This window comes from Lampris incognitus, chromosome 2, assembly GCF_029633865.1.
Source record: "Lampris incognitus isolate fLamInc1 chromosome 2, fLamInc1.hap2, whole genome shotgun sequence".
Taxonomy (NCBI): Eukaryota; Metazoa; Chordata; class Actinopteri; order Lampriformes; family Lampridae; genus Lampris; species Lampris incognitus.
Genome location: NC_079212.1, coordinates 34,644,971 through 34,717,059, shown reverse-complemented (window position 1 = coordinate 34,717,059; position 72,089 = coordinate 34,644,971). Strand labels below are relative to the sequence as shown.

Genomic DNA, 72,089 nt, shown 5'->3' with positions numbered 1-72,089 from the left:
TTTAAGCTGTTGATTATGTCTATGAATATTTTCACAGGAACAATATACAAAATAGCTATAAAGAAAAGCTTTTTGTGTTTTAGGCTGAATTTCATGCTTGAGAATCTACTACTACTACTACTACTACTACTACTACTACTAGTACTTTCGCCTGCTCCCATTAGGGGTCGCCACAGCGGATCATCCGTTTCCATTTCTTCCTGTCTTCTGCATCTTCTTCTGTCACACCAGCCACCTCCATGTCTTCCCTCAACACATCCATAAACCTCCTCTTTGGCCTTCCGCTTTTCCTCTTCCCTGGCAGCTCCATATTCAGCATCCTTCTCCCAATATACCCAGTGTCTCTCCTCCACACATGTCCAAGCCATCTTGGAGCCAGTCTTGCCTCTCTTGCTTTTTCATGCTTGAGAATGTGCCGCTAAATTGGAACCATTATGGACACCAACTTAAAAAAAGAAGCTTATTTACAGTTATTTGCTGCTTTGCAACATGATCAGTGTAGACCCGGGGGGGGGGGGGTCAAACCTTGTGCCATAGAGGGCCAAGTGAGTGCAGGTTTTCATTCTAACTGATCACTACACCAGGTAATTTCACAACTCTGGCATGGGAGCTCATTAATGAAATCAGCTGGTGTAGTGATTGGTCGGAATGAAAACCTGCACCCTCTTAGCCCTCTATGGCACATAATTTGAGACCCCTGGTGTGTAGATGTAGAGATTTCATGTTCATTTTCATGGTCATGGCAGGGCTCTGAGTTACAGAGAGAAAATGGCGTAAAACCAGAGTCCACTGACCTTGGTGACTATCAGTGTCTCCTAGCATCATTCTCCTCTAGCTTAAAAATGGCTTACACCACTTACTATCAGAAAAAGATCTGTGGAGCCACTGATGCTCGTAACTCATTTCTCAATCCGCCTCCTCCTCTGACCTCCACTCTGCTCACTCTAGACTCTATACTTTACTGATAAGGTTTCTGCCATCAGTAACCAGTTCTCTGAAGCTGACCAGCTCTGTCTGCCACTGCCAGCTAACAGTACCTCACTCACCTCATTCTCCTCCCTGACTGGGGAGGAAGTCTCCAAGCTTCTGCTGGACTCTTGTCCTACTACCTGTCCGCTGGAGCCGATACCATTCAACCTCCTCCAGACCATTTCCCCCACACATAACCTCACAGTCACACACATCAACTCCTCGCTTACAATGGGTGTGTTTCCCGCTGCATTTAAGCAAGCTCTGGTCACTCCGCTGCTCAAAAAACCTACACTCAACCCAGCCCAGGTTGAAAACTACAAGCCGGTTTCACTTCTAACCTTTCTATCAAAACTTGGGCGCGTGGTCTTTTTTTTTTTTACTCCCCCCCCCCCTTCTTTTTTTTTTCTCCCCAATTGTATCCAGCCGATGTCAGGTGTACTTGGCTTTGGATAAAAGCGTCTGCTAAATGAAATTGTAACATTGTAACAGCCACAAGTGCAAAGGATGAAAGATGATTAAAGTATCACATTGTAATCACACACAGACACAAAAAATAATGTCTGCCTCATCCATTGAAAATAAAGTGTAATTACTTAAGTTAGATTAGGTTTGGTTTGTGACTTGAACAGAACTGGTGCAAACACAGCCACACCTCAATGCTTATTGATTCACACTGAATGCTGATTGGTCACTTAGGTACACTTGCTGTGCCTGATAGCTAATGGGATGTTCCGGAACCGCCTGTGCAGTGAACCAGATTTGCTGGCTATCACTTTGTCCCTACTGCCCGCCCACTTCACCATGGTATCCAAGAAGCGCATTGACCAAAACTATCTCTCTGGATTGCTTAAATGGTGAGGTGTGTGTGTGTGTGTGTGTGTGTGTGTGTGTGTGTGTGTGTGTGTGTGTGTGTGTGTGTGTGTGTGTGTGTGTGTGTGTGTGTTGATGCGAGATATATACTACATTTATGTGATAAATGTGTGTGTTTGTGTGTATGTGTTTTTATGAGTCCCAGTCGTGTTTATCATGATGCTTTCAGTAGTGAGATGGGAGTCATTAATTTTTTCAGTTCATTTATGGATTCTCTTACTCACCTTTACTTTACTGTACACCACTCTTAATATTTAGTGATACAACCCATCACTGCAGCTGTATTATCATTACCCCTTTCCTCTTTTTTTCCAGGTTTGGAGCCACGTTCACCTTCAACCCAAGTCTTCCTTACGAGGAGCATCTAGACCCCAGGGCCCTGCTGGAGAGACGACTGGCCAGCCTGTCTGCCAGGAACCATCAGGAGATGACGCACGTTAGTATGACTGTAGCAGCCAATTGGTCTACTGTCTATCACTGCTGCAATGAATGACATCTAGTCTTCACCCTGGAAGATGGGTTATGTCATCACTATGGTAACAAAATGGTATCCAACATAGCAATGAGTTTTGCATTCATAGTCAAACTCTGTGACAGTCTGTGATGATGTCCACAACACATGAAAATTCTAAACGAGCATGACATTGAAGATAAGTGTCAATCAACCATTTTTATTGTCATAGTTGTGTCGTATTTGTCAAACATCTAAGCATATATACTTCAGTTGTGCATTCCAGATGAAATAGAATTTAATTGAATAGAATAAAAATAAGGTTTATCATCCTATCATGGCTGGGATGCAGTTGTGGTTCTATCCTTTGACCCCTGAGCATGTTACATTTCCTGCAGCTGTTCCTGTTGGTCCTGCGGTCTCTGCAGTTCTTCTGCCGATTGGTTGTTTCTCTGCAGCCAATTTCTCTCAAACTCCCTCCTGCCAAGGTCTGTCATTCATTGAAGGTGGAAGTAATTATATAGGAGTCATGCTATGCTACAGTAGCATTTTCCTCAGCTTCCCTGCTAATTATTATGAATTCACAGTTAAGTGCTGTATTGCAACTCTGAGCAATGACTGAGTTATCACAAGGAGGAGTTAATGTTATTTGAGATTCTTTTTTTTTTAAAGAGTTGTGTGTTTTTGTGTGTGTGGTTGCACACGCCCATTCTGACCCTCTCCCCCATCTGTCCCAAAGGGCAAAGGAGCTAAAGGTGCTGGCAGTCCCCAAGGAGAGAAGAAGCCCAACACCCAGAAAACCTCCCAAAAGATCTCTCCTGAACCCAAAGCCTCCCCTGGTACCAAGCGACCTGCTGCGGCGGGGAGGAGCACAGGAGAGAGAGGTGGAAAGAAAGCCAAGAAGAAAGATGTTAAAGAGGATGAGGAAGAGGAGGGAGAGAGGAGGATAATAGTTGGAGGGCAAAAACCGAAAAATGCCAAACGCCGAAGCATAGCCTCAAAGGTCAACTACAAGGAGCAGAGTGACAGCGAGGGGGAAGAGGAGGAGCCTAGCGATGGGGATGAGTTTCAGGTGACCAGTGAGGAGGAGAGCGGAGAGTTCGAGGGCAGGGCTAAACCCAAGAAGGGGAAGAAGGCTAAAGACAAGAGCAAGGCCAAAACAAAAAACTGCAGCAAAACGGCTGTGAAACAAGAAAATGAGAGGGTGAAAAAAGAAGACAAGGACTGGGAGGAAGAGGGAGAAGAAGCAGAGGAAGGAAAGACGAGCCAAAGGACAAATCGAAGAAGTGGGAAACAAAGAGAGGGAGGGGGTGCGGACGAGTGGTTGGAAGTATATCTGTACAAAACTGCCACCTGGGTCTGCGTGGATGTGGAACACGGTGTCGGGCAGCCGCAACTCTGCTCCCGGAGTGCAACACAACCTTTGACGTACGTGGTGTCGGTGGACGAGGAGGGCCATCTGAAGGACCTGGGCAAGAAATACGACCCCACGTGGATGACGTCGTCCAGAAAGAGGAGGGTGGATGAAGATTGGTGGGAGGAGACGTTGGAGCCGTTCCTGGGACAAGAAGACGAGAGGGACAAACGAGAGGACAAGGAGGTGAGACAGGCAGGTTGAGAGACAGACAGATAGGACAGATATACTACACACGTAAACATACAAACACACACACACACACACACACACACACACACACACACACACACACACACACACACACACACACACACACACACACATCTGAATGTGTAAGGCGGGAGAATATGAGACAAAGGCAAAAGTGACATGCACTCAGAGGGGATATATGGAAACGCAGGTTGCAAAAACATGAGACAGACAGATGGATGGAAGATAAAAGAGACATATCAACAGCATTTGGTTTACATGTACACGCAGTCCACTCCTGTACTCTTATTGATACCATCTCTTTCTCTTTCTTTCCCCTGTCCATTTCTACCTCCCCTAGCTCAATGCTAAGCTGCTGGACAAACCTCTGCCTACCTCTATAGCGGAGTATAAGAACCATCCTCTGTATGTCTTAAAGCGACACCTACTGAAATACGAGGCTATCTACCCCCCCACAGCGGCTGTACTGGGATACTGCAGGAGAGAGGCTGTGTACTCGAGGTCAGTGGCAATTTGTTCACTCATGTCCAAGATGGACTGCTGGGGAAACCCAGCCGCCCAAGACAAATCGAACATACCTCTAGGCCTACATTTCAGAGAGTGGTTTGAAAGGACGTGCCCTTCTGAAAATCAGATGTTCCAATCGCAGTTTTGGAGACCAAACCAAAGGGGCTGCTTAGCTGGGAAACAACCCAGCAGAACTGTAAATATCAATGGTGACAGAGACAAAGTCATAAATCTTACAGTGTGATGACCTCTGGAGACTGGTCTCATTCACAAGGCTATGGAAAATCATTTTCATTTCATCTACCTGTATTCTGTCAACACTTTTATTTAAAGAAACTTGCAATTTGTACAGCTATTAAATAAGCTTGATTCCAAGGTCGACAACATAAACAACCAAAATCGGGAATTCAAAGATCAAGGCTATAGGGGCATGATATATTGGTCAACTTATTGTATCAGGCAATAATTCTTTTAAAATATACTATTGGTATTGGACCAAATAACAAAATTATGCCCTGTATGTCACATCAATATCATCAGTTGCCAACAGCGATAACAGGCATTGCGGGAAAGACAGGTTGCATGACAGCCTGCAAAGAAACATATCCCCTTTTGGTATTTGCAAAAAATTGTTTTCACTTGAGGTATAACAGTTTGTTAGCATTTTACAGGAACGTTTCAAGGGCTGAACTGTTCTAAAATAAATGCAAGAGTAAAGATGTTTGAAAATATTATGCCAAAATAAATGTTCCATCTTTTCTCCATTTAAGTTGAAGTAGTTTTTGCTCATCTCCTTCAGTGAATGCAGACACTTGTAAACAGTTTAGTGTTTAGGAGCAAATCAGGACAGGTACTAATAAAGCATTGTTTTTAGACATCTGCATCAATGTTGGGCATCACAGTTGCAGTATAATAATGGGCATGGTCAGCTAGTGAAAATTAAGACACAAATTGATAATGCAATGAAATGAAAAATAGTGGTGTTGATATTGGCCAAAATGGCCCTGGAAATTATCAGTTATTGGTAAAAAAATTAAAAATCGTGTATCTGAATTCTGGGCCTTACTGGCTTTATAGTGTTTCCCAAACCATAAAGCAGTCCCTCCAGGATTTCGCAGGCTTTGTTTGGGATTGTTGCGGACTAAAATGCCTGATTTCATGGAAGCTTTTCTAAAAAAAAAGTTGCAATACGTGTTGCAATGTTTTTAGCCGCTGTTTTTGCAATGAACTTGCCAGAGCAAGTGAAAATTGCAAAAATAGTTGTGATTTTTTGTTGTAATAAAATTCATAAAAAATCAAAGGCAGCTTGTTCCAGTGAGAATAAAACCGCACTGTTCTGAGTGTTATAAGTACCTTACCAAAAAAAGGCTCAGGGTTACAAAAATTCATGCAAACAGGCAAGCACGCGTTACCACTAACCATGCATATTGAATCTAACTCACCTTGAGTCTTTCCGCGCTTGCAGTAGATCTGGATGTAACAGCCTGTGTTATGGTGATTTGTCTTGTCTGTTGTCCACACGTTTCAGCCATTCTCCGGGTGTGTTTTGCGGTAGAAAAGTGCTTGTCAATCGATAGCTTTCGTTTATGTTCCACCACAACGTTGCACGTGGTGCAAAACAGTTTACCCCTGCTTTCGTGCAGAACATCAGGGAATTGCCTTGCACGGTATTGGGCGGTAGTTTTAGTCGGTAAATGTGAGATGGTCGTGGCACACATGTCTGCATCTTCACAACCAGAAACAAGGAAGTGAGTTTGGTGACGTATGGCTCAATGGTTTGTGCCGGGGACTGCTGATTGGTGAAACTTGCGGGAAACTACAATAATTGGTCAAATTTGCGGAAAAGTTGCGCTGATTAGACAAGATTTTAAGGTCGTGCAGAATTCATGGAGATTGGCTGAATTTGTGTTAATTGTTGCGATCGCGTCATTGCAAAATCCTGGAGGCACAGCAGCTCTGAAAGGAATGAAATGATAGAGAAGAAATTGCTAATCTACAGCACAAGGAGAGGATAAGCTACGCTAAAACTTAAGAAATCCACCAGTTCAAATCCCTGTGTTACCTCTGGCTTGGTCGGGCATCCCTACAGACACAATTGGCCATGTCTGCAGGTGGAAAGTTGGATGTGGGTATGTGTCCTGGTCACTGCACTAGTGCCTCCTGTGGTCGGTCAGGGCGCCTGTTCAGGGGAGGGGGAACGGGGGGAATAGCGTGATCCTCCCATGCGCTACGTCCCTCTGGTGAAACTCCTCACTGTCAGGTGAAAAAAAGCGGAGGGCAACTCCACATGTATCGCAGGAGGCATGTTGTTGGTAGTCTGCAGCCCTCCCCAGATGGGCAGAGGGGGTGGAGCAGTGACCGGGACGGCTCAGAGAGCGAGGTGATTGCCCAGATACACTACTACTACTACTTTCGGCTGCTCCCGTTAGGGGTCGCCACAGCGGATCATCCGTTTCCATTTCTTCCTGTCTTCTGCGTCTTCCTCTGTCACACCAGCCACCTGCATGTCTTCCCTCACCACATCCATAAACCTCCTCTTTGGCCTTCCTCTTCTCCTCTTCCCTGGCAGCTCCATATTCAGCATCCTTCTCCCAATATACTCGGCATCTCTCCTCCACACATGTCCAAGCCATCTCAATCTTGCCTCTCTTGCTTTGTCCCCAAACCGTCCAACCTGAGCGGTCCCTCTAATATAATCGCTCCTAATCCTGTCCTTCTTCGTTACTCCCAGTGAAAATCTTAGCATCTTCAACTCTGCCACCTCCAGCTCCGCCTCCTGTCTTTTCATCAGTGCCACTGTCTCCAAACCATATAACATAGCTGGTCTCACAACCATCTTGTAAACTTTCCCTTTAACTCTTGCTGATACCCTTCTGTCGCAAATCACTCCTGACACACTTCTCCACCCACTCCAACCTGCCTGCACTCTCTTTTTCACCTCTCTACTGCACTCCCCGTTACTTTGGACAGTTGACCCCAAGTATTTAAACTCAAATGCCTTTGTCACCTCCACTCCTTGCATCCTGACCATTCCACTGTCCTCTCTCTCATTCACGCATAGGTATTCCGTCTTGCTCCTACTGACTTTCATTCCTCTTCTCTCCAGTGCATACCTCCACCTCTCCAGGCTCTCCTCAACCTGCACCCTACTCTCGCTACAGATCACAATGTCATCCGCGAACATCATCGTCGATGGAGACTCCTGCCTGATCTTGTCCGTCAACCTGTCCATCACCATTGCAAACAAGAAAGGGCTAAGAGCTGATCCTTGATGTAATCCCACCTCCACCTTGAACCCATCTGTCATTCCAACCGCACACCTCACCATTGTCACACTTCCCTCATACGTATCCTGCACCACTCCTACATACTTCTCTGCAACTCCTGACTTCCTCATACAATACCACACCTCCTCTCTCGGCACTCTGTCATAAGCTTTCTCTAAATCTACAAAGACACAATGCAACTCTTTCTGGCCTTCTCTATACTTCTCAATCAACATTCTCAAAGCAAACATCGCATCTGTGGTGCTCTTTCGTGGCATGAAACCATACTGCTGCTCGCTGATCGTCACCTCTCCTCTTAACCTAGCTTCTATTACTCTTTCCCAAATCTTCATGCTGTGGCTGATCAACTTTATACCTCTGTAGTTGTTACAGTTCTGCACATCGCCCTTGTTCTTGAAAATCGGTACCAGTATGCTTCTTCTCCACTCCTCAGGCATCCTCTCACTTTCCAGGATTGTGTTAAACAATCTAGTTAAAAACTCCACTGCCATCTCTCCTAAACATCTCCATGCCTCCACAGGTATGTCATCAGGACCAACTGCCTTTCCATTCTTCATCCTCTTCATAGCTGCCCTCACTTCCTCCTTGCTAATCCGCTGAACTTCCTGATTCACTATCCCTACATCATCCAACCTTCTCTCTCTCTCATTTTCTTCATTCATCAGCCCCTCAAAGTATTCCTTCCACCTTCTTAGCACACTCTCCTCACTTGTCAGCACATTTCCATCTCTATCCTTGATCACCCTAACTTGCTGCACATCCTTTGCAGCTTGGTCCCTCTGTCTAGCCAATCGGTACAAGTCCTTTTCTCCTTCCTTAGTGTCTAATCTGTCATACAACTCACCATATGCCTTTTCCTTTGCCTTTGCCACCTCTCTCTTTGCTTTACGCTGCATCTCCTTGTACTCCTGTCTACTTTCTTCATCTCTCTGACTATCCCACTTCTTCTTTGCCAACCTTTTCCTCTGTATAATTTGCTGTACTTCCTCATTCCACCACCAAGTCTCCTTGTCTTCCTTCCTCTGTCCTGATGACACACCAAGTACCTTCCTAGCTGTCTCCCTAACTATTTCTGCAGTGGTTTTCCAGCCATCTGGCAACGCTTCACTACCACCCAGTGCCTGTCTTAACTCCTGCCTGAACTCCACACAACAGTCTTCCTTCTTCAACTTCCACCATTTGATCTTCGGCTGTGTCTTCACTCGCTTCCTCTTCTTGGTCTCCAAAGTCATCCTACAGACCACCATCCGATGCTGCCTAGCTACGCTCTCCCCTGTCACCACCTTGCAGTCTCCAATCCCTTTTAGATGGCGCCTTCTACATAAGATATAGTCCACCTGTGTGCACTTTCCTCCACTCTTGTACGTCACCCTGTGTTCCTCCCTCTTCTTGAAATATGTATTCACCACAGCCATTTCCATCCTTTTCGCAAAATCGACCACCATCTGTCCTTCCACATTTCTCTTCTTGACTCCATACCTTCCCATCACCTCCTCATCACCTCTGTTCCCTTCACCAACATGTCCATTGAAGTCCGCTCCAATCACCACTCTCTCCTCCTTGGGTACCCTCTCCACCATGTCGTCCAACTCATTCCAGAATTCTTCTTTTTCATCCATCTCACACCCAACTTGCGGGGCATATGCGCTGATAACATTCAGCAATAAACCTTCAATTTCCAGCTTCATACTCATCACTCTGTCTGACACTCTCTTCACCTCCAGCACGCTCTTGACATACTCTTCCTTCAGAATTACCCCTACCCCATTTCTCCTCCCATTCACACCATGGTAGAAGAGTTTGAACCCACCTCCGATACTCCTGGCCTTACTCCCCTTCCACCTGGTCTCTTGCACACACAGTATGCCTACCTTTCTTCTTTCCATCATGTCAGCCAGCTCTCTCCCTTTACCAGTCATAGTGCCAACATTCAAAGTTCCAACTCTCACCTCCACATGCCTACCCTTCCTCCTCTCTAGCTGCCTCTGGACATGCTTTCCCCCTCTCCTTCTCCTTCGCCCAACAGTAGCATAGTTTCCACCGACACCCTGCTGGTTAACAGTACCGGTGGCGGTCGTTGGTAACCCGGGTCTCGACCGATCCGGTATGTAAGTCTTATTTATGATCCGCATATTTGATTTGGCAAAGATTTTACGCCGGATGGCCTTCCTGACGCAACCCTCCCCATTTGTCCGGGCTTGGGACCGGCACTAAGGATGCACTGGCTTGTGCATCCTCAGTGGCTGGGTTGTGATTGCCCAGATACAACTGGGGAGAAATAGGGGGAAAATCCGAAAAAAAAAAAAGAATTCCTGGCATTTTAGAACCAACACTGATCAGAAATGTACTATTATACACTAAACTGTGCCTACATTCAGATAACAGCTAGTTGAAAAGCTCACAGCCAATATTTTCTAACTTTGCCATAGAGTTTGATCCTTAAACCTGGTCGTTTAGTTGTTCAGAGACCAAACTGTATTTACAATCATGAAGCGGAAAGGAGAGCTCAGCCTAATGGCTCAAAGGCTTTAAATGACCAGCTCCTGAGATGTTGTTCTGCGGTTGATGCTGCACGTTGACCTCCCTTGCAGATGGGCGTGTGAAAGGAGAGCGACTTACTAGGATGATGACAGCATCTTATCATAACATGATGATATATTAGATGAAAAGATATGAAGTTTTTCCAACGTGTTCACAGGGACTGTGTGCACACACTCCACTCCAGAGACACGTGGCTAAAAGAAGCACGGACTGTCAGACTGGGAGAGGAGCCATTCAAAGTGAGATGCACTTTTTTCTCTCTGTTAGTTTTTTTTATTTTTATTATTATTTTGCTTTTCTTCAGGGTTTTTTAAACATTGTTCTTTTTATTCTGTTTATGCTTTCTTTTCTCTTCTGTTTCTTATTTCATTTATTTCATTCACACCATCTTTCTTTCCATCGAAGTCTTGCTCTCTCCATCATTCTTTCACTATTACAACTACATCTTGTTCTCTCTCACTTTCTCTCTCGCTCTCTCTCTCTTTCTCACTCTCTCTCTTTCTCTCTCTCTCTCTCTCCCTGGTCAGATGGTGAAGGGTTTCTCCAATCGCTCTCGAAAGGCAAGGATGATGTCAGAGCAGAAAGATGAAAATGACCTGCCTCTTTTTGGGGAGTGGCAAACAGAGGAGTACCAACCTCCTTTAGCTGTGGACGGGAAGGTAGGGATGTGTGTGTGTGTGGGGGGGGTGGAATGAAACGTAGAGCTGTGACAATTATGACAAGGTAAATGGGGAAACATAATTCATATCTCCCATTGCGGATGAAAACGTCATCTTCGTATCTCTCCCTAGTCTTTACTGAATTAAGTTCCCTTTCTAGTGACTATAATTGCTTCCTGTATTGCATGGCTCAGGAGATAGAGCAGGTCGTCTAGTAATCAGAAGGTCGCTGGTTCGATCCCTGGCACAATCCAGAGAGTGTGTCAAAGTGTCCTTGAGCAAGAAACTGAACCCCTAACTGCTCTTGATAAGCAGGTTAGCATCTTGCATGGCAGCCTCCGCCATCAGTGTGTGAATGTGTGTGTGAATGTGAGGCATATGGTGTAGAGTGCTTTGAGTGGTCGGTAGACTAGAAAAACGCTATATAAATGCAGTCCATTTAACATTTAAATATTAATAAAAAATACCCCTCTATCTCTTCTCAAAAAGCTCATTCCATTTCTTCCGTTGTACTTTTTAAACTACTTTGTGGTCACAGGGATAATAAAAGGGTTTCAAAGGCATGAATATTACATCATATTCGTTTTTGATTTGTAATTTTTGTGCTTTTAGAATTGAAGCCTATTTCACTTTTTGCTGTAAGTCACAGTGGACAACAAGTAACATCAGCTCAAAGCCTTTGATGTAAATGTAGATATGCTCTACCTACATTTCAGGCACAAGTTTTATGGCATTTCTTGAGTGAAATAAGTCTCTGTAGCCTTGACGGAAAACAGGCGTTCACTCCACCATTTTGGGGCCAGGTGAGAGAAAAGTCTGGTTCTCAGATGGTGGACCTGTTGAGGGCATAGACAGTTTTTCAGAGGTCAAACGAACAGAGGAAGCAGGAGCATACATGTTGATATGGGTTTGCAGGTATGTGACTAAAGTTTCTTGAACTGCCTGGAAAGCCAACATCAAGGTTATGAACTTCATGCCAGCAAGAACTAGGATCCAGTATCGGATACAAAGTGAGGGGATGTGTGCAAATCTTAGCAGGCTGAAACTAAGCACACAGCATCGTTCTGTATTCTTTGCAGTGAGTGAATTACACAGGCTGGCGAGAAGTGTATTCCAGTAGCCTAACAAGAAGATGACTCAGACCTAGACCCAGAGTACTCTGATTAGTTCAACAAATTACAGTAAACAAGGGTCAGATAAACATACAGAGAAGCGGTCTACAAAACAGATGTGGACATACCAAGTATCAACTCTTGTTAAATTCCCTCTCACAATAAAGAGATAGGCATGTTAGCTTACATGGAGAGTTTGAAATAGGCATCCACCATGGATATGAATGGGAGTGCAAGTGATTGTATATGTGGGCTGGTGCCTCAAGCAGAGTTTCTCCCTTCCCTTTTGATGCCTGTTGGGATAGGCTCCAACTCTCCCACAGACTTGATGGGATGTAGTAGGCATAGAAAATAAACAAATGAATTAATTTTTTGGCATTTAGCTGATGCGGTTGCGTGACATACAGGGAAGAGTTTAGTGTTTTGCTTAAAGGTATGATAAATAGGATTTGTCTGTTGCGATTTGTAAACACAACATTTGTAAACACACCCTTGAAGTACCTCTGTTGATAAGCCGTGTGGTTTGGACACTTCTCCCCTCCAAGACACTCTAAAAGATCTCCCTGAGAGGTAGGACATGAACCAGTGGAGGGCAGATCCTGAGATACTAAGCTCAGTGAGTGTGGCGAGGAGGATTTGGTGGTTAAGTTTCAAAAGCAGCTGACAGATCTAGTAGCAATAAAGCCGAGAACTGACCTGCAGCTCTAGCCAAATGCAGTGATTCCATTACCGACAGGAGTGCAGCTCTGTAGAGTGACCCCACTTAAAGCCAGACTGATTTGGATCATACAGCTTGTTCTCAGAAATGAAGTCAGACTTGGTTAAAGACCGTGTGCTGAAGTATTTTTGATAGAAAGGGTAGGATTGAAACTGGTCTGGAGTTTGCAACCTGGGCTGAGTTGAGTGTAGGTTTTTTGAGCAGCGGGGTGACCAGAGCTTGCTTAAATGCAATGGGGAACAACCCGTTGTAAGCGAGGAGGAGTTGATGTGTGTGACTCTAGGGTTAAGTTTGGGGGAAATGGTCTGTAGGAGGTTGGATGGTATCGGGTCCAGCGGACAGGTAGTGGGATGAGAGTCCAGCAGAAGCTTGGAGACTTCCTCCCCGGTCAGTTGGTCAGCCTCAGAGAACTGGTTACTGATGGCAGAAACCTTATCAGTAAAGTACAAGGCGAACATGTCAGGAGAGTGGAGGTCGGAGGAGGAGGCAGATTGGGTTAAAAGCAAAAAACATTTTTCGAGCATCAGTGGCGCCACAGATCTTGTTCTGATAATAAGTGGTCTTAGCTGTATTTAAGCTGGAGGAGAGTGATGCTCGGAGACACCGATGGTCACTGAGGTCAGTGGACTCTTGTTTTTATGCCATTTTCTTTCTGCTGCCCTGAGCCCCGCCCTTTGCTCTGATGACCTCAGTGAGCCATGGACGGGGGGGGGGGGGCATTACAAGCACATTTGGATGCAAGAGGGCAGAAATTGTTAAGAGAGGAGACAGATCCTTCCTGGCAGATCCTTTCAAGTGCCATCAGATTGGATGGGAAGCATCTGAACTGCCATCTTCAGGTCTCTCCACAGATGTTCTATGATGTTTAAGTCTGGTCTTTGGCTGGGCTACTCAAGGACAGTCAGAGACTTGTCCTGAAGCACTCCAGTCCAGTTTTTGATTTTTAATACATTTCTGACTGATGCAAACTAACTTAGTCAATAAAACTTTCTGATTCTGACTAGTGACCTGTTGTGTGTTTTTGTTTGTTCTGCCCAGGTTCCTCGTAACGACTATGGTAATGTATATCTGTTTAAGCCGTGTATGTTACCAGTGGGCTGCGTTCACCTGAGGCTGCCCAACCTGCACCGCGTGGCGAGGAAACTAGATGTAGATGCTGCCCCTGCTGTCACAGGCTTCGATTTCCATGGGGGATACTCACATGCTGTGTAAGATGACACTACACACTAACACAACCCCTGTGGGGAAAGTTATTGAGCCTGTTATTTTCTATTGTTAAAATCTGCTGTGGCTTTTATGGACTGCCCAAATTCTTATTAATAAAGATTCACCCTTTTACCTAATATTTGTTGATTTGCAAAAGTAACAGTAGGTGAAAGTAGTTCGCATCCTTTTACCTAATATTGGTTGATTTGCAAAAGTAACAATAGGTGAAAGTAGTTCGCACCCTTTTACCTAATATTGATTGATTTGCAAAAGTAACAATAGGTGAAAGTAGTTCGGTATAAATGGATGCCTAATCATTCCCATCTCCCATATTAAAAGGGATGAAATGTAACCTCTCTCTTGGGAAACCTCTCTCTCTCGGGAAAGACTTCTGACTTTGCTTTTCTTTTGCTCATTGATCATGGACAAAAGAGATGTTCTGTGATAATAATTTAAAACTTCCTAACATGGGTTATATACGATCTCAGCTTCTAGTAATACTAGACGTCATTATTTGACTTAACGGTTCACTTACTATACTGTTTCTTTGACTTGTAGTTTGTTTTTGTAAGACAACGATTGTGTGAGCTAAGAAGCAGCGAAGATGTGAAGATTTACATTTGAATTTTTAAAGCTTAGCTTTTACTCCCTTTATTTAAGTAGTATTTGCTCAGCAAGGAATGAATATGTTTATAGAAAATGATTTTCTCAAGTGTTGTACACTGTCATGAAGTTTGATAGTTCACAGTGGTTAAAGCTGTGTGGAGAAAGCCACTCAGAGGTGTGCGAAGGGTCCAAATAAACTGGCTAACTGGAATATAATCGGTGATGACCATGTTACCAGGCAGTACATTCATTCATTCATTCATTATCCAAACTGCTTATCCTGCTCTGAGGGTCACGGGGATGCTGGAGCCTATCCCAGCAGTCATTGAGTGGCAGACAGGGAGACACCCTGGGTGTCTCTCACAGGGCCATATATATATATATATATATATACAAAGGAATTGAATCGTGTGTGCATATATATATATATACACATATACACACACACACACATTAGCAGCTGATGAGTGTGACGCATGAAACAGGCCTGTACTGCAATGTATTAACAATTTTTTTTCCTGTATCTGTGTTGATATATATATGTGTGTGTGTGTGTGTGTGTGTGTGTGTGTGTGTGTGTGTGTGTGAGCAGTTTTATCAACACCATTGATGATGTTGATAAAAGTGCTCTATGGTGGTATATATATGTATATACGTATATATAAGTAGTGTATATATATATATATCAATATAGATGTAGGAAAAAAACTTAATACATAGCAGTACAACCTTGTTTTGTGCGTCACGCACTCATCAGCTGCTAATGTGATTCAACAAAGAAAACCTTTTCTTTGTTATATATATATATATATATATATATATATATATATATATACATATATATATATATAAAGATAGATGTAGGAAAAAAACTTTAATACATTGCAGTACAAGCTTCATGTGTCACGCACACACACACACACAAACACACTTGCTTGCTTGCTGGTTGTCCATCGTGCCCGATGATGACCATCTTCTTCTATTTGTGTGTCCTTTGGTGGCTGAATAGTCCGATCCTGGATGCACAGTTGCGGTTGCAGACTGGGCATGTAAAAGTGGTGCTGGAGGGGGTAGTGGTAGCTTTGCAAGCATGCCTCTTTGCACGCTTTGCTACACGGGGTTGTGTGCGCTGGGTTTCCATGTACTTCACTCCCTCTGAGATGTGAGAGCGCCAGGTTGTGCGGCAGAAAGCAAGTTCCTCCATAGAAGAGGGGTTGATCTGACATCTTTTTAGTGTGGTCTTCATTTGGTCTTTGAACCGCTTCTTCTGCCCACCAGCAGTGCGTTGACCAAGGCGTAGTTGGCCGTAGAGGACTTTTCATGGGAGTCGTTCGCTGGGCATGCGAATAACATGCCCAAGCCACCTGAGTTGATGGTGTTTTAGGGTGGACTCCACGCTGCAGCTGCCTGCCCGCTCCAACACCTCTGTGTGTGGCACTCTGTCCTCCCAAGTAATGCCAAGGATCCTCTGGAGACATTTTACATGGAAGGCCTCCAGGCTTCTGAGATGGTGGCTGTAGATGGTCCATGCCTCATATCCATAGAGTAGTGTGGAGATGCACACTGCTCTGTAAACAAGCACTTTATTGTGGAGATTGAGGTTGCTGTTTTGGAAAACCCTTCTCCTTAGACGGCCAAAAGATGTTGAGGCTTGTTTGAGGCGGTGCTGAATCTCATCGTCTATTTTGCAGGTGTCGGATAGCATACTTCCCAGATATTTGAAGGCAGGAACAGTGGCCAGTTGTTGCCCTTCTGCTGTGAAGGTTGTTGGGTGGTTTGGGAGGCCGGCAGTCAACTGACAGATTACCTCTGTCTTTTGGGTGTTGATGATCAGTCCCATTCTCCTGTATGCAGTTACAACTGCCGACAGAGTGTTTTGTAGAGCTTCTGGTGTGTGAGCTACCAGGGCACAATCGTCGGCATACTGTAGCTCAATAATGGTCTCAGAGGTCAACTTGGTGGTTGCCTGAAACCTCCTGATGTTAAATAGGTTACCATCAAGCCTGAAGTCAATGGTGACTCCAGCCTGCTTCTCCAGCCTCCTTCGCAACAGTGTTGTAACAGAGACTAAGAAGATATTGAACAGGACTGGGGCTAGCACACAGCCTTGTCTGACTCCAGTCTGCACACCAAAGGGCTCAGAACTGCGGTTCCCCACTACCATTCGGGCCATCATTCCTGAGTGAAACTGTCCAAGAATGGTAAGAAACTTGGGTGGACATCCAAATTTCTTCAGGACTTGCCACAGCAGGGCCCGGTTAACTGTATCAAATGCCTTTGAGAGGTCTATGAATGCTATGTATAGATCCTTGTGCTGTTCTCTGCATTTCTCCTGGAGCTGGCGTGTCACAAAGATCATGTCAATGGTCCCTCTATCCTTTCAGAAGCCGCATTGTGACTCTGGTATGACCTGTTCGGCTATTGCGAGTGTTAGTCTGCGGAGCATGATCTTGGCTAGAACCTTTCCTGCAATGGCCAGCAGTGAAATACCCCTACTGTTGGAGCAGATGGATTTGTCTCCTTTCTTTTTATAAATGGCCACAATGTTGGCATCTTTCCACTGTTGGGGGACACACTCGCGACTCCACACCTCAAGGATATGGAGATACAGTGTCCTCGTACAGAGGTAGCCTCCTTCCTTGAGGATTTCAGCTGGAATATTATCAGGTCCAGGGGTTTTGTTGTTTTTTAGGGTCTTGACTGCATGTAGGATTTCTTTAAAAGATGGTGGGAGGTCTAGGTCTTGCAAGGTAGGCTGTTGAGGGAGTTCTGCCAGTACAGTTGAGTCCACTGGGGTGGGCTGGTTGAGCAGGGTGTTAAAATGCTCGGCCCACCGCTCCACTAACAGGGCCTGATCCTTGATGAGAGTTGTTCCATCAGCAGACCTAACGGGTGTCAGGGAGCAGTTTCTGGGGCCATAGATGGCCTTAACTGCATCATAGAAACCATGCATGTCGTTCCTGTCTGCATGAGCCTGGATTTCATTGGCTTTCAAAATCCACCAGTCATTTTGCAGTTTCCGCAGAGTTGCTTGGGCCTCAGAGCGGAGGTCTTGCCATTTTTTCTTGAGAGGTTGGGATAGTGGGTTGCTGAGGGCAGCTCTGTGTGCCTTATGCATGTTGTCCAGGAGGGTGGAGATCGTTCCGGCATTGTCATCAAACCAGTCCTGATGTTTCTTGGTTTTGAAGCCAATGGATTGGGCTGCATTGTCAAAGAGGGTGGTGCTCAGAGAGGTCCACTTTTCATCCATCCCAGACTCTGAGTTGATCAGTTGTTCAATGTCAACTAAGCTGTCGGCTAGAGAACGACGGAAGGTGTTTCGGGTGGGATTGTCTGTTGGATAGTCTGGCGCAGTGGAGTGGTTTCTTTTTTGGCCCAGATTGGCGTCTCAAGGGTCGGACACGTACTCTGACTTTTGTCAGGATCATACGGTGGTCTGTCCAGCAGTCTGCTCCTCGCATAGCTCTTGTAAGGAGCACGTCTTTAAGATCAACCCACCTCACGATAGCATAATCAAGCAGGTGCCAGTGTTTGGATCTGGGATGCATCCAGGATGCCTTGTATTTATTCTTTTGTTGGAAAATGGTGTTTGTGATGGTGAGGTCATGTTCCGAGCACAGACTAAGAAGTCTTATGCCATTGGGGTTGACTTTTCCAATGCCGTGGGCGCCAATCACTCCATTCCAATTTTGCATATTCTTCCCAACTCGGGCATTAAAATCACCAAGCAAAATGACTTTGTCGCTCCTTGGGATGTTGATGAGTACATCATCGAGTGCCTGGTAGAAGCGATCTTTCTCTTCATCGTGAGATGGTAAAGTTGGAGCATAGGCACTTATCAAGGTGATGTATCGACATTTTGCAAGGGGTATACAGAGAGTCATAAGCCGCTCATTAATGCCCACTGGTGTTTCTTCGAGTTTGGGTAAGAGACTGTTCTTAATTGCAAAACCAACTCCATGGATGTGTTGACCTCCTAGGGGGTATCCTCTCCAAAAGAAGGTATAGCCCTCTCCTACTTCATTGAGCGAGCCCTCTTCAAGGAGCCTGTCTCACTGAGTGCCGCCACATCCACACAATAGCGCCTCAGCTCGCTAGCAATAAGTGCTGTTCTGTCCGTACCATGGCTGACGTCCAGGAGTGTTCTTATGTTCCATGCTGCAAATCTTAGTGGTATAATGTTTGTTTTTCGACCGCATAGTGGAATGGCCCGGCAGGTGCGGTTCCCTGCCTAGGCGCAGTGTTGAGTGGGCAATTTTTGGGCCACCTTTTCTAGGCCGTTCCCTGAAAGGGATGAGCAGTGCGGTCCCTAAATAGGGCTGCTCAGACGCACAGGGGTCTGCCGGAAACAGCTGCCACTCAATCCCAGCTGCTAACGACCGTTGCCCTGTGCCGCTGGCGTGCAGAGTTCCAACTAAGAGCTCCTAGCTCATTCAGGCCTGCTCCCGTCATTGGATACTCCATCGCCGCCAGACTTTGTGAGGTCGGGGACTCAGATAGCAGAAGATACCTGCGCAGAGATGGTTTTTAAAGTGGCATGGGGGGTGCGCTTCTCCCAACGCCACATGACTTGATTGTAGAGGAGATGGTTCCGATGGCAAGGGGGATCCCTAGACGACCAGCACTTCCACACAACTGCAGGGGGCTGCCGGAAATCCAGTTTTTCAGGAACCGCCTCGAAGCGTGCCGCCACAGCTTGCTTTTCTGTTGGGGTAAGCTCCCTTAGCCTTATGTCTTCCAGACTCACCCACAAGGCAGCGGGGCAGTGGTTGATAGGTGCCAGGGCGTGTCCACCAGGGTGGGCCTGCACACCATATCTCTGGGGCCCACTGCCGCTCCGAGATCCCCTGCCAAGTTAGCCTGGGGCCGCAAGACCCCAGTTACCATGTGTGGCCACGGGGAGGCCTGGCAGGAGTCTTGGTGAAGGAGAGGCTATGTACTGGCAAGGGAAGGCTTACACGCTAGGATGCTTCCCTATTCGCCACAAAGGCTAGCCAGCGGCAGCAAGCTAAGGGCAGGAGGGACACAAGCGGGTTGGAAGAACACATGCACCTTCCCTCCAACTACACGCTGCTGCACTAGATGCATCACAACACCCTGTGTGTACCTACACACACACACACACACACATATATATGTGTATATATATATATATGTATGTATATATGTATGTATGTATATATGTATATATGTATGCATATATGTATGTATATATGTATATATGTATGTATGTATGCGTTGTCAACTGGCACTGTTTGGTTAGATGCAGGGTGCAATAATATATGTGTGAAAACATATACCAGACTAAAAGAGGATATGAAAATGTTTCTTGTTTGTTTTCACTTGCTTCGAGCATCAGCAGCGTAATGTTTTAGGACAATCAGGATTTTTCAGATTAGTCAGCGCAAGAAAACTATGCTAAATTGCCTATCACTCATTTTTTGTGATCATGCAAATGCTATGGCAGTCTTTATTAGATATTTCTAACTGTATATTAAATTCTACAAATCTCTGGTAAAAAGACTTTTCAAATTACATTTAATGGAGATGTGCTTTTTGTATCTCGTGGCTATCACATGGATAGATGTGTCTGTCTTTGTGTATTTTAGGACTGATGGTTACATTGTGTGTGAGGAGCATGAGGAGGTCCTCAGAGCAGCCTGGGTAGAGGAACAGGAGATACAGAAACAGAGGGAGAAAGAGGTGTGTGTGTGTGTGTGTGTGTGTGTGTGTGTGTGTGTGTGTGTGTGTGTGTGTGTGTGTGTGTGTGTGTGTGTGTGTGTGTGTGCGTTTTAGTGGATTTTGTGAATTCATGTGAAATTAACTTTGTCATGTTGTTACTTTATGGAATTTTATTTATTTAATATTATTATCTTTTTAATTGTCATAAACATTATTATATACTATTTACATTTATGCTTTTTGTGCAATGTGAGCTTGTGAGTTAGAGTGGGCACTAGGGCTTGATGACTGTAAGTAATTGAAAAATTATAATTCAGAAATATTGTGATCAGAATTATTAATTGATATCTGTCTCAGTGACCTTAAAATGAAATTTCCTTATTGTGGTTATCCCACTACTCCTACAATTATGAGCTGTGGGATCTAAGATAGTTCTTGTGAACATTTTTGTCATTTGAAGTCATTTACAGTAAGACTGTTTGTGAACATCCTTTCAATCAACCTCACTTCATGCACCAAAATACCGTGGCACTTTTTTTTCTCCTTCTCCTTTTCCCAGAAGCGAGAGAAGAGGGCAACTTCCAATTGGACTCTTCTGGTGAAGGGCCTTCTGATCAGAGAGAGGCTTCAACAGCGCTACGGCAAGAAGAACCAGGGACCCGTTGGAGCAGGAGCCTCGCATCAAACTCACACCCAAGATGTTGACGGAGGAGGCGGGCTTTCCTCTGATGATGAGGACGGTGAGAGTGAAGGTCCTAGAGCTAAGACAGCAGCTGAGACTCTGGCCATGTCCTGGCCCCAAAACAGACAGGAGGAGGGAGATGAAGCTAGTGCCAGTGGACTGAAGAAGAAGACAAGTAAACGAGAGAAGAGAGGGCAGGAGAAAAACTTGTTTCCATTTGAGAGAGTGTGATGTTGGACATAAAAAAGACCCAAAGGTTGGCAGAGAGCATTATTCTCCTTTTCAGTATAATGTAAAACATCTACTAGCCACAAATTAGAGGCACCGTTCCAAAACCCTACAGTACTTGGGTTCTATTCAGATGCAGGCTCAAACTCCGGAGAAAAGAGGTTCAATACATGATGGAAAACAGTTGGGGGGGGGGGGGACAAAGCCCTTGATACGGCTTTTTTTTCCCCACCTGATACTTCCCCCTGGAAGATTTTCAGATACCTTGAAATTGGATTAAGCCTTGCTTATGTGCCTCATTGTTTAGGGAGTTGCCCACATCAACATGCCTGTTCTGGGGTTTTTTTTTCCAGGTTTGAGGATTTGGCCTGTCATGGCAACATCATGTTACCGTGCTCAGTCAGTAATAGGTGATAGGTGGAAATGGATTTGCGTTCCTTGAAAACCAGCTGCTTGTTGATATGCTCAGAGAAGTTAAACAAATACAGGAAATAGCCAGGAGATAATGCTTGGATTATGCTTGGATGGAGGGCTTGGATTCCCATTGAAAAAATGTCTTTATTTTTTTTATGTCCGTAACACAGAATCGAAATGTCTGTTTTGTACTTCTATGACACTGTTATGTAAACCTGTTATAATGTTAACTTTTATGTAATGTTAACTTTTATGTACTAGCTATCTGCATCGTCAAAAACGTTTGAAAATGTGTTGCTGGATAATTCTGTAATACTAGCAGAGATCGGTAGCGTAGTCCTCACAAGTACCCCGATTGGCCTTTATGTTATCCATACTCTGTATAACTACATATGAATTGCAGTCAAACATGCAATTTGTGCTCCCCCATTGATTTAGATCAACTGCTTGTGGAGGCATACAGGATGGCTACCGATATGAGCTGTGATATCAAGTTATAAAGGGTTTCCTGTGCTACTGTACACATACTCTCAATTACGAATCAGTTCCTGTCCATAGTAAATGTGGGTCAGTGTGAACTCTCTGTGGACACAAAGCCTAGAAAACACTCAAACCTCTTCTCCGGGAGGTGTTCACTGTCACCTGTTAGACTGAACACCAGGGAATCAGTAAACTGGTTCCTTGGCCTAACACACACAAACACCACATCAACAGATGCGAGATTTCACTCACGTCCATGCCCGACATGTGAACATTTCCGCTCATGTCACACCTGTATAGTATTTTCTTTCTGTCTGTCTTTCTCTTTCTAGTTAGGCTGCTTCCCAGGAGGTTCTGTTGTCTATTTTGAATGGTTCTTATTCAACCTTTCCTTCACTCACACTGCCTCACACTCTGTAGCATTCCCTTTCACACCCTTATCTCTTTCTTTTTATGCAATCTCTCACATCTCTTACCGTGTTGGAATGTGACAGAAAATAACCGTATTCATAATGGTAAATAATGTTTTGTACTGGGAGTATTTTTCTAAGAATTTTTTTAAATGCAAGTGAAAATGACAAAAATTACATTTGTGCTATTTTTCCTCTTGTGTAAGCGCATCTTTATATATTAATTTCAGTTGATCAGGGATTACTTTGAAAACACGTGTGTAACATGCATCTGAGTGCATGCGTCTTAAAATTGTCAAGGATAACAGCATGTAAAAAAAACAATTTCCACTGTGACCTCTGACTAATAAGCATAATTGAAATATGGACTGTTTATGATAACAGCCGTCACACAGATACCACATGAAGACCTTTAAATTCTTGTCCTGGAAAGATTAATTTTTTTGTTGCTGTTTTAATATCTTTTGATTACAGTCCACAAATGGATTTGAGCAAATCTTAGATTAAGGGACAAACAGAGAGATTACTCACAAGGTCACTGTTTCAAGCAGGATTTAAGGAAACACACACACAGCCTAGAGAGCGTCAAGTTGAATGTTTCACAGGGACATCATTGATTTATCTCTTTGAATGCATTTACACTTTCAACAGTCTGGGAGCAGCTGCTTTAGGTAGGGTCAGGGACCCTGCTCATTCAGGGGGGAGGCTGTATTTGCCATGAGAAATCTTCTCCAACACAATAATCAAAAAAATTTAATGCTGATGCTTGAACCCCCCCCCCCCCCCCCCGATAAATCTTATCACGGGATCGGGGTTTCCTTAGGAGCACTCAAATGTCATTCAGGGGTGCTTGACCACCCCCCCCACACACACACACTCACACACATCCATAATTCATACCCCACCTGGACAAGTTGTCCACACTAATGGGTAGCTAAAAAGCAAACATTGCATTGGTTTGTGTACCTTTTACATAATGAGATTCTGTTTAATAATCTGAAATGTTTATTTAAAACCTGCAGAAACAATACTTTTATGGATTTAAAACACCTTTTACACAAATAACATTTAACATAAAATATGTGTGATACAAAATAATTTAGACGTTATTGCAGTGAATTTAATCCGTTCCATCTTTGTATCTGTAGCAGTTGATTGTATTATTTTTCATGATATCCACCGATTGACAGCAACCTCTGCATCAATACATAACGGTAGCTTGTAACCTCCTCAGCGTCTCTGGACCATTTAGCACTGTATTAACTCAGTGGGTCGGCACCTCTCTACACCCCTCTCATACTTAACATGTAGCTCCGCTGTAACTGTAAAATATTCTTCCAACTCGATAGCAGTTGTTTCCCTAACTGTAAATTTGTGGCGCGTATTTCTAATGAGTTGGGATTTTCTGATCACTTTATTCTGCTTTGCTAGAAACCCGAGGCGACGTGCGGAAATTACGTCATTTATAAATACCCCAGTAACGCTCTACCTTCCGCCTACCAAGTAAGCATAGTGTAATTGGTTCTGCATCTACAAACCGCTTTGGCTTTCAGTGCACGCCAAGCCAACGCCGTTCGGAAGGTAAACCTCAACAACTCCTCGTACTGTGATTTGATGTGCTAATGTTTGTGTCTGAATGTTTTATTATGGAGCTCCAGAAGGCCTTGTTTACATCTCAATCCCCGGACTAGACTGCGTGAGGCGGAGGCACAGCGGGGGATTGCTAATTTAGCTAGCTGGCGTTTTGTGAAGTCGTGGCGTGAACAATGGACACGGTTGTTCTTCCAACAAAAATAATTGTTAGCCCGCTGCCAACATGCCCAATCGATGAACTCTCCGTATTTTGTAGGTTTGTCTCGGTACTAGTTCGGTGTTGAACATATCACCACACTAGCCAGGACGCTAACGTTAACTAGCCACTCTGTGAGGTTGACGTTGCTTCCTTAGTTTCTCAGCACAAGTCAAAACGAACAATAATCGCTACCAAAGAAACGGCCATAACATCTTTCTTATATATATGTATACATATAAATGTATATGTACACATATATATATATATATGTATTTATACAGCTCGTCCCGCACCGGTTCCCATCCCCCACTCGGATCTAACAGGATCACCAACCTATTGCCTAGTCGCTACGACATATTAGCCTACCAATATGTATGTCACCCAGTTTGCTTGACTATTTTTAGCATGGAGCGGTGCGGAATGGGAGTGTTCCTGTGGCACCGGGCTGACTGGCTGGCTACTGCGTGTTTCAACCCAGGTGGATATTTGCAAAGTCATATTTAAACCCCACGGACAGCAACTGCTTTGGTCAGCCATAACTAACTCAAGAGTTATCATGATCAAGGGGAGGGATCCATTTCACACTTTGACACTTCGGTTTTAGTACACTTTCCCTTGTTACCCCTAACATTTGAAATCCTGATATTTATGAACTAAGCAGCCGGTGTTTTAATGTACTCGCACGTTACCTTTACTATTCCCACTCGCAGATAATCTGTCTTGTTGGTGCTGAGCGGTCTAACCTTGGTCCCCTACTGTGCTTAACGTTACTGTACGACTTGCCAACAAGATGACTGCAGTTAACTTTGTTTTTCTTTCTTCCACTTTACTGAACAGTGCTAATCCGTTAAACCGTAACAGTAAGCCTCTTGGTGTGCCTTGTGTCCCACACGTGTATATGGCGGAGCTACAATGAAGTGAGACCGAGTTGGAGATGCAAACGTTTATTTTAAACCCGTCTAAATACAATCCAGAGCTAGAGGAAGACGTATGGTGGTGGAATAGTTAAGACCACGGAGAGAACATGTGTATGGAAGGGGAAAAGAGGGATAAGGGGGGGGGGTGAGTAAGGGAGAAATTTTGTCATTTATACTGCTCTGAAATGCAGTGGAGAAACCGGTGAGAAGGGTTTGTAAAGTTGTGATCTGATCAACTGTGCAAGCTTCAAGGGAGCGACAGACCTTGGACTTGTTCCAGCAACAGCCCATGCCCTTCATATCTAGGCTGGCTAGCCTTCTAGACAGTCCAGGGAAAACAACTTGTGTGTCTGATAGCCATGGCTACTAGGAAACCAGCCAGTTTCACTAGTATGGCCGCCAACCAGGTGCATAGAATATATGTAGATCTGCAAATGATTGCTGTAATGTCCGTAGACGCCTTGTCTTACTGACATAAGAATAATTCAAGAACGAGCCGACTTCGTAGGTTCTTAACTGTGTAGCTTTTACTAGCGTTCATCCGAGTTACAACCTTCATAACATGCGCTTCTCACTTCCTGTATACGTCACACGCACTGCACGTACATCCGTGAGTAGGTCAAGTTAAACACGTGACCTTTCATTCATTACATCTCCCCCTCTAAGATTATTTTCTAAACATTTCTCTGAACATTTACTGCTAACAATTTTAACCTGTATATCACCCCCCTTTTCACAAAAAATAAAAAATCCCCCGCAATACACAAGTCCATACGCCTCACAAATCCAGCCGGATTGCAGGCTTGCTCACCCTGCCAGAGCGAGTAACATATGGTGTGGAAGTTGGCATTTCTGCTGCTCGGGACTCATCCGTGTTTCCACTCTCCCCTGGAGTGACATGGTCAGGATCCCTGCTGACAAAGGTGAGTGTTTTAGGTGTGGCCAACAGGTGGCGCCTGTTCCTTCTGTAATGTTCACCTTGAGCTGTCTCCACTATGTAGGATCTGGGAGCGGAGCTCTGACTGTGAACAACTGCTGGCATTGTCCATGTTTTCTGTCCATCAGGTTTGGTGAGTACTGCGTCACCCGAGTTCAGTGGGCGCAGTGTCCGCACGCCGTTCCTGCGGTTGTAGTAGAAAGCCTGCCTCGATTTGGCTGCGGCGTCAGCGGTTTTGATCAGTTCCTCTTTAGGCCAGGCCGGTTTCAGGTTATGCTGCAATGTGGGTAAGGTGGTTCTGAGTCTCCTACCCATGAGCAATTCCGCTGGACTGGCTCCAGTGGAAGAAGAGGGTGTAGCTCTGTATGTCAACAGGGCGAGGAGAGGGTCTTCCTGCCTTAATATGCTTTTGGCTATCTGAACAGCCCTCTCTGCCTGTCCATTACTCTGGGGGTAGTGTGGGCTTGAAGTCACATGGATGAAATCATAATCCTCACTGAACCTCCTCATCTCTTCTGAAACTAGCTGTGGCCCATTATCACTAACTACAATTTCAGGGATACCAAAACGTGCAAATGTAGCCTTCAGCCTAGCTACAACCTGACTGCTAGTAGTTGTTGGTAGATTTAGGATCTCCAAAAACCTGGAATAATAGTCAGACACTATCAAGTAGTTTTGCTTTTTGTACTCACACAGGTCTATGCCAACTTTCTGCCATGGTCTGGATGGGAGCTCACTTGACATTAAAGGCTCTTTTCTCTGTGTGTTCTTGTGTTCTCTGCAGAATTGACATTGCTGTATCTTTGTTGTAATGTGCTCTGTCATTTTGGGCCACCACACTGACTGGCTAGCTCTCTCTCTGCACTTAACTATCCCCTGGTGCCCATCGTGTATTCTGTCTAAGATCACCTCCCTCATCTCTGTGGGAATGACGATACGACTGCCTCTGATGACTAAACCATCTACCTCAGATAACTCCCCTCTCACCTGATAAAAGTCTCTGACTGTCTCCGGCACTTTATCGACATACTCAGGCCAGCCGTGTCTGATGAAGCCCAACACTGTCTGGAGCTGCAGATCCCCATCCGTGCTCTGTTTTATCTCCTGCATCCTTTGAGGTGTGGCAGGCACCTGGCACACGATGGCATCAATGTGCGCTGCAACATCATCATGAGAAGCACCATCTCCGTAGCACTGCTCTGGGCCTCTGGAGAGTGCATCAGCCACAGCTAAAGTTTTGCCTGGTGCGTATTCAGCCACTGCATTGAAACGCATCAGCCTCATTAACAGTCTCTGGCACCTAATGGGCACATTATCCAAGTCTTTGCTGTTCATGAGAGGCACTAGTGGTTTATGATCGGTGACAAGTCTGAAATTGTCAAGCCCAAACAAGTACTTCTCGAACCTTTCACATGCCCAGACGCTGGCTAAGCACTCTTTCTCGATCTGTGCGTACCTTGTCTCTGCGTCACTCAGCCGTCGGGAACAGTAGGCCACGGGCTTCCAGTGTTCCCCGTGCTGCTGGAGCAGAACGCCCCCCAGCCCGTAGCTGCTGGCATCTGCTGACACCACCGTAGCCTTAGTGACGTCATAAAAGGTGAGTACCGGGGCGGTGGCGAGTGCTGCTTTAAGGTCTTGGAATGCTGTGTTCTGTGCAGGTCCCCACAGCCACTCTGTCGTTGCTTTAAGCAGTCCATAAAGCGGCTGACCTACAGTGGACAGCTCTGGGACGTATTTTGCCAAATAGTTCACCATCCCGAGGAACCTCTTGAGCTCCGTCACGTTCTGGGGCTGAGGAAAGTTCTCTATTCCGGCCACTTTGTCCGGGTCAGGTCTGATGCCTGCCTCGTTGATGATATGACCAAGGAAGCGGACTTGTTTCTGTTTGAACTTGCATTTCGCTTGGTTCAGTTTGAGACCTGCTGTTTCAATGACCCCCAGCGCCTCTGCTAGGCGCCGGTCATGGATTTCCTCAGTCTCTCCATGTATAAGGATGTCATCCATGTACACCTCTGTGCCCTCTAGCCCGGTCAGAGTTTCCGCCATCTTTCTCTGGAAAATCTCTGGAGCACTCGTTATACCAAATGGAAGGCGGCAGAAAGCATACCTCCCAAATGGGGTGATGAAAGTGGTGAGCCCCCTGCTGTCTTCATGCAAGGGGATCTGGTAAAACCCACTTGCTGCATCCAACGTTGTGAAGAACTTTGACCCTGCGAGCCTTGGCATTATTTCCTCCATAGTGGGCAGCACGTATTTCTCACGTTTCACCGCTCGATTCAGCCTCCTGAGGTCAGCGCAGCAGCGAACCTCTTTCTTGTTCGGTTTCAGCACCGGCACCATAGCGGCGCACCATTCTGTGGGCTGAGTCACTTTTTCAATAATGCCCTCATTTTCCATGCGCTGCAGTTCTTTCTTAACCAGTGGTACAAGTGGCAGTGGTATCCGTCTGGCTGTATGCACCGCGTATGGCTGGGCACCCTCCACCAGAGCTATTTTCACTGGGTCTGTTTTCAGCAGTCCCCTTGAACCGAAAACTCCACTGACCTCATTCATCCGCTTCACTAGACCCATCTCCACTGCCTCTGGACGACTCAGCAGACAGCTGCCTCTCCCCTTGATCACATACACTGGAAAGGAGTATTGTTTCTCCTTGTATTTGGTTGTGGCTTGAAACTGTCCTATGCAGCTGATGTTTCCACCTGGGCTTATGAAGCATGTGTCAGGAGGTCCCAGTTTTATGTTTGGCTTCAGCTTTTTAAATGTCCCTTGGTTGATAACAGTAGCGTCAGCCCCCGTGTCAATTTTAAAGGTTATTGGTACATCACTTATTGTTAAACTAACAGTCCAATCTTCCTGACTGCTCTCTTTGCCAACTTCTCCCAGAAAGTACAGCTGTTTAACCTCTTCAGTGACTTCTCTCACCGCTTTAGAGTGACATACACGCTCCCAATGTCCCTTTTTATGACACTTGTTGCACTTACTGTTCGTTGCAGGGCACTTCCGCTCATCGGTGTGCTGCGTCTTGCCGCACCTCCCGCATTCATCTACTTTGTTGGTTGCAGGTCTGCCGCCACCATGACGCTGTCCGCCCTTTTTGTTTTGGCGTTCGTCCCGCCATCGGACAACATTGACGTTAGCCAGCAGGGCCTCTGGTTGGTTAGCTTGGAGGCTGAGCTGCTTTGTTATTGCCTCCGCCTGGCGCACTTGTTCAATGACTTTCACCAGAGTAAGGTCCGCTGTGAGCTGGAACTGACAGGAGAGCACCTTATCTTTTATGCCCACTACCAGACGATCTCTGATATGTTCATCCCTCTTGTCCCCAAACTCACAGTGTTCAGACAGCTCATACAATGTCCGGATGTACATCTCCGCTGTCTCTCCTGGCTGCTGACTACGTTGATAGAAGCACGCCCTCTCATGTATGATGTTACGGCGGGGAATAAAGTAGCCGTCGAACTTTTTCAGTACGATATCATAGTCCACTTTATCACCCTCCGCCGCGAAGTCAAACGAGCTGAATATCTTTTCAGCCTCGCTTCCCATTGCATAAATCAGCGAACTCACTTGAATCTCCCCGTCGTCTTTATCCAGCTTTGTCGCGAGCCTGAATCGCGAGAACCGTTGTTTCCACTGCGGCCATTCAACGGGGCAGTCAAACTTGAATTCACTCGGCGGATTAAACTTCGGCATGACCACTCGTGTTCCGATACACAGACTATTCTGACACCATGTAATGTCCGTAGACGCCTTGTCTTACTGACATAAGAATAATTCAAGAACGAGCCGACTTCGTAGGTTCTTAACTGTGTAGCTTTTACTAGCGTTCATCCGAGTTACAACCTTCATAACATGCGCTTCTCACTTCCTGTATACGTCACACGCACTGCACGTACATCCGTGAGTAGGTCAAGTTAAACACGTGACCTTTCATTCATTACAATTGCAGTGGCTGATATAGCATGAAACTTATCAGCCACTTTATGATTTTGTAGCATTTGGCTGTGCAACTTGGTTATGGCCCCACTACTGGGCTAGGCCTAGGAACATTTAGGGTAAAGAAATCAATCTGGGCATCCGGGTTGTGTAGTGGTCTATTCCGTTGCCTACCAACACGGGGATTGCTGGTTCAAATCCCTGTGTTAACTCCAGCTTGGTCGGGCGTCCCTACAGACACAATTGGCCGTGTCTGTGGATGGGAAATCAATGTGGGTATGTGTCCTGGTCTCTGCACTAGTGCCTCCTATGGTTTGTTGGGGCGAATAGCGTGATCCTCCCACGTGCTATGTCCCCCTGGTGAAACTCCCCAGGTGAAAAGAAGCGGCTGGTGACTCCACATGTATCGGAGGAGGCATATGGTAGTCTGCAGCCCTCCCTGGATCAGCAGTTGGGATGGAGCAGCGACCTGGTTGGCTTCGAAGAGTGGGGAAATTGGCCGGATACAACTGGGGAGATAAAGGGGGGGGTCAACCCAAGGAGATTGATTTAGTACCTTGATATATCTTTGTGAAATTATTGCTTACCTGTTGGCAGAACAGAAAAGCAAATGTTTTTAAAATTCAACAGTCAATTTTACACCTTTACCAGCTAAACGTGGCTGAATCCAAATGTCAACCCTCCATACCTCCTTCACAGACTTTGATCTTATGTACTGTGATTGTGACTGAAGTACTCAGCATCATTTAATGAAGGCTTTAGGGCTGTTGGGATATAAATTGCACCAAAGAGATTGGAGCCAGGCCTCATTCATTGTCATGGATACAGCCAATGCAAAACTCAAAAATAAATAAACTAATGTCCATAAATCAGTATATGTTTAGGATACATTAATTTTGTATTACTTGCATTGGAAGACCATCTTTGGTTGTCTTACTGCCCACCAGTCTTTTGTTTTCTTTCATCTTTATTTATCGCCATTCCTTTCTTGGTGTGTTTTCTGTTGTAGAGCTGAGAATTGGGTGAAGTTATATCAGGCAGCCTTGGTTCCCAGAAGAAACAATCCCATACATTTTTTTCCCCATAGACAATGTCACATGTCACATTTCTATCAATTGGATGGCTGTGAAACTCTACTGGTTGAATCATCAGTATAAATACGTAGCAACTGCATTGAAAAAATTCTGGTTCCTTGGAAAAAAGTCAAAGGTACAAGATTGTATACATTAGATAAGTCAACTACGAGTCCCACTGGGCATTGTGTTTAAGAAACATCCAATCACAGAGCTTTAAATTCTGTTGCCTGTGCTGACAAAGCTTCATAATTATCTCAGCTCTTTGGATAAAAAGTGCAAACCCCGACCACTTATGGCTGCACATAGTGCAGTGTTACAGAGCAGCACTCCAGCGAGGTAAGCAAGCAAGACTGTGCACCATGTTATATTTTACATGTTCTCCACCGTCCAAGTTGAATATAATGGATTTCAACTGCCATCCTGCTACCCTTTAAAAAATAAGTTGGACTTTCACAAAATTTGGACATGTGTTAGATAATTGTCCAATTACATAATTTTGGCTGCAAGGAACCCCAGTAAAACTGGGGCTCCAATCGGAGCTAGTGATGTCCGCAAACTGATGTAAACCCATCTACAAGTATCTCGCATCTGTTTAATCACTTTAATCTACTGATGGTTTCTCTCCTTTGTAGAAAAATTTCTAGTTTGGTTGGTAATGGTCTTCTAGCCTAAGTGAAATTGATGTGGTGTATTTTAGAATCAGTCAGTTTTTTTGACTGAGAACTTAGTCCTTTACTTTGCACACATCATACTTGGCTAAAACTGTGGGTAGGATTATTGGATGCACTGGAGGGCAGAGTTGGAATGTCTCTGTTTACACTTTGCAGAGTACAGTAAAAGGGAACAGGATTTTGTGTTGGTGACCTTGTTGCAGAGACATTGACCACTCAGAGTTTATGTGGTGTTTATGGTGTTAACACTGGATTGAACTGTATGACGATAAATTGACTTCACACACAGTGGAAATAGACTTCACATTTAAAACTATTACTGTGGCACATGTAAATAAGAACACTAGGAGAGCATAGACCTCCGCCAAATTTAATTCCTCTGCCCAAGGCCCACCTGCTCACAAAGTTATGTGAAAATCCATCCATCAATTATTTTAGTAATAGGAGCCTAAACATTACATGTTTGACAGAGGTAATAGCTAGAAAATCTGTTTCCTGGAGAAGATGGGTTAGCTGAAAATGTTTGCAGACTGGTTACATTTGTTTAATTTGAACTGATTATATGAAAGTGTGACATCATCAGTCTTCGCTACTCACTCCAGTCGTTCATTAATTGCTATGGGAACATTTTTAGAAAAGGAACAAGTTAAAGGTATAGTACACAGCTGATGGACATAGTAGCTGTCCGCCCCACTTTTACCATTGTTTTGGTCATACGTTGTAAATGTTGTTCACTTTACTTGGGAATGAGAAAACCAGCCAGTGCCGCATCACTTTCAGTTCCCTTCAAGGCGTTCAGTTGTCCCCATTTCTCAAACAAATGCACAATGTTGTTGAACTTGATGGTTAGATACGTCATGTTTCCTGTTGTCAGTAGAGCACCTGTGTTGCTGCAGTACTCAAATAGCCATGGCGACGCATACCATTATGGATTGTACCTTTAAAAAGGTAATGTTTCATCACCAAATTTTATCAATGGTTTTCCTGCCCAAGGTCCACTGATACACCTTCAGGAGTATCCATCTGTTTTTCTATTTTTTTTGGCTGTTGTTTTTTTTTTTAAGAGAGATCTTGCTGACAGACAGACCAGCAAAAATACATCTTGCATGGCAGAGCAAACAGGAGACACTGATTCATTGTAGTTGCCAGGCACCGTGCCAACCAGCTAATGGCTTTTTTTTATTATTATTATTTTTTACACTTTGGAAGACTAAAGAGAGTTAAAAGGAAGGAATAGTTCCTGAAATTGTTCTGGAGAAAGTGGAATCCACAGCTACCGACAAAATGATCAAAGTTTACTCAAACTTCAATGGCTAAATTAATTTCAGTATCTCAGCCAGGTCAGGAAACTATGTTTTTCATTCACAGGCTACATTGACATCCAGGTAAACTGATCATACTACTCCCAAACCAGTTGTTTCCGGACCAAGTGGCTGATAAAACTTTTAATATTTGGCTTTTGGCAGGCATCAGTTTTTCCACCCGGAATTAACAACACACATAAGACTCAAAGGCACCTAATGTTAATGATGGCTTGGAAGTGTCATATAATACAACCTATCCTTCCAGATATCAAACAAACAATGGGCCACTGGACATCTTCCAAATTGCAACGATGCTTTCCCTTGGAGGTAAACCATGCAATCATCAGCATGATAAATTGAATTTAGATGTATCTGATTTTTTTTTTTTAAATTGGCAGTAATTCTCAAGACAATTATTGAACCAAGCCCAGTGCACGCTCATCAAAAGCCACTATATCTGACCAGATGTATGTAGGTTCATTTTAGTCATCCAGGTAGTAAAATACTGGGAGAAGTTTTAAATCTATTCATCGGATGTAAGTTTTAGATTTAAACCTCTCCTTGATGTATCTGACCGGTGTTTTTTTCTTGTCAGTATTTGAGAATGGGTAGTGGGAAAGTAAAAATGTTTCCCAGAATTAGGCTATATCAGAGAAACCCATGCTTGTGTGACTAATTCTGAATAGTGATAATTTCCCTTTTAATTTTTCCCACTTTGGACCCCACTATGAGCACAGACACCAGATAATCGTGACTGAGTTATTGACACCATACTCTACAGAGAGAAATGTATTGTTAAATACCTTTAGGGTTCTATGTTAAATGAGTCAGATGTAAGTTTCATTAAACTTGTTCTTGAAAAGGATAGCTGATATTGGCATAACAATAGTAACAGGATGAAGACTTAGAATTGCATTGTTCTATTGTGTTTTTCTACTGGGCCTACCTTCTGTTCCTATCTGTTTTACGTAGCTATCTGTATCGCAAGCTATATCTGTAGCCATGTTAGTGTCAGTGGCAAGACTGGCTGAGCAAGGTTTTGCAATATAAACCCATTCATTAGCCATGTATTGTTGAGCCTGGGTTTTTTTTAAGGAGATGTGATTTGCTCGAGTTATAGAGAATAAGACGACTAATGACAATGGTAACACTTGGTGCTGAATAAAAGGGAAATCAAGAAGCCACACAGTAATAGAACATATTTCTATGATCATTCATCCACCTCTTTTAGAGCTATTGAATCTATTGGAGGTGAGATTAAGGTCAAAAATCTTACATAGTTAGATTTACATCAAACATCTTCCAGCTGTATTTTTGTGATATTTCTCCTAAATGAGCAATGATGGAAACTGTTGGGGAAACAGATGAGCAGGAAGAACTTGCCGGGCTACAAAAGGAACTTAGTCCATGAAATGCTATCGACTGGGGCGTCCGGGTAGCGTAGTGGTCTATTCCGTTACTTACCAACACGAGGATTGGCAGTTCGAATCCCTGTGTTACCTCTAGCTTGGACAGGCATCCCTACAGACACAATTGGCCATGTCTGCGTGTGGGAAGCCAGATGTAGGTATGTGTCCTGGTCGCTGCACTAGCGCCTCCTCTGGTTGGTCAGGGCACCTGTTTGGGGGGGGGGGGGAACTGGGGGGAATAATATGATCCTCCTATGTGCTACATCTCCCTGGTGAAATTGCTCACTGTCAGGTGAAAAGAAGCGGCTGGCAACTTCACATGTATCAGAGGAGGCATGTGGTAGTCTGCAGCCCTGCCCGGATCAGCAGAGGGGATGGAGCAGTGACCCGGCTCGGAAGAGTGGGATAATTGGCTGTGTACAATTGGGGAGAAAAAGGAGGAAAAATCAACAACAACAACGAAAAATGCTATCGACTGTAGTTCAGTTATCAAACACAGTGCCACACATATCTGCAAAAGTGTTGTCGCCAAAGACTCATGATAATCCCCAAAATATCCACCAAAAATTGCTTAAATTTTTATGGGATAATTCTGAGACTTTATTTTGGGACAGCAGAGATAAGATAGCCATGACTCTGTTAGTGACACAGTTTCCCACTAATTATGTCTCGTCTATTACAGTTATTATTACTGTGATGAATTTATTGTTTTACTCTCTTTAAGTAATGGGTGCTGCTGTTTGGGCTAGGTCTTGATTGTGAAAGAAGGCATTGACATCAGTGATCTGAATCTTGATGTGTAAATTTGGAATAAATCAAATTAGATTGTAATAGTTCAAGTACTTTATTTGTCACATGCACAGAAATACAAAGTAAAACATGCAGTGAAATGAAGGGAGTACTTGTTCTTGAAATGATAGATCACATATTGCAGATTGAAGACTCTCCAGTGAGTGAGCTCTCAACAAGTTCACTCGTGTGCAATTATGTGCTTGGTAGCAGTGTTGCCACAGAGTGTCAAGAGTGTGCCAAAGTGCATATGATTGCTTTAAGATAATGCAAACCTTGCACATTTTGTCCATAACAAAATGAGTGGTGCACTTAAGCTAGAATCTGAAGATTGACTTTTTTGTTTAACAGTTTGGATACTGAGCAATTCAAATCCCAGAGAGCCATTCGAATTTAAACAGTCACCAATGCTGTTGTGTCAGCAACTTCTGTACTGCCGATCACAAAAACATGGATGAACCGGGGTTTGTTTGTAAAGGCCTTCCATGCACTTGTCTGCCACAACAATTTAGTTTCGTCTTCAAACTCACCACGACCTGCCTTATTCTTCCCCTTTTTGTTGCAATGGCGAGAACATAGAAAGCAATGTGCTGTATCTTTTTTTTCCCAGCAAAGTCCCTGTTCAACAGCTATGAATTAAAATGAACAACTACAAAAGTGTACATGGTTGGATTTGCAATGATCTTAATTGGGGTTAGGGTTCGAGTTGACCACCAGTCAAACAGCAGTGCATTCTCATATTATAGTTTCCATTTCTTTTCTCACTTATTTGTCCACTTACAAACATGTAAATGCTAGCAGTGGGATTATTAGGAGCTCTTACAACAGTCGAGACTTAAAAAAAATTGATTGGGCTTCAAGTGACTAAGAAAGCTGTGAAAGTCTTGACTGACACAGTGACAATGTTCATGCAGAAAAATGGTATGAGTGCTTCTTAAGTAATTTTTTCTTTTTTCCATCCACTCTCTTCCCTGTTTCTGTGCTTCTTTATTTCCCTCCTGTCATCCTTACTATTTTGCTTTGTCCCATCCTCTTTTCTCCCCTGTTGCTTCTCTCCCTCATTCTCTACTTTGTTTTACCCCCTCGTCCAATTTCAGTCTTCTGTTTCTCTGTCCTGTTGCCTATCATCCTTTCTGCCCCCCCTCAAAAAAAACATTTCTGCCTTCTTCCACCCCAGTCTCGTCTCCATTCTTCTTCTCAGAGCCCACTGCCTGCGGCCAGCCTTCCAGATGAGTGACGGGGAGTGTGACTTTTTCTGCTTCTTCCGTTGTTGCTGAGTACGCTCAGTACGCATCTCAGACAGACAGCAAGTGAGAGAGAGGACGTTCCGGTGTAGTGTATTCTCAGACCTGAAAAGGGGAGGAGTAGTAAAAAGGGTTGTTGGGGGGGCACAGCCAGGCAAGGGTTCACGAGCCATTTCAGCCAACCGGAGCGCTAGGATCCGACAGGTAGGCGGATCGTCTACCTGTCCGGGGCGCTTGATCCAGTCGATCGGATGTCCGTGGACATGAACAGCCAGGCATCAGACAGCAATGAGGAGGACTTTGGGGTGAACTCTGAGGAAGAGGAGGATGAGGACGATGGGGGAGAGGAGGAAGATCAGGGGGACATCGCTGATTACTATGACGGGGTTGCCAGTGATGTGGAGCAGCAGGGCGCCGACTCCTTTGACCCTGAGGAGTACCAGTTCACCTGTCTGACCTACAAGGAAAGTCAAAGGGTCCTAACTGAGGAGGTCAACAATGTGGCAGCTGCACTGAAGGTGTGTTTGATTGCATTTGTTTAAGGTCTCCCGTGATTAAGTGAAATTTAATTTGTTCTGCACGTTTCAGGTTTGAATTTTAAACTTCATCACAACAATGCAAAAGTAACCAACAACTAAACAAAGACAGTTCATGAAGCACATTAATAGCAGTGGGAGACACTGAAGCGATAAAATCACAATCGGGTATAATAAAAAGCTAGACTAACTGGTGGGTTTTGAGCCACCTTTTAAAAATGGTAACAGATTTCAATATGCACATTAACTTAGTTTGTAAAATCTTAGCTCTGCACACATTTTGTTTTGTTTTGGGGTTTTCTTTTCAAAATTAAGTCATGTGACATCACACTCAATGTAAATCCACCAGGATTCATTTAGAGATTATTCATCTTAAATGTAGTTTGCTTTTGAAAGGTACAAGTTAACTTTTTCAATAGGCTGTCTACTATTGCAGAACAGCAATCGTGTCCATACGAAATACAATGCACATGGTTGGACAGATTGGAAAGTTGATTACATTGAATTTAAGCATGATTACGTTGCAGTACTCTGCCTCAAGACAGAGAGAAATAAACTGATGTGCCTTCACTCCATTGTGTCACTTTTATAGTGCCGGGAGAGTGAAATAACATAGATACGTAAATTTCCTTGGCTTGGATTAGATTTCAAAGTGGCAGGAAATCCGCATCTTATTGGGGAAAAGAATATCAACACGTTTTTATTTCAATGTGTGGAAATGATTCAAAGTAAAACAATTGTGTCAGTGGTTGGCTTTCACTTTTTGCATCATAAGTGTGCATAACAGTTGTGTGTGCATTTCAACATGTTTATGAAATTTGCATTTCGTATGGTCACAAAATCTGTGTGATTCTGATAAACATATAACTGGATATGATAGGCGTCCGGGTAGCATGGCGGTCTATTCCGTTGCCTACCAGCATGGGGATCGCCAAATCGAATCCCTGTGTTACCTCCGGCTTGGTCAGGCGTCCCTACAGACACAATTGGCCGTGTCTGTGGGTGGGAAGCCGGATGTGGGTATGTGTCCTGGTTGCCGCACTAGCGCCTCCTCTGGTCGGTCAGGGCGCCTGTTCGGGGGGGGGGGCTGGGGGAATAGCGTGATCCTCCCACGCGCTACATTCCCCTGCTGAAATTCCTCACTGTCAGGTTAAAAGAAGCAACTGGCAACTCCACATATATCGGAGGAGGCATGTGGTAGTCTGCAGCCCTCCCCGGATCGGCAGAAGGGGTGGAGCAGCGACCAGGATGGCTCGGAAGAGTGGAGTAATTGGCCGGATACAGTTGGGGAGAAAAAGGGGGGAAAAAAATCCAAAAAAAAAATGTATATAATGGAATATTCCAGATGAGGAATAAATTGTCAGGAGTCTGTTACCATCTCACATGAAACGTGCTGACGAACAAGTTATTCCAAGTGCACCTCGAACAAGTTATATCTGGTATGATTCCCTGACATAGAAAATTGCGTTGTAGCAGTTTATTAAATCTAATCTAAGGCCTGCATGTTTGCTATGGACACACAGTACTTTCCCTAAACCAGGGGTTTTCAAAGTGTAGGAAAGTGAGCCTCCCCTCAGAGAACATAAAAACAGCTGCGCCCCCCCTCCCAATTTATTGCTATTATTGTTGTTGCTATAATGTATGTTCCACTCAGGTATTAAAACGGGTTTCAACAATAAATGATATATCTTTGAAGACCATCTTTTATTTTTTTAAACATCTTTTTCAAACATTTTTAAACATCTTTATCTTTATCTTTTAAACATCTTTTTAAAAATTTTAAACGTTTTAAACATCTTTTTAAACATTTCAAACACCCTTTTAAACATTTTAAACATCTTTCAAACATTTTTAAACATCTTTATGTGTTAAACATCTTTTTAAACGTTTTAAACATATTTTTAAACATTTTAAACATCCTTTTCAAACATTTTCAAATGTTTTAAACTTCTTTTTCAAACATTTTTAAACATCTTTATCTTTGTTTTAAACATCTTTTTTAAAATGTTTAAACGTTTTAAACATTTCAAACACCTTTTTAAACATTTTAAACATTTTTAAACATCTTTATCTTTATGTTTTAAACATCTTTTTAAACATTTTTAAACGTTTTAAACATATTTGTAAACATCTTTTTAAACATCTTTTTCAAACATTTTTAAACATCTTTATGTTTTAAATAATCATGGTCATACTTCCTCCGTCTTCTGCTTGCCCCAGACGCTGTCTCCTTTCTCACTGTAGGTAAAGTTACTAAAAATCGATCCATTTTGCTCCAAGCATTGCTGAAGTTGACTAAATTTAGCTAGATGTTTACGGTTACTTTTTCTTCACGTTTTTTTTTCTCACGCTGTGCCTCCCCTGGAGCTCTCTGGCGCCCCCCAGGGGAGGCGCGCCTCACACTTTGAAAACCCCTGCCCTAAACTGTTGTTTCCTATTCCTGATGATGCCCATTCAGTCAAATAATTAGGGATAGGTGCCTTGCTCAAGGGTAGCTCGATTTTCAAGTGTAGGGAAGCAGGAGAGTGCATTTCTTATTGATTTAACCCAACCTTAATTGTCCCCGTATCTGACCAGTTTGAAATTCTCACCTGTGATCTGATGATCATGAAGGCGGTAGCCCACTGCTCCTAGCTACACAGATCACAGCCAGGGTGGGTTAATTTGCAGTAACGGGAAATTAGGGCGGCATGGTGGCGCAGTGGTTAGCGCGGTCGCCTCACAGCAAGAAGGTCCTGGGTTTGAGCCCCGGGGTAGTCCAACCTTGGTGGGTCGTCCCAGGTCGTCCTCTGTGTGGAGTTTGCATGTTCTCCCCGTGTCTGCGTGAGTTTAGTCCGGGGGCTCCGGTTTCCGCCCACAGTCCAAAGACATGCAAGTCAGGTGAATTGGCCATGCTAAATTGTCCCTATGTGTGTGTGTTTGTTTGTTTGTTTGTTTGTTTGTTTGCCCTCTGGCAGCCTGTCTCCCCGCCTGCCACCCAATGTCTGTTGGAATAGGCTCCAGCATCCCCTTGACCCTGAGAGCAGGATAAGCAGTTCAGATAATGGATGAATTTCCCCAAGGGGATTAATAAAGGAGCAGCATGGTGGCGCAGTGATTAGTGCGGTCGCCTCACAGTAAGAAGGTCCTGAGTTCGAGCCCCAGCGCAGTCCAACCTTGGGGGGTCATCCTGGGTCGTCCTCTGTATGGCGTTTGCATGTTCTCCTCGTGTCTGCGTGGGTTTCCTCCGGGTACTCCGGTTTCCTCCCACAGTCCAAAGACATGTAGGTCAGGCGACTCAGCCATACTAAATTGTCCCAAGGTTTGAATGTGTCAGCCTTGTGATAGCCTGGCGGCCTGTCCTGGGTGTCCCCCCACCTGCCGCCCAATGACTCCTGGGATAGGCTCCAGCATCCCAGCAACCCCTATTGGCATAAGCGGCTTGGATAATGGATGGATCTGATGATCACCTCATGCTTCCACCATCACTGCCCTACAGGGTCAATGGGTGCCTTTTATGATCCTTCTGTGTTGTCATACAAGGTTTGCAGTGCTGTTGTTTTTTTCTCAAATAGATCATAAATCATGAAGACTGGTTGGAGAAGATACCTAGCACGACGTGCGGCATTTCATGTGGTGGTGAATGAAACCAGGTGGAAAAGTGACACACCTAATTGAATGTATGGAAAGGATTGACCGATCAGTTTGAGAACTTTAAACATTAAGCATCTGATTCATCAAATTGTCTCTGAATAAGCAGTGTAAACTGAGACCCGTGGAAGGGAGCATTAGGTCAAGTCAATTTTATTTGTATAGCCCAGTATCACAAATTACAAATACAGTAAACCATTCGTTACAACTGTGCAAACGTACCCTCTACTTAAAACTCAGTTGTGGCATCTATACTTTCCCTTGATGCACAGAAAAAAAATACAGTACTATAATCACACAATGACAGTGCGTCTTCTTGGAGCTGAAATTGCGCTGGAATTTCTTTTCAAATACAGAGGAATTAAATCATTTACACCACAGAACTTTTTTCTTTTTGTTTCCAGGACACTTCATTATGGCCGTTATATTATGTGATCACGGGCTGTCTGCGAATTATTCCTTGTTTATTAAATTGTCAACTGTATTTTTGCAACCTAGAGTATTCATCAAAATCAAGTCAGTGGGAAGCAATAAAATTTAGGTACCCATTCTGATAATTAAATTTTTTTGTGGTAGAGGGGTGTTTTTAAAGGACCAATTTCTTTGAAAGCAGCCAATATCAACATTTTCTCAGCACCTTGTTGTGTCTAGAAATCAACCCACCATCTGTTTCTCAGAAAATCCAAAGTTTGCAGGAATTGAGAAAACGAAAGTGACAGATTTTAATGATTAACTTTCGACTTTCGATTCAACATGTTTCCTGTTACCGGCAATGTCACCAGTGGTTCAGAGTCAGAGGACTGAAACCCTTTGATACATCAATAGCAGTGTTGCCTTGCTGTGGGTCACAGGGTAAAGGGGTAAATTAGGGATGTGAGGTTTTTGGAGCAGAGTCTGTTTTCTGACTGTCAAAGGCTGACTCAGCTACAGTTAAAACAACACACTTCCCACCAAGCTGTCAGTATGCATCCACGGTGGTTCCGTGGTTGGTGTTTGTGCTAATCTTGACTGCATCTTGGTTGAGATTTCATTTTCTGAGCTCTGCATCTAATCTTTGTTCAGACACTGTTCTGAATGAGGCAGGCTTCGTCTCATTTACCACTGCATCATTAGTTGTATGTTGTACTTTATTCTATCTCTCCTCATGGAAATTACCATTTTGCTAAATGTTTCTCAGTCACGTCTCCTTTAGGTACTGTTTATATGTCCAATCAATAACATTTCAAGATGAGCTCAGCTATTCCGTCAATGTCACATCATTAAGCAGGCCGTTGCTAACTTACCTTTAAACGAAGGAAAAGCTGCCTGTTGATGGTTTCTTAATGAAAGAGAAACTAAACCCTAGAGCATTTTAGAGAATTTCCTGATATCTACAGGTTAAAACATGTCGGGGCTGGTAGTGGATAACAGAACCAGAACAGACAGTACTATTGACAGTTAGTGCTGGCTCTGTCCATCAATCAGGAACATTTATTTGTCATTTCATTCCATGCACCTGCGCACATAAAAGCAAATGAAATATCGTTTCCCCCAGCCCACAGGAGTGCAACACAAAGACAAAAACGCATCCAAACTACAAGAATACATATATCCAAACTATGGAAAAAAAATATATACAAAAACACATATATCCAACACGTAAAAAAAAAAAAAATTCAGTGTCCAGGAGAGCAAACACCAGGATCACTGTCGGACTGCCAGTCTGCATGGGCTAGCAGTTAGCTTAGCCTGCCCCGCTTCCGTGTCCTGTCAGACCGCCCTCGGTGTTTCCTCCTCGGGCACAGCTCCAAGCAGAGCCGTGGTCCCTGGGCCCACTGGACGCAGCAGATCAGGCTCCCCCAGCTGATCCAACGCCAGCTCTCCCAGCCAGACACCTTCAACACACCTCTCCACACGATGACACCGAAAACACAGTCAACGCTAGGCGAGGCCGCCGCCAGATTGCCCTCAGTGTAATCGGGTTTTATCAGTGCTCATATACCTGAATCAAACAGACCCATTATGAATGTTATGATCTACAGCTGTGTTTATCCTGCTATGCTAACATCACAGAGTACCAAGAGTATCATGTTTTAAACTTGCATGGTTTTTAACCTTTAGATGCTGGCAAACTCACTAAAATTTTCTACTGTTTCGTTACTCGTTAAGTTCAAAGTGCAGTCTTCCAAAAAATGTAAGCAGGCACTTTTGAGGGTGAGATTTGGGTTTTGGGGGAAGGATTTAAAATCACATTGCTCTCTTGTTGCTTCGGATAACCTGAATCTGCTTTATAGTTTCTCCAACGTCTTATCCCAATCTGCCTTTTATAAAGCTGTCTTTTGTACTGATGCTGGGTACACGGTGTACAATGAGTAACCACATTTTAGACCCAATTTGCCCCTCTTGAGAATCAGGGGTCAGACCTGATTTGAGGCTGCTCGGAGCCAATTGCTGTTGTCCCTGACCCCAATGGGGGGGGGGGGGGGGAATCTGTCTCTGTCCAATCGCTAATTTGTTTGTTCATCACACTGTAATAAAAAGGGGAGAACAGAAACCCACAACAGCCAGTGAAAGGGAAACTGACCACTTAGAACTCCAAACAAAACAAGAAGTGTATAAAAAAAATTGTGCTGTGTTATTAAAGTTTTTTTCCTACATCTAGCTTCATATATATATATATATATATATATATATAGATAGATATGTGTATATATATGTGTGTATATAGATAGATAGATAGATAGATAGATAGATAGATTTAAATGCATATATACACACATATACACACACACACACACAGATAAGATACGAGAATCAGCTTTACTGGCCAAGTGTGCATGCACACAATGCATTTAACTCTGGTATACAGCAGCTTTAGCACTTGAAGACATCACTCACACAGAAAAAGAAAAAAAAACGGAAGAAATAAATGGAACAACAGCAGGGTATTGGAGGCAAGCATGTATGCATAACAGGTATGCTGCTACTATACAGTGTTGTTACGGTTGAGTAATCAACCTATGCCCATATATATACCATATTGCTTATGTATTATAGTGTCCATACGCTATACCATACCACAACCCATCATGTCCATATACAATGCTATATACTCCCCCTATTTTAAACTATATTATCTTATGTACCAGAGTATACACTATATATTCACTTACCATACTCCTATTCACTACCATACTCTTTCACTCCTCCATCGTCAGCCTCCCGTCTCCACCACACAGGACCAAGCACCAGACCTGGGGCGACCGAGCCTTCTCCATTGCTGCCCCTTCCCTCTGGAACTCTCTCCCCAAACACATCAGAGACTGCACCGATCTGTCCACATTCATATCATTAATCAAAACTCACCTTTTCAGAATTGCTTTTAAAATGTGATTAATGTCATGCTTTATGCTTTTGGTGTGTGACTTTTATGTTTATTTTTGTCTTGGGTTTTTTCAAAAGCACTGTATAAATAAAAAGGATTATTACTATTATTGAGATGTGTGTGTGTGTGTGTGTGTGTGTGTGTGTGTGTGTGTGTGTGTGTGTGTGTGTGTGTGTGTGTGTGTGTGTGTGTGTGTGTGTGTAATTTTCTTTGCCACACATATAAGTCTGACGAGTTTTCTGTCAACCTCCATGTTTGTTTTGCTCTAAAGTCACATTGGATCACAAGAGTTCCTATGAGAGCCCAGATTCTAAGTGTTTTTCTTCTTTGATTTTTTTTAATGGCGGTTGGGATCCACAGTGTTGCATTACCCCCACCTGCTAGATCAAAATAAAATGGTTCCGAGAGTCAGGTCTCTGATTGTTTGATGGATCGTGCAGTTGTCAAGTGTTTGAAGCCCCGTCTTGGCCTTATTGTCTAGCATGTGTTCTGAGAAACCTGACAAAGCAAAATCTGAAATCTGCCCTCATGGGTGCACTCGCCCATGTTTTCAATATCATCGCTGTCATTCTCATTATTTTTCCCTCACTCTCTTCTGTCCCCTTCACCTCCCTTTCTCTCTTTCTCTTTCTCTGTCTGTCTGTCTGTCTCTCTCTCTCTCTCAGGTTCTACCTGCGGTGGCTAAACTGGTCCTTGTGCATTTCCACTGGCAGGTGTCACAAATACTTGATAGGTAAAGGGCCCTTTTTTATCTTCAGTCTGCTTTTGACTTGCACACCTCTCTCCTCCTCCCCTCCATTTTCCCCTCTTTCTTGTTAGAACTGAAACTGAATCGGCCCGAGTACAATTCATACATATGTATGGTTCAAAAGTGAAAGGACAAGGCCTCTCGTTCTCTCATTCTTTTTCTATTTCTCTTTTCTGCTGCTCTCTTCTATTTCTCAATTGATTTATTGTTTACATACACACACACACCCATAGAGCTGTTAAAATGATGTGCTGGTTATGTTTTCATAGACACAAGTCCAACTCGTCTCTGCTGTTGTCTGATGCCTTGGTTCAGCCCAGTAGCACCTGCAGATCGGTCACTGTAAGTATCATGCTTTTCAACCTGCAATGTCCTGTGCTAAAACCTTGGAATTTTTGAATGGCAGTAACAGCTCTGATCATTAAGAATCACTTCTCAGTTGCCTGACCAAACAGAATTTTGAAAAGTATACAGTGCAAACAAACGAATTGAATGAATTAAAATTTTTAGAATTTGATATATACAGAACAGCGCAGTGGTGCAGTGGTTAGCACGGTCGCCTCACAGCAAGAAGGTCCTGGGTTCGAGCCCCGGGGTAGTCGCCTCACAGCAAGAAGGTTCTGGGTTCGAGCCTCGGGGTAGTCCAACCTTGGGGGTTGTCCCAGGTCATCCTCTGTGCGGAGTTTGCATGTTCTCCCTGTGTCTGCGTGGGTTTCCTCTGGGTGCTCCGGTTTTCTCCCACAGTCCAAAGACATGTAGGCCAGGTGAATCGTCCATCCATTATCCGAACCGTTTATCCTGCTCTCAGGGTCGCGGGGATGCTGGAGCCTATCCCAGCAGTCATTGGGCAGCAGGCGGGGAGACACCCTGGACAGGCAGACTGAACAGGTGAATCGGCCATACTAAATTGTCCCTAGGTATGAATGTGCGTGTCGGCCCTGTGATGGCCTGTCCAGGGTGTCGCCCCGCCTGCCGCCCATGAGTGCTGGGATAGGCTCCAGCATCCCCGCGACCCTGAGAGAAGGATAAGCGGTTTGGATAATGGATGGTGGATGGATATTTATAGACCCAGGGTCTTTACTTTGAAAAGGTAATTACACAGATTTTAAGATTAAATCTAGCTCCCCCCGTTGATCTCACACACAGTGATTTATATCTGAATCCCAGTTTGTCTTTCGAAATCTAAAGCCAAGATTAATAACGGTCTTGTCTGATGTCTTGAACAGTTCCTAATAGTTCCTAATGTTTGAACATGAGCATCAAAAAGATATGCATGTTAGGGTTGATACTCCTGTCTGTGCCCCTGACCAAGGCAATAGAAAGAAGAGCTGGAGTTGGTCCCTGGGTGCTGCACAGCGGCTGCCCACTGCTAGCTAGCTACACGGCTAGGATGGGTTAAATGCAGAGCGTAATTTCCCCATGGGGATCAATAAGTGTCTCAAAATCAAATTAAAAAAGAGCAATAATGTAATGATAATGATAAGCTATAATAATGAGCTATTCTCTTTTACTTAATCACCTCTTATTTTGCCTGTATAAGTAAATCCTTGTGTATTTATTTGAAGATTGTTGTTTTGTAGTGTTGTTATTCTATATTAAGTACACTGAGGAGCCACGAAACAAGAGTCAAATTCCATGTAGTGCAAACCTACATGGCCAATACACATGATTCTGATTATGTTCATATGTGTTAGGCCCTCACTGATCCTCCCAATGTGGTTTGTCTATCAGAGCATTCATAATTTTGTATGTGTTGGTTGTTCAGGCCCCCCAGTCCCTCCAATGTGGGGTGTGTTTACAAGTCGTGAGGAGGGACGCCTTGCTGGCTCTGCCCTGCCAGCACTCCTTCTGCAAAGCATGCTGGGAGCAGCATTGCACTGTACTTGTCAAAGATGGCATGGGAGTGGGTGAGTGTCTGGTGTGTGTGTGTGTGTGTGTGTGTGTGTGTGTGTGTGTGTGTGTGTGCGTGGTGGGGGGAGGGGGTGTTAACATTAATTCAGCAGTGAACTGTGATTGTGAAGGTAGGAGTGTTTTATTAGTAGCACTTGATGACTCCCTACTTATGTAAACATTTCTGGGCAAGTATACTCCCCGAGATTCCTTAGAAGTGTGTGTGTGTGTGTGTATGTCTTCAGTGATATCTTGTATAGCTCAGGAAGTAATATTAGTCTGTGCGCGGATGTGTCTGGGCATATGATGTCTTGCCCAAGACTGATTTATGATCTAACTTGTAGGGTAGGATTTTTTTTATACGTGTGTATGTATAAGAATGTATGTGTGTTAAGGTGTATGGTGTATAGCTCAGGACTGATTTCAGTGGTGTGTGTTTTTTCAGGTATATCCTGTATGGCTCAGGATTGTTCCCTGCAGATGCCGGAGGACTTTGTCCTGCCACTTCTACCAGGAGAGGAACTTAAGGACAAATACAGACGCTACCTCTTCAGAGACTATGTCGAGGTAGCACCCTGTGTGTGTATGAGTGTCCACTATGCTTCCATTCACAACACTAAGGACTAGGTTGTGTGTGCGTGTATGTGTGTGTGTGTGGTGGGGGGGTAGTTTGCAAGTGTGCCCATGTATATGTATGCACCACACCCTCAGGGACTACATCAAGGTCGGGCTGTGTACATGTGCACATTGACAACTTTCTAAAAGACAAGCCTGAGGTAGGACCCTGTGTGTGTGTGTGTGTGTGTGGTGTGTGCTGCCACACATGTATGTACACTTCATTCACTACACAGGGTTTGTGAGTGTGCATAGGTACACTTCCTACCTGCAGACTGTGGCATTTGTGTGTGTACATGCATCAAAGTGCTCTCTCCAGACTCTGTATGTTCTTTCCTGTGTAGCTTTATTGACAGCTGAGGATTGCTTATGGCATGAAACAGGCTTGTACTGTCTCATAAAGAATTTACTTGACTCACTGGATTATTTTGCTCCTTATTTGTTGAGCACTTTCCCTACTGTTGAGTGTTTCTTTTAACAAAGTTATATAATATATATATATATATATTTATATATATATATATATACACTACCGTTCAAAAGTTTGGGATCACCCAAACAATTTTGTGTTTTCCATGAAAAGTCACACTTATTCACCACCATATGTTGTGAAATGAATAGAAAATAGAGTCAAGACATTGACAAGGTTAGAAATAATGATTTGTATTTGAAATAAGATTTTTTTTACATCAAACTTTGCTTTCGTCAAAGAATCCTCCATTTGCAGCAATTACAGCATTGCAGACCTTTGGCATTCTAGCTGTTAATTTGTTGAGGTAATCTGGAGAAATTGCACCCCACGCTTCCAGAAGCAGCTCCCACAAGTTGGATTGGTTGGATGGGCACTTCTTTGAGCAGATTGAGTTTCTGGAGCATCACATTTGTGGGGTCAATTAAACGCTCAAAATGGCCAGAAAAAAGAGAACTTTCATCTGAAACTCGACAGTCTATTCTTGTTCTTAGAAATGAAGGCTATTCCATGCGAGAAATTGCTAAGAAATTGAAGATTTCCTACATCGGTGTGTACTACTCCCTTCAGAGGACAGCACAAACAGGCTCTAACCAGAGTAGAAAAAGAAGTGGGAGGCCGCGTTGCACAACTGAGCAAGAAGATAAGTACATTAGAGTCTCTAGTTTGAGAAATAGACGCCTCACAGGTCCCCAACTGGCATCTTCATTAAATAGTACCTGTTAGAGCCTGTTTGTGCTGTCCTCTGAAGGGAGTAGTACACACCGGTGTAGGAGATCTTCAATTTCTTAGCAATTTCTCGCATGGAATAGCCTTCATTTCTAAGAACAAGAATAGACTGTCGAGTTTCAGATGAAAGTTCTCTTTTTCTGGCCATTTTGAGCGTTTAATTGACCCCACAAATGTGATGCTCCAGAAACTCAATCTGCTCAAAGAAGTGCCCATCCAACCAATCCAACTTGTGGGAGCTGCTTCTGGAAGCGTGGGGTGCAATTTCTCCAGATTACCTCAACAAATTAACAGCTAGAATGCCAAAGGTCTGCAATGCTGTAATTGCTGCAAATGGAGGATTCTTTGACGAAAGCAAAGTTTGATGTAAAAAAAATCTTATTTCAAATACAAATCATTATTTCTAACCTTGTCAATGTCTTGACTCTATTTTCTATTCATTTCACAACATATGGTGGTGAATAAGTGTGACTTTTCATGGAAAACACAAAATTGTTTGGGTGATCCCAAACTTTTGAACGGTAGTGTATATATATATAACTTAAACATACGTATATATAAGTACAAGCCTGTTTCATGCCAGTTTATGATTGCTTATGGCATGAAACAGGCTTGTACTGTCTCATAAAGAATTTACTTGACTCACTGGATTTTATATATATAGCACATTAGTAGAGGGAGAACGAGAAAGTAAGAGAGGGACAGTGTGTATGTTTTTATTCAAATGAGATGATTTTGTGTCACTTATTATTTTTAGATTTGCAACCATCTCGATCCTTTTCTCAGTCTATGTCTTTCTCTCCGTCGATATATCCTGTCTGATTCATCAGTGTAATCTAATCTCCCATCTAGAAAATCATCAGTGTTTCTCCATGGCTTCCTGTTAGCCTTCTGTGTGAGCTAATGGATATCAAGATGGTTTTAACTTCCAGGTGCAGTCGTTTCCTGGAGGAGATAGTTTGGCTGCCTGCCAGCCATTCGTCAATCTATAAGTCAAACCATAAGTCGTCCCTCGTCCCTCTTTGTCTCTCTCTCTCTCAATCGTAGAAAAGCTAGTTTCAATGACTTTTACCCTTTTTTTCTCGCATTCCTTAAGTTTGAGTTTGCGGGCCTTCTCTTCGGGCTTAGCAGGTTTCATTGCCCAGATAAAAGCCTTCATCTTATTTGGAAAATTAGTGCAGCTTCAACTGTCTTTTTTTTTCCTTTCTTTTTTTTCTTTTTTTCCAAATGGTCTACATTTTAATTCGCAGCAATGTTTCTTGTCTCTCCCACCTCGATTCCATCTTTTGATAAATCTATTCTAATTACCCCCTCTTTGCCCCCCCCCCCCATGTCCTCTCTTAGAGTCACTTCCAGTTGCAGTTGTGCCCGGGTGCTGACTGTCCCATAGTCATCCAAGTGCAGGTGCCCAGGGCACGCAGGGTGCAGTGTAGCCGCTGCAGTGAAGTCTTCTGGTAGGAGACACAGGCAAACACACACTTGGACAGCATGCAGATATGCAGAGGACACACACACATGCATGCATGAACAGACATTGGTTTCACAGGCAACTGCACACAGTCCCTTGAGCATTTTGCCTTGGAGTAAAGTCGATGTTCAGCAAAAGCAAAGGGTCTTTGAGCCAATGAGCTTGGGCTTTAAGCAAGTCATTTATTCTGTGCTAGTTCAAAATCCATCAGAAAATAAATTTGAACTGCAACAATCTGAATTTGTATGACTGAAACTGAATTAGTGTGTTTAAGAATGGATTTTTTGTGGATTGTGCTGTGCGCATTAGTTTTATGCAAGCCGAAAAATTACTTTCTATAGCTGTGATGGAAAGGAGAAGTTAGTGTCGGACTTATTCATTTATTTCTTTATTCAAACTTAACATTTGCTTATCGTTTGTCCCAAGTCCCTGGATATTAGTTACAGATAAGTAAAATTAAATATGAAGGTCTGAATGTGAGAGTATTTAGTTTGACTCTATAACTTAACGTTAAATTGAAAGTTTAATGAAAGGATAACTTCAATTTTAATCTAAAAAATTCAACATATAAAATACAAGTTAAATAACACGATTTCACGTCAACTTTTGAATGCAACAATTCAGTTTAAGATTATTGAAATCAATATGCATCTGTGGATGTTTTTTTTGTGGTACTTCGGCTTGTGAATAGAAAATTTGCTTTTTTGGAGCTTGTAATAAAATGAACTAGTGTTTTATGACAGACTGTTCAAACACCGCCAATTTAAATAGACATTCTGCAGTCCAGTAAAATGCCTTGAAAGTAAAATGTCTTAGGTTGTCCCATACTGCCATGGAATTACATGTTCACTAAATGAATGAACGCTATCTCACTTTTGCTATCTTCCACCCATTCTCCACACTACCCACTCTCTCAATCCATCTCTCCATCCTTTTCTCTGCGCTTTGTCCCTCACTCTCTCTCCACACTTATTTCTCCAACACTCCATATCCTCCCCACCATTTGTCTATCTACCCACCCCCCACCTGTGTCTGAACTCCCATTCCCTCCTTTCTAGTTTCAAATGCCGTCAGATGTACCACGCACCTACCGACTGTGGAACGATCAGGAAATGGCTGACCAAATGTGCAGATGACTCTGAGACGGCCAACTACATCAGTGCACACACTAAAGATGTATGATGCACATGTGTATACACACACACACACACACACACACACACACACACACACACACACAGATGTAACTCTTATATCTGGAAAAACAGGAAGTTCATCACTTTCGTATTCTTCATATATTTTATATATAATTCCATTATAATTCTGTTACCCTCTTTCAATGTTGTATTGTGTAAACACAACATCCATTGCATGTTGTCTGTCTTGGGAGAGAGAGCCCTCCTCTGTTGCTCTCCCTGAGGTTTCTCCCTATTTTTTCTCCCTGTTAAAGGTTTCTTTTTAGGGAGTTGTTCCTTACCCTATATGAGCGTCTAAGGACAGGATGTTGTGTTGCTGTAAAGCCCCTTTAGGCAAATTTGTAATTTGTGATATTGGGCTATACAAATAAAAATGACTTGACTTTCCTCTAAAATAGACACACACACTTTTTTTTTAGCAAATCAACATAGACACACCAAACAAACTTGTCTTTTGTATTTCTGTAGCGCTTTCTCACACACAAACACACACACACACACACACACACACACACACATTTTACATGCACACTATGCAGGTGGGCTGTGTCATAGCCCTGATAACTAGTATGTGAAAACACTGTCATTTTCACATAGATGCACAGACATGTGCTCCTCATCACACAGGTAGATTTAGTTGTTTTTTTTTCAATGATTCCTGACATGCGTGTGTTCCCTGTCCCCAGTGTCCTAAGTGCAATATCTGCATCGAGAAGAATGGAGGCTGCAACCATATGGTGAGTCTCACAGGTGGAGGGTAAAATCACACAGCAGCACAGAGGACGGCTGAAATGCGTGCTTTCAGCTCACAGAACCTTAGATAGTTAAAACACATCTCAAGATTACATCTAGGCAGGCATCCAGGTACCGTAGCAGTCTATTGCATTGCCTACCAACACAGGGATCGCCAGTTCGAGTCTCCGTGTTACCTCCGGCTTGGTCGGGTGTCCCTACAGACACAATTGGCCATGTCTGCGGGTGGGAAGCCGGATGTGGGTATGTGTCCTGGTCGTTGCACTAGTGCCTCCTCTGGTTGGTTGGGGCACCTGTTCAGGGTGGAGGGGGAACTGGGGGGAATAGCGTGATCCTCCCTTGCGCTACGTCCCCCTGGCAAAACTCCTCACTGTCAGGTGAAAAGAAGCGGCTGGCGACTCCACATGTATTGGAGGAGGCATGTGGTAGTCTGCAGCCCTCCCCGGATCGGCAGAGCAGGTGGAGCAGCGACTGGAACAGCTCAGAAAATAGGGTAATTGGCTGGATACAATTGGGAAGAAAAAGGGCGGGGGGAAATCCCCCCCCCCCCAAAAAAAAGATTACATCTTGGCAGAAATGAACCAGAGTGCTGTTCTTTCTTGTTTTTTTTTTCTTTCTTTTTTTTTAATGACGCGATTGAGTTAGGCTGGAGTAGTCACTAGCAAGATGGGATGCTTTAAACACTTCATGTTTTACTTCTGTTTTTGTGCATGCCGATTTGCGACTGCTCCAAGTTTCAGGTTTACTAATTTTACTTTATTTTGTGTGTGTGTGTGTGTGTGTGTGTGTGTGTGTGTGTGTGTGTGTGTGTGTGTGTGTGTGTGTGTGTGTTTCAGCAATGCTCCAAATGCAAACATGGTAAGTCACAAATATCATACAGTTCTACACCTGCAGTGCTGTATAATATCATACAGCTCTACACCTGCCGTCCTGTATAGTTCAATGGGAATAGAATTACCCAGGGTTAGCTGCTCATAATTTTGCAGACTTGTGCACTAATTTTGCAGACTTGTGCACTTGTGCATTTTTTAATCAGCCAACCTGATTTCATGACTGCAAACATACACAGAAACAGACAAACTCAAAGTTAGCAGCACTGGGTGATATTCTCATGCCTGTCGTGTCTGTCTGATACATCGAAGCTAAATGTGCCAATGTGTCAGCACTCTTCTGCCGGGTGTTCACTTGACACACCTTCAAATTTCAAGCATCTGCCATCACAGATTCTATTGTCCAGTGGTTATGTTTGAACGAACAAGGAAACTCACGCACAAAAGAAAACAGAATAAATCCACAAGTAACAAAGAAGGAAAGCGAGAGTCACCAAGAATATCTAGGAATGACGAATTGTTCATCCACCGCTAATGGATGTGTGTAGTTTTCATGACAAGTGATGTTCAAAGTTTTTAAAATAATGGCGGCTAACTTGAATGTAATCCCCAGTTCTTCTGCTTCAATTTTCCAGTGGATGTGTGTAGCACAGAGATCAGTCACAGGGCTCCAAAAATACTGCTCTGGGATGTATCCCTGTAACCTTGTTGCCGTTGTCTCTTCAGGATGTTTGCAGTAATAGCTGTGAATAAGCAAACTGCAGTTCGTGAACATATGACTGAATTTCCTTTTCTCCGTGTCTCCTCCCAGACTTCTGTTGGATGTGTCTAGGCGACTGGAAGACTCATGGCAGTGAGTACTACGAGTGCAGTCGCTACAAAGAGAATCCAGACATAGTCAACCAGAGCCAGCAGGCTCAGGCCAGAGAGGCCCTCAAGAAATACCTCTTCTACTTCGAGAGGGTGAGTACAAAGCACACACAAGTGTACGTATGTACACATAGATGGGGTGTTCATTTTGGTTTTGATTAAGTAATTTGTTTTTTTACTTGGTGGCTTGTATTTTCTCTCTTTTGCTCTCTATCGCATTCTCTATTTTCCCTCATTTTATATTTTCTGTTTTCACACCAGTAACAGAACTATACTGAGTCGTATCTAAACACACACTACTACATATGTACAGATTCTCTTCTCTTACATTTTGGTCTTCCCCGCTAGTGACTAAACCAGACTTAAAAAAAGATATAAAATGAGTCAAAATAGATCAAACCCAGACATACATGTACCATAGGGCTGGGCGATAATGTATTGACAAATTCAAATATGTCATTTTTGGCTGAGTACCTCGATAGACATTGTGACTATTTTTTGGGGATGACTTTTTTTTCATATTTCCACAGAAGAAAATTTTGAGTAAAGATCATTATTAATGTGGATATGATGTCCAAGCAGGTAGAGGCATTCATAGTTTATTACTCTCAGCTCAAACAGTTGAGTAAGTTCAGAAAATTTAATCATTTTACTGTAACACAGCCTTTAAGACCATTGAATAACAACATTTGTGATATATCACCATATTACAATAACTAAAATCCCACACAGTATTTAGTCCCATATCCATAGCCACTTTATTTTGTCATTGTACAGTTGTTCGGTGACCATGAAATTTGTTTTCTGCATTTAACCCATCCTATTGTATAGGAGCAGTGGGCAGCTGTAACACCTGAAGGCCAACTCCAGTTCTTTTCCTATTGCCTTGGCCAGGGGCACAGGCAGGAAGAGTATTAACCCTAACATGAATGTCTTTTTGATGGTGGGAGGAAACCCATGCAGACACGGGGAGAACATGCAGACTCCACACAGAAAGAACCTAGGACCGCCTGGGGTTCGAACCCAGGACCTTCTTGCTATGAGGCAACAGTGCTAACTACTAGGCCACCATGCCCAGCTCTGTTACACATCTTAATTCTCATGGATTCTTTGTGTGTGTTTCAAACCCCTACCCCACCCCACCATACTCCCCAACCCCAGTGGGAGAACCATAACAAGTCCCTGCAGCTGGAGGCTCAGACGTACCAGAGGATCCAGGAGAAGATTCAGGAGAGAGTCATGAACAACCTGGGCACTTGGATCGACTGGCAGTACCTGCAAAATGCTGCCAAGCTGCTGGCAAAGGTACAAATGAAACTGAGAGGACGGGGTGGTGAGAGAGAGAGAGAGAAGTTTAGCTAGAGACCGCTTAAAGAAGAGGGGGTGAGAGAGAGAGATAGAGAGATGATGGAAAGACCCATCTAAAGTAAGAGACAGAAACCACAAAAGGAAGAGAGTTAGGAAGCGAGAGAGAGCTAAGAAGACAGCGAGAGATGGAGAGACCTCAAAAAAGAAGAGAGACGTAAAGAGCAATGCTTACAGGAAGAGAGGGATGGGGAGGGGGGCAGAGGATGGAGTCAGGGTGAGAAATGGAGTGCCAACAAGCATTGTCTGAAAACTTGTTCTGTCAGGTCAACACAAACTAGTTCTTGTAGTATCTGCTTTTGCCTGGAAATGGTTTTTGGGACAGGGTACGTCACATGACCCATGTCTCACATTTCTGCTTTTCTTGTTTTTCTAGTCCCTAGTTCAGCTGGAAATTAAAAAAGATAACTCTTTTTCAATGAGAAATTTTGTGCTGTCTTTTTTTTTTTTTTTTTTTATTTCCCCCAGAATATTTGCTAGTAATGTGTTCCAAAGTCTGTTTGGGTGTGTCAATGTTACCTTGTCATGCTTCCAAGGTCTAAATATATTCCTCAATAAAAATCTGATACAGCTCTATCATCAGACCAAGACCTGGGATAGGTTCATGAAAATGGTCCAAGTAGGTCAGACAGGGTTTATTTTTAGGAGTCTGTCTTGTCTGTAAACTTTAAGGTCTAAATTAAAAATATGCACAATCTCCTTTGTAAAACGCCATGTCAGAGTAGAAGGTCTGAGTATGTGTATGTTATCTCTGTGGTTCTCTAGTGTCGCTACACGCTGCAGTATACCTACCCCTACGCCTACTATATGGAGTCTGGTCCTCGCAAGAAACTGGTGAGTATGCACCCAGTCATCTCTGCCTGCCGGTCATCTGCTCATTGTGTTAAGCTTACTGTGAATAAAGCGATGGAAAAATGAGCTAAATGAGCTTATCAAAGATCACTCTGTCTTCCTTGTGTAAATTATTTGATAAGACTCCCCTCTCTCATCTCCTTTCTCACGCTCTGTCTGTCTTTCTCTGATTCTCTCCTTCCTCAGTTTGAATACCAGCAGGCCCAACTGGAGGCAGAGATAGAGAACCTGTCCTGGAAGGTGGAGCGAGCCGACAGCTACGAGAGAGGAGGAGAGGGGGAGCTCAGCGCCAATGACAGAGGGGTAAGGGAGACCTCTAATGAGGAAAGGGAGGACAAGAAGTGAGAGATTGAACAGGGGCAGATACAGAAGAGGAGTTGGGGTTGTGAATTTTTGCAAATTTATTAAAAATAAAAAACTGAAATATTGCATGTACATAAGTATTCACACCCTTTACTCAGTATTTGCTTGAGGCACCCTTGGCAGCGATTACAGCCTCAAGTCTTCTTGGGTGTGAAGCTACAAGCTTGGCACACCTATATTTGGGGTATTTGTCCCATTCTTCTCTGCAGATCCTCTCGAGCTCTGTAAGGTTAGATGGGGAGCGTCGCTGCACAGCTATTTTCAGATCTTTCCAGAGATGTTCAATGGGATTCAAGTCTGGGCTCTGGCTGGGCCACTCAAGGACATTCACAGACTTGTCCCAAAGACACTCCTTCATTGTCTTGGCTGTGTGCTTAGCATCGTTGTCGTGTTCAAAGGTAAACCTTCGCCCCAGTCTTTGGTCCTGAGCGCTCTGGAGCAGGTTTTCATCAAGGATCTCTCTGTACTTCGCTCCATTCATCTTTCCCTCGATCCTGACTAGTCCCCCAGTTCCTGCCGCTGAAGAAAATCCCCACATCATGATGCTGCTGCCACCACCATGCTTCACTGTAGGGATGGTATTAGCAAGGTGATGAGAGGTGCCTAGTTTCCTCCAGACGTAATGCTTGGCATTCAGGCCAAAGAGTTCAGTCTTGGTTTTATCAGACCAGAGAATCTTGTTTCTCATGGTCTGAGAGTCCTTTAGGTGCTTTCTGGCAAACTCCAAGCAGGCTGTCATGTGCCTTTTACTGAGCAGAGGCTTCTGTCTGGCCCCTCTACCATAGAGGCCTGATTGGTGGAGTGCTGCAGAGATGGTTGTCCTTCTGGAAGTTTCTCCCATCTCCACAGAGGAACACTGGAGCTCTGTCAGTGACCATCTGGTTCTTGGTCACCTCCCTGACCAAGGCCCTTCTCCCTCGATTGGTCAGTTTGACTGGGCAGCCAGCTCTAGGTAGAGTCCTGGTGGATCCAAACGTCTCCCATTTACGAATGATGGAGACCACTGTGCTCTTCGGGACCTTCAAAGCTGTAGAATTTTTTTTGTACCCTTTCCCAGATCTGTGCCTCGATACAATCCTGTCTCGGAGGTCCACAGACAATTCCTTTGACTTCATGGCTTGGTTTCTGCTCTGACATGCACTGTCAACAGTGGGACCTTATATAGACAGGTGTGTGCCTTTCCAAATCATGTCCAATCGATTGATTTTACTAGAGGTGGACTCCAATCAAGATGTAGAAACATCTCAAGGATGATCAGTGGAAACCGGATGAACCTGACCTCAATTTTGAGTGTCATAGCAAAGGGTGTGAATACTTATGTACATGCAATATTTCAGTTTTTTATTTTTAATACATTTGCAAAAATTTCTACAAAACCTTTTCACTTTGTCATTATGGGGTATTGTGTGTAGATTGATGAGAACAAAAATGAATTTAATCCATTTTGTAATAAGGCTGTAACATAACAAAATGTGGGGAAAGTGAAGGGGTGTGAATACTTTCCGGATGCACTGTAAGCAGAGGTGTGATGGGTGAGGCGGGGCGTCAATGGGAAATGGAGGAGAAAGTTTCGATTTTCAAAGTTTGTGTACACAGCGCACACTACAGCAAGACAGGTGCAAGTGGCACAGAGGAGTAACAAGAAAGAAAGATTCTATGTGGGATGAACTGTAAGAGGAATAGTTAGAGGAGAGGGATGTTTTGGTCTTGTTTTGCATTCAGTGGCTGATGGTTGTTTTGTTTTGTTTTTTTATTTGAAATACTACAGGTTCCTTAGTTGTCTAAAAAACCCCACGGCTAATATCGATACTGCCATTCTCTTCCCCCTTGATGTGCACAGGACATCTTTATAAATCTTGTATAATTTCTAGAGCCAAGTCAGTAAAACTCTGTTGATAAGGACCATTCCCACAGGTGGCGTTGCAATAATTGTGTCATGTTTTATTTGTGCAGCAGTTGAGGTTTTCTGTCTCTCATAGGATCTGGAGAATCAAATGCACATTGCTGAGCAGAGAAGACGCACGCTGCTGAAGGATTTCCATGACACCTGAAGCTCTGCCTAGACTGCGACGCACCAGCATCTGCTCCTCCTTCTTCCTCTTCTTCTTCTTACCTTCCCTCCATCTCCTTTCAGCGTCATCCCTTGGTCCACAAATCCTGGACACCAATCCCGTTCTTCCCCTTCTCTCCACTCACTCTTTAGCCCCTTCCTATTTCTGTCTTTCCATCTTTTGCTCTCATTTGCCGCAGGGTCACAGAATGGCATGATTGTACCACCCCCTTCTTCTTCCCCTCCTGCTCCTCTTCTTGTTTTTATCTTTGGGCCTTGGAAGGTCACATTTGCTACGGTCACACTTGTGATTTCAAGGCGACTTTTGAGGTCTAATGGGGATGAAGATTACATTTCAAGAGACTGCATCACAAGCAACCTTAACCCACCCCCCCCCATTCTGAATCTCCTGTGGCTGTGTTTGTTGGCTGTTTTTATTTCATGCGATATAATTTAGAGATCTGGCTGAAGCTGAGATCTGGAGGGTCAAAGGGGGACCTGCAATATTTAGTTAAGGAATTTAAAGTGTTATGAGTCGTACTGCCCTAACACTATTCTTGTTAAAGTAGAAGGAATGGGACTTGTCAGGAAAGGTAATTAAATTAGGATTTTTTTTCTCCTTTTTTGTAAAATTACGTTTGATTAAATAGAGACAAAAGATAGAGGTTAGAAGGAAGAGGCTGACTTGAGGCCCTTGAAAAAACCTAGATCTTTCCTTGTTTCATACATTATCAATTGGTCATTACGGGAATATTACTGGACTCTGAGGCCATGACCCTTCTTTGCACTTGGACTTTTTAGCTGGACATTAATTAGGCCACCCAGGAGTTGGGTTTATTTTACTGCCTCAGTTGTAAGTTTCTCTGGGCACAAGTGTCAGCTGAAATGCCTGATATGTCTAATATAAAATGCTTGGCTTCACTTTTGCTGTGGTCTTCCTCTCCATCTTTTTACAATGCTCATATTCGCATTGTGGCCAGATTATGTCCAGACTGTAGGATTTTGAATTTATATATATATATATATATATATATATATATATATATATATATATATATATATATATATATAGTGGTTGTTTTTGTTTAACATGAAGGCCTGGCAGTTGCCATGGTCTGGTGTGATGAGAAGTTAAAAAAGTCGCATTGAAGTCCTAGCCAAGTGTCATCGTTAGCCATTCATGCACACTACGCCACCACCCATTGTAAGCATGCACAACGCACAACACATGCATTAACATGTAAACATTCACACACTCATTCTCAAACACTCCACAATGGAAAAACGAACATTAACTATTAATTTACCCCTTTTCCCTACTTCATTCTTTTCTTTCTACTTTACACCCATCTCCTTTTTTGCTCTCGTTTTCTCTCCACTCATGTTCACTTTTCTTCTGGAAAATGGCTGTTGATAGAACATTTAAAAAAACAAAAAAAAATGCTGTAATTTTCAACGGTTGTACATTAATACAGAAATAGAGTTAATGAGAGTTTTTAAAACCGGACCCCGTCTCTTGTGTGTTCATTTTGCACTCTGGCACACATGCTTACATACATAGACATTATAGTGCTTAAAGAGTAGTTTTACCAGGTTTTCCTCAACCTATTATCATTCTGGTATAGCAGAAAAACCACTCTGGCTTCTCTATTTCTTTAAGCCATTCACAATCATCTTGGGCAGTGCTAAGCCCAGGATGCAGCGATGGTACCCTTGCAAAATGGTTTCGGGCGGGTGGGGAGGGCTCGTTTTCCGTGTGTAGGTTGCTAGCTTGTAGGTTGTTGTTTCACATAGCGACGGGGACTTTGAAAACGGTAACACATAGATTCCGATTCCAATTGAAATAGTTGGCCAATGGCAGGCTTATACCAACAGTGTATATCCGGTGAGTCAGACTGAGTCAGATAACATGGATGTTTTATATGGGTGGAGAAACTAAATATATGGCTTAATTTCAACCTCAGTCCTGGATGGAATCTCAACATCTCTTTGCAAATATAGTGTCAGCATTTCCTGTAGTAAACCTGCTGAACTGCCAACACGACAAATCTGCTGGTTGAACTCTGCCATAAGCATGCAGTCCAATGTGGTTATGTGTCCAAATACTTCTGTCTGCATCCATGTTGAACATGCAAAAAAAAAGAATGTTAACCCCCCCACTGACTGCAGAGACAGAACTTGGCTCACTTTCTTTATTTGGGAAATTTCTTTTTTGAGCTCATCTGAACCTGGCTGATGTAACATTAATTTAGTGCTTTTTAAGAAGGCTGACAGGGTATGATGAAGACAAAGGGCTTTTTGAGGAAAATGAAACAAACTGATGTGACCCTGATAAATTTTGCAAATTTAACAATTTGTTGTTTGGTGGTTTGCCGAGAAACAATCATCTGCTGGAGTAGTTGATGCGTCAGTTTTATTGACCATGTCACCAGACCAAAGAAAATTAAAAATTTCTAATTACAAGGAATTTGCTTCAATTTAAAGCGGCTGTAGACAACTTTTCAACCCCCCCAGCACTTCCAAGTGTTTTTGATGTTTGTGCCTCTGTCTGACATTCCCGTGCTGCATTCTGGCAATGAGAGTAATTACTTCTATTCTTTCAGCCCTCTCCAATGAGGAAACGCTACACCAATGGTTATCGGTGTTTGCCCTTGCTGTAGATAGCTTTTTTATTTACTTTAATCTTTCCTCTGAACACCGAGAGTTTTATTCTCTGGAGCATCAGAAACTTTTCTTGGATGCTTCTTAGGTTTTTCCGGCATTGCTTCCAAGCCCGGAAGGCCTCTGGAAGAAAGCCCTGAAGGCAAGTCAATTAGATGCATGCAAATGCTTTCATCACACGGAAGTTGAGCTATGGCAAAGCAATCTCCTTTTTTTTTTTTAAATTGAAACAAATTCTACATACAATAAACACATTACACAAAAGAAAGGGGTAAATAAAAGTAAAAGACAAAGAAATAAAATACATAAACAAAAGGGAGGGGAGTCTTAGGGTTTCTCTGCAAGTTCAAGTTCTAACAAGTCAATAGCATTCTTCTCCATTAACCTCAGGGATGAGAAAAAATGTCAGTTCCCTATGAAATGTGCAAAAGTTTGGCTGCATTTTCAGGGATCTGTTCTTATGTAAAAAGAATTTCCAAGAATAATAAACGTGTTAACTGCCAAATCATATGTTTCATCTTTCACAAGCATCCCAAAAATCACATTCTCATTTTTTTTAGTTCAGAGAAATCGTCAGATTTAGGAAACAACCAGCAATCTAGATCTTCCCAAAAGGCACCAGCAAGCTGACATTCATAAAATAAATATTCTGCTGTTTCAGTGTTTTCATTGCAAAATGAGCAGTTGTTACAGTCTAAATCAAATCGATGTCTTAAAAATTCTCCAGAAGGTCATAGTCCATTGAGAATTTTAAAGTGCACTGCCTTTACTTTTGGTGCAATTGGAAACGAATTTTGTTCTCAATTTTTCAGCTTCATCTTTGGAGAAATATTGTAAGATTGAGTTACTGTTTGATGAATATTGGATATAATTCTTTGACAAAGACTCTCTGGATCGTGGTGTTGGGCAATTTTAGACTGATGAGATTATGTGCATCCACCAAAAGTTAAGGAAGGTGCGGATCTACATTACTTTGATACAAGTTATAAGACATCACTATTATAGAGTGTGGAATTGCTTTGATAACTATCATATTGTTTTCAGAAATTAAAATTTGAGCAAAAATTCTCATAAGATATAACATTTCCTGTATTTTCCATTAAGTGCATTGCAGACCATATTCATTTCTCAAGCCAATCTTATAAAACAAGGATTTATTTCTGAATGCCACATATCTGTAGTTCCACAATGGAGTGGTATGGGGACTAAAATTATGCTTGTAAATCATTTTTCAATATAGTAATATCTGTTGATGAAACGTGGATAATTTCACACGGAGTCTTTTTAAGGTCATAATCACATCTAAGAAGAAGGTTGATGCCTCCAAGCTTCATAAAAATTTGGCTTGGGATGTGGAACCATAAGCTGCTTCCATTTTTCACAAAGGATCTTAGCCAATTTATTTTAATGGTACCATTAATACATTCAATGTCAATGATTTTTAGCCCTCCTTCCTCATAATCTTTAACCATAATTCCTTCTCTAATATAGTGTGTTTTTCTTTTCCAGATATAATTAAAGTTGACCTGGTCTGTTGCTTTCATTGCATTTTTGGGGAGTGACATTGAGTAAGCTAGGTAAATGACTCTTGAAATGCACTCCATTTTTGTGAGAAAAATTCGGCCAATAATAGAGACGTCTCTTTGGGGCCACGAATTCAGATAACATTTACATTTATCTAGATTATTCCAAATGTTGAGGTTATCCAGTACGTTATCCTTTGTAATGTGTATACTAAGTATTTAAAAGTTGATGTAACAGGGATATTATACATTATTGTCAGAGGAGAGTTATGAATTGGAAGTAATTCACATCTTTTAAGGTTTAATCTTAAACCAGATACCTTAGAGAAGAAATCGATTGTGTTGAGAATTTTTGTGATTACCGTTTTTTCATGAATATGGTTGTATCATCTGCCAGTTGGCTGTCATCAGCTGTTTTCTTAATACTGTCAATTTATGAAAAATCTGAATTTTTCACAAGAATGGAGAGCACTTCGGCTGTAGCGATAAAAACCAGAGAGATGGGACAACCTTGTTTAATTCCTTTGTCAATTAAGAGTCTTTGAGACGGACCTTGTCAAGTCAAGTCAATTTTATTTGTATAGCCCAATATCAGAAATTACAAATTTGTCTCAAGGGGCTTTACAGCAACACAATATCCTGTCCTTAGACCCTCGCATTGGATAAGGAACAATTCCCTAAAATAAAACAAAAAAATTTTAACAGGGGGAAAAAATAGGAAGAAACCTCAGCGAGAGAAACAGAGGTAGGATCTCTCTCCCAAGACGGACAACGTGCAATGGATGTTGTGTGTACACAATTTCCACAATACAACATTGAAAGAGGACAACAGAATTATAATGGAATTATAAAATTTATGAAGAATATGATGAGCAGGATGCCAAGACTGTGCTATTAATATCCATATAAATGAGCTTAACTAAGTTTATAAAGTTTTCTTCTAATCCAAACAATTCTAAAGTACTAAACATAAACTTGTCTTCAGTCGTGTTAAAGGTTTTTAAAAAAAAATCCAAGAACAAGATAAAACCTTCATCTTCCGTCAAATAGTTGTACTCCAGTAAGTCAGGCACAAGTTGTATATTGTTATGAATTGAGCGTCCTTTTATAAAACCTGATTGTGTGTCTGAGATAATTTGTGTGATACCGGTTTTCGATCTGTTCTCCTAAACAGGAGTTAGGATTTTATAGTCGTTATTAAGCAGGGTTACTGTTGTGGTTCAACCCCCTGCTCGGCCCTCTAGCTCCACCGTGAGGTCACGAAGCACGTCGCCATCATCTGTCTCTCAAACACCAGGCACGTCAACAACAACGCACCTGTCTATAATCTACAACCACCACACCTGGGAGTGATCAGCTCATCACCAATCCACAAGACCCCAGCCAACCCACTGTGTCGTCGCCAGAACGTGCCACAGTCGGTAGCGTTGCCTGCGACTCTAGCCTACCTAGTTCACTCGTGCCTTCCAGTCAAATTGTCAACCCAAGTTTTCCTTCGTGTCTCCTGGTGCCCTGTTTAATCCTGTTTTCCCAAAAGCCCCTCGACCTCTGCCCTCTCCCACGGACCCTAACCTCTCACTTGGAACTCCCGGCTTTTGGATTTGGACCTCTAAAGGACTCGCTCTCTCTCCCGGATTACGGACCCCAGAAAACCACGCTCGGACTTCTCGTGGATCACGGACACCTTTGCCTGCACGCACATTTCATACATTTGACTCGCCATTTACATACAGCACCACACGTAGAGTAAATACTTACAAATGGCCTAGAGACACACAACCCGCTGGTCATCGCACATAGTTTTGACACACATACCACAAACAGGACGAACAACGCACCATACACAATGCACTTTTATTCTTGTGTTTTTCCTTGTTTAGTTTTGTTAATAAATTCGTCCTCCCGGCGGCTAAAGATTCCGCTGCCTCTTAACGGCCTCTTTTGGTTCTGCTCCGGCCGTTGTCATAACGGTACGTTCTGGCCAAGATGGAACCTGGCAGTTTAGACGGTTCAGCGAGACCCGATGACCCCGCTATCATCACGACGGTCCAGCAGCATGACACTATTGCAGCGAATTCGGGGGGCAGTCCGGGAGACCGTCGCCACAGCCGGGACGCGAACCTGTGTCTCCCCCTCCGCAAGCGACAACGTTAACCAGTCGACTAAAGGGTCCGACTCGTTAGTCAAGGGCTACCGAGCCTATTCATCCGTGATCGTTACAATATGATTGACAGGAATTCTCTACAATAACAAACGAGGGAGAATGCGAAGGGAGGGAGGGACCAGATTGGCTCTGACACGAAATGATGACGTGCGCCACGCGCAAATGTGCTGGAGCAAACGTCTGGCTACTCTTGCTCGCAAGCTAACCTTAGCTAAACTGTCGAAATGGGGGGAAATATTCAGAAATGTACAGGCAGGAGTGGGAAAGCAACCCCGAGTTAAAGCAATGGATTGCGTCTGTTCCAGGAGACCACACAAAGCCCGCTGCAAATACTGTAGTGTACAACTCGGAGCCCAGCTGAGTGACCTAAAGACCCACGCAGAGACCGGTAAGCACAAAGCGCTGTGCACCTAACAACAGGGACACGCGAACCTTCACTGTTGCTGCTCCCCCAAGGGCTAACGAAATAAAAGATGAGCAAAAAAAGAAGGGAATTAAGAATCGCCACATATATAGCATGCCACACATCGATTAATGCAATGGAAGACTTGGGAGAGATTTTACAACAGGAGTTTGGGGCTTTTAAAATGCATCGAACTAAATGCACAGCGGTGATCAACTCCGTTTTAGCACCACATTTCAAACAGGAGCTTTCACGGATATGGCTGCTTCTCCATACTCATTGTACTTGGACGAATCCACCGATATATCGGTGGGGGGGAAATCGCTGCATGTGGGTTAAGTACAGGTCATAGAAGCAAAACAATATTGTCAGTACTGTAACGTGCATGGATTAGTAGACACGCTGGCCGCTGGCTGGCGGGTCTGACCCTTTAGTCTAGCGGTTAGCGATGTCTCCTGCGGTGCGGGCGATACAGGTTCGCTTCCCGTCCGCGGCAGTTCCTGTGGCTGCGTTGTCCCCCGAATTCGCTGCAGTACTTAACTCGGCATTGTGGAACTTACTCAAGCTACAGCAAATCAAATATCGTTGAAGCAATAACGGGGTTCCTGGAAGAAACTGGGTTGCAGATCAAAAACCTTGCCGGAATTGCAACAGATGGGGTGAACGTAATGTGTGGCAGAAACCATTATGTATTCACTTTATTGGAAGAAAGGCAGGCAGAACTACCGCTTGTGCGTTGCGCCAGTATTGGTTGTGGTTGCTATAGTTACCAAGCCTCCCTTCCGGTCTGCCTGCGTTGCAGTCTGGGTTGTTCTTCCGGTTTTAACTGAATGGCTGCTGGCGCACGTTTCCATCTGCGTTGTGTGATTCATTGATGTCGTCTCTCATTACTGGCGTTGTGTCATTCGCTTGACGTTGTTGCCAACAAGCCAGGTAATGTCTACCCAGCGATATCGAGTCAGAGACGTACAACTGGTTTGCACATTCTGCGAAGCGCCAGAGTGCATACTGTGGCTGTCCTTTAAACCCCCCCCCCCCCAGCTCTACACGCTGGCTGGTAATTGCAGATTGCGTCGACAGAATTCTGGATCAGCACGATGCACTAAAACTGCATTTCAGTTTGGCATCAGCGTCAGAGCATTGCTACGCTGCTCGGCTGTCGAAGAAGCTGTTTAGCGACGAAGCGAATTCTTTCCTCAAGCCTGTGCTGTCAGAAATCAGAGCAGTGAACAAAAGCTTCCAGTTGGATACCTTCCAGTTGGATACAGGTGACACACTGGCTGTTTTTCGGGACCTCGACAGGCTTTATTTATCAACACTGCGAAGAGCTGTCAAGCCCAGTGTTTTGCGGATGAGCGACAATCATCTAAGAACCTTTAGATTTGAAATCGGCAAGGTGTACCTCGCCCGAAGATGTGGACCTGGGCTCAGTCTTTCAGAACAGGCTGGAGGTCAGCAAATTGCCACCCTCTGCAAAAAAAACAAAAAAAACCCGCAATCACGGGAATATTGTGCAGTACCAGATGCAACTTTCGCAGTCCACTGAAATGCTAAGGAACATTGAATATTTGAGCCCAAAGCCAGTCATGTCTTCAGATAAGTCAAAAGTGTCAGACTTCCCCAATCAGCTCTTCTCGAGTCGACATTCTGGACATGCAGTGGCGGGGTGTCGCTTCCTCCGGGTTATCGGACAAAGACACAAGTGAGGACTTTTGGCTTAAAGTCGAAGCGTTTACCGATGCCGGTGGAAACCACTGTTTTGAACACGTGGGGAGCGGTGAACTTGCTCACATAACCCATATCAAACGCACACGTCGAGAGGGCCTTCTCTCAAATCTCTCTGCTGAAAGACGACACACGAAGCCGGATGGGACTTAAGTTGTTGTCCAGCATCATGACTGTTCGTTCGGGCCTTGGAAGGAACAGCTGGACATCAGCAACATTCAACCCCCCCCCCAGCGAATTACTGGGGGGGGGGGTTACTTTAATGCTCTACCGGTGTCAGAAAGCTGAGGTTATTCCCAGTTCTGTGATCAATACTCCCACCTAGTGGTAGAAAAACTTAACTTTACAAGTAAGTTGCGTTTTGGTAGCCGTTTTAGTTCGAGCATAGAGAGTGGACGGATAGTGATACGTGCGTCTGTCTTTTCTTTCGTCTACTGCCCTTGACACGGGATAATCTGTAAATTCACTGCTAGATAATGAAGTTTTATTATATATTCTAGCTTTATTTAGATAAAGGAATCGAGTTTCATCCTTTTATACTGCATGTCCATGTTCGGATAGCATGAGCTAACTGATTGCTAATTTACCGTAACCTAGAATGTCATTAGATGTTAGCCGCGTGCGTAGCAGAATTATTTTACCGTTACATCTTTGACTTACCTGTTATTAAGAAAATGGCTTATATTGGTTATAGAGAAGAATGTAATGATTTGATGTGGGGTTTATGTATGTCTACACAGAATAGTCTGTCAAAATATCTTTATTTTTTCTCTGTCTGTTACAGTTTTACAAAATATGGTTTCTCAGTAAAAGCTCTGAAGAACTCAACATGGTCTCCTGAGTACCTGCTGGAGCCATTTGTTTAGCTCGCTGTCTAGGCTATGTAGAGGCATATAGCTGAGGGCAGAAGATTATCCAAAAGACTTGGTGAAGATAATGTCATTATTATTAAGGGAAATTGTGTACTGTTGTCTAGATGCAGGCATATTTGCTAGCAAGCTGTGTGTTTCAGCATTGATTTTACTGTCACACTGAATTCACAAGAGATCAGCAGAATTGGTAAATTTCTTTTTCTACATCAGATTGTATATTATTCTAGGCCCACTATATGAATAAATTCTGTACACAGCGATCCAGATCACAACCTCTGCGACGAAATCAATGTAAAAGTCTATCACATCTACTGTAGTGATGGGTAGAAAAGTTTAATGCTTTTATTGTGAAGTGCACAATCCCCCCCCCCCCCCCCGCATATCCACTGGATTAATGGTAACGTCTGTGTGGCGTTAATCTCCCACCTAGTGGATTGTAGTAGTATTGGACATAACTATGTGTGTGTGTGTGTGTGTGTGTGTGTGAGATTTTAACCAAATATTATCATAGCCTACTTGCCAACCTTGAGGCTTAAAAAGAAAAAAAACATTATTATTGTTACACGCATACACCGGACAGACAGAGAAACCTACTAAACGGCAGTAAAAAAAAAGGCTATTTTTGTGACGATTGGGCGGTTTCAGGGCTCTGATTGGGCTATTTGGTCTCAGTCAAATCTGGCAACACTGCTCTTAAATGGGCCACCGCTGTGGTAGACCAGAATAGTGTGCTAGCCACTGACTATGTAGTTTTCCGTAGGGAGTTCAAGTATGTCTTTGATCACCCTGTAGATGGCCAGGATGCCACCACACGCCTCCATAGTATCCAACAGGGTTCTCGTTCAGTTGCTTGACTCCACTATTGAATTCCGTATTCTCGCCGCTGATAGTGGGTGGGGGGTGGGGTTTAGTGAGGCAGTCAAGGGTGGGATTATGCGAGTCAGACCCGATTCCTGCGAGCGGCGTAGTGAGTGTAGTTAGTGTTCCTCCGTCCCTCCTCACAAGTCAGACCCCGTGTTAGGTAGGTCCAGTACAGGGGTGGCGAACCTGTGGCTCATGGCTGTTCTTGTTTTTTCTCGGCCTTCAGAGTTATAAAAATGTTAAAATGTTTCTGATAAATCGAAATGCATTTGAATATTTGACGATAGGCTACTGCCAATAAAGTTACCAATTTTTTTTAATAAAAAAAGATTTTGTTTTCTTCTACGTCATGCATGTAGCTAGCCCAACAGTTGTGCAAACGCTGAAGTTTGTTAGCAAGGGCAGAACGCGCTATTTGCACAATAATTTCTGCATTCTACCTAATACTGCTTGTGTGTTTCCAGTCTATCGATGGCTAGAGTTGGGTATCGTTCGAAAATTTTCGATACCGATACAAAACAAATACCTCAAATTTGATACGATACCCAGACGATACTTTTCGATGCTATTTATTATGAAAACCTTATAGGATTATCGGCAAACTACTTTTCTATACAGCGAGCACCATAATTCATTGACACATTGTGTTATTTTGGTTCTGTACTCTAGCACTTTGAGATTGAAAGGATACAATGAGGTCAACGTGCAGACTACCACTACTACTTTCGGCTGCTCCCGTTAGGGGTTGCCACAGCAGATCATCCGTTTCCATTTCTTCCTGTCTTCTGTGTCTTCCTCTGTCACACCAGCCATCTACATGTCTTCCCTCACCACATCCATAAACCTCCTCTTTGGCCTTCCTCTTTTCCTCTTCCCTGACAGCTCCATATTCAGCATCCTTCTCCCAGTATACCCAGCATCTCTCCTCCACACATGTCCAAGCCATCTCAATCTTGCCTCTCTTGCTTTGTCTCCAAACCGTCCAACTTGAGTGGTCCCTCTAATATAATCATTCCTAATCCTGTCCTCCTTCGTCACTCCCAGTGAAAATCTTAGCATCTTCAACTCTGCCACCTCCAGCTCCGCCTCCTGTCTTTTCGTCAGTGCCACTGTCTCCAAACCATATAACAGCTGGTCTCACAACCATCTTGTATACCTTCCCTTTAACTCTTGATGGTACCCTTCTGTCACAAATCACTCCTGACACTCTTCTCCACCCACTCCACCCTGCCTGCACTCTCTTCTTCACCTCTCTCCTGCACTCCCCGTTACTTTGGACAGTTGACCCCAAGTATTTCAACTCGTATGCTTTCGTCACCTCCACTCCTTGCATCCTCACCATTCCGCTGTCCTCCCTCTCATTCATGCATAGGTATTCCATCTTGCTCCTACTGACTTTCATTCCTCTTCTCTCCAGTGCATACCTCCACCTCTCCAGGCTCTCTTCAACCTGCACCCTACTCTCGCTACAGATGACAGTCATCTGCGAACATCATCGTCCATGGAGACTCCTGCCTGATCTTGTCCGTCAACCTGTCCATCACCATTGCAAACAAGAAAGGGCTCAGAGCTGATCCTTGATGTAATCCCACCTCCACCTTAAACCCATCTGTCATTCCAACCGCACACCTCACTATTGTCACACTTCCCGTATCTTGCACCACTCCTACATACTTCTCTGCAACTCCCGACTTCCTCATACAATACCACACCTCCTCTCTTGGCACCCTGTTGTATGCTTTCTCTAAATCTACAAGACACAATGTAACTCCTTCTGGCCTTCTCTATACTTCTCAATCAATATTCTCAAAGCAAACATCGCATCTGTGGTGCTCTTTCGTGGCATGAAACCATACTGCTGCTCGCTAATTGTCACCTCTCCTCTTAATTACTCTTTCTCATGTCTTCATGCTGTGGCTGATCAACTTCATACCTCTGTAGTTGCTACAGTTCTGCACATCGCCCTTGTTCTTGAAAATCGGTACCAGTATTCTTTTTCTCCACTCCTCAGGCATCCTCTCACTTTCCAAGATTGTGTTAAACAATCTAGTTAAAAACCCCACTGCCATCTCTCCTAAACATCTCCATACCTCCACAGGTATGTCATCAGGACCAACTGCCTTTCCACTCTTCATCCTCTTCATAGCTGCCCTCACTTCCTCCTTATTAATCCACTGAACTTCCTGATTCACTATACCTACATCACCCAACCTGCTCTCTCTTTCATTTTCTTCATTCATCAGCCCCTCAAAGTACTCCTTCTACCTTCTCAGCACACTCTCCTCACTTGTCAGCACATTTCCATCTCTATCCTTCTATGTCAACGTGCAGATTGACATCTATAATGTATGTTTGCTCATTCTCATTTAGCATTCTTATGCAAGAAGATAAGCGTATTTGCCATTTCTGGCAGGAGACAGGCCCTTTCTACACCAATTGAGCCCCCAGCTGTTGAGAATGTTCGCTCAACCGGAGTGGCGGATGCTTGGGGACACAAGTACCTAGCACTTAGACCAAACAAGAGTGGTACAAAGTCTCCTTTCTCTCAAACCACCAGATTACTGGATTTGTTGAGTTCAACACTTGAGGTAGGCTTCCATACAGCTCCAACTCCTTTCTTGCCCTCTCTGCTTCAGTCTGCGCATTTGCGCCGACACCCTCCACATTTCCGCTAATGGTTAGGGCCCTGTCTTCGTCCTCAAAGAGTTCATGTATTTACTGTTACTTTTCCTAGTAGATCGTTGCAGATGTAACTTACCTAAAAGATGGAGATTCAACTGTATTGAAGGGCTGCAACCCCTTAACTATGAAGCAGGTTACAGCCTGGTGACATTCCTCTCTCTTTTCTTTCCTCATCTTAGCATTGATACTAGCCAAAGAGAGTCACGGAGACTTGACTTGGCGATCTACACTACTGCAGGCTTGGTGTAGGGACGAATGAAATAGGAGATAAAGTAAGGAAAATGCAGAGCTAACGTTATCTTTTTTTCTTTTTGAACCTCGGACTGCTGTTAAGTAAAGTTAGCTAGTGCTAGCTACGTTAGCTTCAGTTTTATAACCTAGCGTAGCTCACATTCTATGATGTTAGACTAGCTTAATTTCTTCTTTACCTCAGACATACTGCTAACGTTAGAACCAGAAACACTTGACAGAACCGTCCTTACCTGTTTCATCATTGCTAGCAGTGGCACCAGAAGACCCAGTGGCAGTTGTCCCAGAGCTAACGTTAACGTTGGCAGCAGCACGGACATTAACATTATTAAACACAGAGCAGTTGTCCACTCGTAAATTTATCCCATGCGTGATCAGATGTTTCATCATATTCGACGTATTCCCAGACTTGCATTTGATGATCGCTTTGCAGCGGTTGCATACTGTGTCAGGTTTGCTGTTTATTTTTACAAAGTGTGGCCACGCTTCGGAACGCCTCTTGCCCGCGAGTTTTCAGCTCCGACCAGTCACGAGACGCACACGCATACCAAATAGCTTCATGCTGATTTGTCAGTCTGTGTACAACAACGCCGGCAGTGATTGGCTGGCTGCGATAGCGTTCACATCGTCTACTGTAAAGTAACAAAATTTGGCACCATTTTTTTCCAAAGAGTTTGATACTCGGTAGGACCGAGAT

The 72,089-nt window shown here is 43.5% G+C and overlaps 2 protein-coding genes across 3 annotated transcripts in view; both read left to right on the top strand.

Moving 5' to 3' along the window:
* xpc (xeroderma pigmentosum, complementation group C) overlaps positions 1-22,783 on the top strand; it is a 25,544-nt gene extending 2,761 nt beyond the window's left edge. Inside the window, exons 4-13 of one of the 2 annotated variants that reach the window (XM_056274106.1) lie at positions 1,669-1,826; positions 2,158-2,278; positions 2,692-2,781; positions 3,033-3,893; positions 4,261-4,421; positions 10,413-10,494; positions 10,783-10,914; positions 13,783-13,952; positions 20,166-20,259; positions 20,798-22,783. In XM_056274106.1, the coding sequence (XP_056130081.1) occupies positions 1,669-1,826; positions 2,158-2,278; positions 2,692-2,781; positions 3,033-3,893; positions 4,261-4,421; positions 10,413-10,494; positions 10,783-10,914; positions 13,783-13,952; positions 20,166-20,259; positions 20,798-21,151 (2,223 nt within the window). In that variant the 3' untranslated portion in view covers positions 21,152-22,783. The remainder of the gene's footprint in view (positions 1-1,668; positions 1,827-2,157; positions 2,279-2,691; positions 2,782-3,032; positions 3,894-4,260; positions 4,422-10,412; positions 10,495-10,782; positions 10,915-13,782; positions 13,953-20,165; positions 20,260-20,797) is intronic. The other variant, XM_056274107.1, reaches the window with a different exon arrangement.
* A 1,153-nt stretch (positions 22,784-23,936) lies between these two features.
* arih2 (ariadne homolog 2 (Drosophila)) lies at positions 23,937-59,753 on the top strand. The gene is made up of 15 exons (XM_056273418.1): positions 23,937-24,033; positions 36,378-37,042; positions 44,720-44,787; positions 45,072-45,144; positions 46,568-46,709; positions 47,138-47,259; positions 49,850-49,959; positions 51,032-51,149; positions 51,856-51,906; positions 52,759-52,780; positions 53,564-53,715; positions 54,784-54,927; positions 55,753-55,821; positions 56,026-56,142; positions 58,182-59,753. Exons 2-15 carry the CDS (start codon positions 36,776-36,778, stop codon positions 58,251-58,253), a joined length of 1,527 nt encoding a protein of 508 aa, XP_056129393.1. The 5' UTR covers positions 23,937-24,033; positions 36,378-36,775; the 3' UTR covers positions 58,254-59,753.
* Positions 59,754-72,089: the final 12,336 nt, after the last annotated feature.

What these genes read in the sequence shown, in the direction of transcription:
- arih2 (XM_056273418.1), top strand. Translation starts at nt 36,776, where the DNA reads ATGTCCGTGGACATGAACAGCCAGGCATCAGACAGCAATGAGGAGGAC. An exon ending in ATGTGGCAGCTGCACTGAAG is followed by an intron (nt 37,043 to 44,719) that starts GTGTGTTTGATT and finishes TCTCTCTCTCAG; the next exon opens with GTTCTACCTGCGGTGGCTAA. An exon ending in CGCTGCAGTGAAGTCTTCTG is followed by an intron (nt 49,960 to 51,031) that starts GTAGGAGACACA and finishes CCTCCTTTCTAG; the next exon opens with TTTCAAATGCCGTCAGATGT.